The sequence below is a fragment of the Larus michahellis genome, chromosome 4 (genome assembly GCF_964199755.1).
Source record: "Larus michahellis chromosome 4, bLarMic1.1, whole genome shotgun sequence".
Classification (NCBI taxonomy): Eukaryota; Metazoa; Chordata; class Aves; order Charadriiformes; family Laridae; genus Larus; species Larus michahellis.
This window is the reverse complement of record NC_133899.1, coordinates 14,023,992-14,096,080: the sequence shown is the minus strand read 5'-3', so window position 1 is coordinate 14,096,080 and position 72,089 is coordinate 14,023,992. Positions and strand designations below refer to the sequence as shown.

Below are 72,089 nucleotides of genomic sequence, written 5' to 3'. Positions count from 1 at the left end.
GCCTTCCTGTGAAATCTTTGTCTTGCATTTGATCCTTTGTGTGATTTCTCTGAAGGTTAAGGACTAGAGTTCATCCCTGAACCATGTTCTTCTCTGAGAGGTTTTTTTTTCTTTTTAGAAGAGCTTACTTATTTTTATTGCTGATTTTCTTGAAATTATAGGATTGTAACATATTTTGTGTCTAGCATGATGAAATATCTGTGAAACCAGTCAATAAATTCAAAAACTTGAAGAGACTGGTTGACATAAACAGAGTGATGGCTTAAGATTTGATTTCTTCGGCAAAACTAGCACTGTGCAACATTTTTAAGGCAGATATAAGTGCTTTAAGAACTGCCAGACACTTAGATCATGACAAATATTTGTTAATGAGGAATGAATGAGTGTTTTAGCAAATTAGTATCAAAATTAGTGTTATTCAGCATTTTTACATATAGTCTTAAGTAAGTATAAAATTGCCCATGATAACATTTGCAGATAACCCGAGATCAAGGTATATATGGAGGACAGAGCACTTGCTGATGCTGCTCGCTGGTTAGGCTGGTTCCCTTGGGCTTTAGCATGGCCAAATTCAAAATTACACACCCAGGAACAATCAGCATAGTTTTATCTGCACAATTGGGTCTATATTCTGGAAAGCTCTAACTCCAAAATGAGGTAAGGAAATCTTCAGCTCCAGGAATCTGCCTGTAATGCATGTAGAGATGGGGAGAGCAGGGGTGTGTGCAGACGGCCTGTGGGCCCCTGGCAGTCAATACATTGGAGGAAAGAACTGGAAGAAGGCTCTTCTGGAGCTCCCAGAAACCCTCCGTGGGACAGTATGTCTGAGGAGAGGGATCTAATTGAGCTAGTGCTATCAGTATTCCTTGCTCCTTGATGAGATTCCTCATATACAAGGGTTGTGTTGCTCAGAAGGTTTCTAATCGGTTCCTGGGTAAATCAAAGGAGGAGGGAGGAGCATCTTGTTTTCTTTCTTAGGTATGATCTAGCCCTAAGTTTTATCATAGCTAGACAGTTATTAGGCTGCTACCATGCTGATATTATTTTTAAAGAATTGAAAAGAAATAGAAACAAAGATGTTGCAGGAGCAGATAAAAGATGCCTAATGGGTAGAAAGGGATGATTTCCCCTAATCAGATAGAGAAAAGAGCTGGATTAACACTCTTGCAGTTGAATAGCAGTTGAATACTGTGCACAGATTTCATTGGATTCCCTCCAGGCTTTTTGATGAGAGACCATACTGTAGTGGCAAATGCTGAGGTTGTACTCTCAAAGGAGCAACACAACGGAATTCATATTTTATGGTTCTGTAACAAATCTACTAACTTTTAGCAGCCAATGTGTTAAATGTTTTATCTTATTCAGAGCCAAAATATTGAGTGGATGTTACAGATGGTGATATGCATGCCTTTGGAAAGAGGGTGAATGCCTCCAGCCCTAGCTGCAAATGACTAACTAATTAATTATTGTACAGTGAGTTCCTGATTATGATACAGTGGAAATTTACAGAATTAGCTTTGGTGAATATTTTTATTTGAGAAACAATAGCTTTTAAGAATAGTATTTATTCACTGGAGGAATCATCTTTACCTACAGAACAACCACAGAATCTACGTACCATGTGAGCTACCTTCAAGGCAGCAGTTAAATACTGAAGGGGAATTGCGGCTGATACTGTCTGCCTGTAGACAATTTTGAAACTCACTCCTAAGATGAAATTCTTGATGGGTCTGTGCATGTGGTTGCAAGCTGCCAGCCCCTGTGCTTTGGCCAGGCAGGCTCTGCACCAAGCAACATCATTCTGCTCATTTTCAGTTGACTAAACTAGTGGTAGAAAAGGGATGACTCTGGGCAGGTGGGGTATCCAACGAGAAGAGACAAAGGTCAGAGGAATAATTTAAATTTTTCCTTGCTTAGCAATATTTACCAAAAAAAAAAAAAAATTAAAAATCAGTATGGCCAAATCATCGGCCAGAGCTGTAGGCCATAAGGTTAGAGTATAAACTGTGTCAATATTAACTGCTGTTAATGCAAATGCAGATTACTGGAGCAAAGAAGCAGAAGATGCACAGGCAAGAAGTAGGGCCAAGGAGAGCGCCAGCAATGGGGTGGTTATGGCCACTGTGCTGGACAAAATGTAGCTGGGAAACAGGACTTGGTGTTAATTGCCTTATAAATATGAAAAATTGCACTGAGGAAATACCAGCTTTACCCCTAGCTTTTTCTCCTTATTGAAATAGTACACTCTTTGGATCCCCGTTGAGGCTGAAATAGCCTAGCAATAATAACAATGGCTGAAACAGTAACCAAAGACCCCATGCTGCAAGCTAATCTGGAGATCAACCAGCTGTGTTTATTCTTGGTGAAGAATATATAGGCTGCTTTCTGAAATACCAAGGCTGCCGCCTCCTGAGAAAGTGCACTGGGTTTTCACATATCATTACAGACACTGAGGGCTTGTTTGCATTTGCTGAAAGTATATTTTATTAGTCTGGTTGCTTTTCTTAATGGAAACAAATATTTTGAAGTGGTTAATTTACGCGAATAAATATTATTCAGCAGGTTCCTAAACTCCCTAAGGTAAATAATACAGACATGGTAAAGGCCAGCTCTGTTATATTAATAATTGATGTTTGGCTTCCTCCTAGCTCAACTGTAATCTATTCATTCTGCTTTGTAAAAGTGCAATTAGAGCTGAATTATAGTAATCAATAGAGCAGCAGCATTTAGAACCAGGGAGCGTAAATAGAAGGAAATTTTGCATATAGGAAGTTTTTTGAGGTATATTGCAAAAACTACCGTAATTGGATAAAATTTTAAATGACTGCAAAGGAGATTAAGTTATAATTGATATAGACATTTTCAGAGGTTCTTTTTTTTAATGAAACCCAAGTCCTAACAATTTGACTGAAATTATTTCCCTTCCTTTACTTCTGTCGTGTCTCCCAGTCAGCACATACGCTAGTGATGTGACTGGGAAAATGCAGCTTTCTTGTGCTTGTCCAAACATCTACACTATTTGTGGGCAGGTGAAAGGAATAGAGGGGGATGTGACGGGAAGCAGGTTCTTCATTTGGAAGAGTGAGTGGCAGATGTGGGAGGTTGTAAAAAGGAGTGGTGTGCTAATGAGTAGGAAATGAGTAGGAAAACTCGCATGTGCTACAACCAAAGGAAATAGAGTCTGAGAGGGGGGAGAAAAAAGAAAACACAAAAGCTCCTAAAACCCCAAGATTCTATAAGGTTTTGGTTAACCATCTTAAACGTAGAAACTATTACAAAGAGAAATGTTGATAGTGCCCAGACTTTGATGTGGAAAGAAGAGATAGAGAAGGAAAGGCCTTGAAAGCACTGTGTTTCAGATAGCGAAAATAAAGGAGTTACAGCACTGAGATGAGATGGGCTGCTACAAGCCTATGGTGCTGTCCTGTAAAGCTTGTTTACATGTTGAAGCTCACACTAAAGTAGTTTGAGTATCTCTGTGACTTAGGCACACTGTGTGGTTTTTTGTGCCCTTGGGATTTAGGCATCTTAAACAAAAACTGGATGATGTTCTCTGCCCTTTTCCCTTCCTGCTTCCTTTCATGATGATGTTTTGGTTTGGAATAGCCTTCTCCAGTGTTCAGGAAACCCTTTCTGGACCTCATGTATTCTGTGGGGCTGGCAGGAACAGCTTGCATTTTTATTTCTGCATTTCAGTGTTTAGTTTGGTTCAATCAGGCGCAAAGTCTGTGGTACGGTGTTATCTTCCCCTAATATTTCATTTACTCAAGATTAAGGACTCTCTTGCCAAAATCCAGCTTCTGTCCATATTACTGGAGAGAAGCTGCTTTGGCAGCATAGGACACTGGATGTTCCTTTCCATGCGGAGGAGCTCTACAGGGGGACAACCTGCCAGTAGATGTTGACTTAGAGGGCATGGTGAGTTGGACCCAGAGCTGGTGGGAGTCACTGGGAGACTGTCAACATAAAAGCACAATACTAAGTGATTGTTAATACTAATAATCACCATCATATTCGCCTTCTCTAGAGCATTGTTATGTTTGAGGTGAAACTAAGTGCTTTCGGTCATCTAGGTTATGGCTCAAGTGTTATGGCTCAATAATGTATTCCCTGTTGTGACTTTTGGACTTTATGCAATGGCAATAAAAGTATAAAATGTGTTTAATTAAAGGAAGAGGCCAATTTTATTGAACAAATGTACCAAATAAATAACAAAAAAGTAGGACCATTAACATGTTGGTCCAACTTCTCAAGCACAATTTTCATTGTGCTGTAGAAATCTAAAAACACAACATCTGCTAATTAGTGCAATTAATTTTTTGTTAATGCAATTATTTTTTATTTTTCTGGTGGTAATAGAGTATTAAATAGGAGATACCAACTAGATAGGAGAAAGGTACGATTTAAACTGCTATGGAAGGAGGTGCTTTCTTGGCTAGAGCTTTGCACACTTAAACAAGGAAATTAAATAATTAAAGCTCAGTTTAAAACAATATATTTCCCTGGGAAGCATTAGCCTGTCACTGTGTAATGCATGCATCACTCTGCATGTGCATTATGTTTTAACAATGCCTCCATCTTCCTCATAAGGCATATTGTCTTCTAATGCAACCCTCTCTAATAAGCCTATCCTGAAAGTTGTCACGCGGTACTGATTGCTTTCAGTGAGTAGCAAACCCTGCAATTATTTTCCTCTCCTACCAAGGTATAATATACTTCAGGTTCTTTGTACATAGAAATGCACCTTCATATATAGTATTAGAATGTGCATGGTTTTTCATATTTTTTTTTTAATCAGCCTAATGAAATGATCCCCTTCCAAATCGTGGAGTAGCATAATGCTTATTGATTTATTGCTGTACCTATTTATGTTGGCTTATCAGAAAGGTGCTTCCAATGCATTAGCAAACCCCTGAAGTGCTTCTGGTAATAGGAAAAAGTGCCTCGGTAGCTGTAAATATAGGAAAGAAGGCTTACAGTTTTATAAAACTTAGAGCAGAAAATTCCACTTACGCTAAGATGGTAGTGTGCTCAGCCAGACTATCTCACAGCTAACCTTCTCTACAGGGCAACTGCTTGCAGGAGAATTGAGTTTCCCTTTGGCCCTGGCCAGCTGCCTTTGGCAGCGTTTCCCAAATGTAGGCAGCAGTGCCCTCATTTTCTCACTTTGTTTACCCTGCATTGAAACAATTTCTGTTAATGTGAAGAGGCAGAAGCTGCTAGATATTAATCCTACACTGCAAAAAAAGAATTAGACACTACAGTTGGGCATCAGTTTAAAGACTTTTCCAGAAGCTATGATTTAGGGTTAGGAAACAATTGAAATGTTGTAGCCCACCTACATACCTCCATGTGTGTGCTGTGTGGGAGGAGGGGAAGCAAGCAAATCAACAAACAAGTCATTCCTACAATAAATCTCTTCTGATTGAACTTGAGCACAGCACAGTATGCTACAGAAGAATGAATAAACTGATGATAATAACAGAAGCTGATTACATTGTGATGGGCGATAGCAGCAAATAGGCCTTATCTTGCACTGTGAAATAGAAACTCATGGCCAAACAAATAAGTCTAGATTCCCAGAGAAAGCATTTTCAGCAATCTGTGGGCAATGACCCTCAAAATTGTGTATTCCAAAAAAATAATTATTTTCAGAAGTGCAGCCTTGGCCCTTAGTGTGGCTGAGAATAAGGTATTTGTGTTGCTCAATTGCACATGCAACCTATCATCAAATTTTCATCCCATTGAGAAATGCTGGTGTTCACAATTGGATGCTGTTCAGGACCTGGTCACGTATTAGCATGTGTACTTTCTGCTCTTGCTTTGACTGTGTACTCTTCCTTCTTCCTCTTCATTCAGATAAATAATGAGTTTTTATGATCAAGAGAAGAGATTTTTAAATCATTGAAAGTGTACCGGGGACTTACCCTTTGAGGACTTATCTGAATAAGCTGTACTGCCATAGGTGTACTGAGTGCACCCTTGTTTGCTTTACTGTGTGGAGGACGGAGAACAAGCTGGTTTTGCTTCTTCACACGATCCCCAAATTTTGAACGTGTATGCATACTTTCCTGCCACTGGAAGAAGAAATAGTGTAACAAATACTTGTTTATTTTTGTAGAAGTACAAATAAATGTGTAAAAATCCAAGGTGGTATCAGTTGTGAGCTCCCCATATGCGTTATTTCAGCCTGAGTCAATGAAGCACTTGGCCAGGTACTTTGGTCTCAGTAATGTTTAGATTATTCTGAATTGTTAGACTACTCAGTGTTTGAATTAGGTGAGCTCCAGTACTCTTGGGTTTAAAGAGGCTTAAGTCCTTGCTTAAAATTAAGCATGTTTTGATTTATTTATTTTTTTTGTCATAGAGGATTGCTATTTATCATAATGCTAACTCTATCCTGAAAGAGCTTAAAAAATTACCTTTTTTGTGTATCCTATTAAGAAGTATAAAATGTCTCTGCTCTATGCTTTTCCCGCCTTTTAATAAAGTTCACTGAACTTTCATAAATGCAACTTGTACCCAGTGCTTTCTTCTATTAATGTAGTTTAATTAATTAGTCACGAATCTCATTGCTCTTTTTAATACACCCAAATCCACCAGAACAGAGCAGATTGGCATGTAGATCATGCTTAAGTATGCTTGTGACCCATCAAGTAGGCGTTCCCTGCATGTGTTGCTGAGGTAAACATCCTTAGAGCACCATGAATGTCACACAGAAAAGCAAAGTAAAATGGATAGATGTAGTCCTACGTTAGCTGATAAGAAGCTGGTAGACAGTAAGAGGAAAAATGGTGACATAAATCTCAGGGGGATGATAAGATTCTGTCTCCCTTCCTCCATATGCTCCTGACTGGGTGCATTGTACCCTCGCGTCCCCACCTGGGCTGGAGCTGCTTAAACTTGTAAAAGAGACTGCAGCAAGATGAATTGGATGCGTGTGGATACACAAGCGAGGGAGGCTCTCCTGCACCCTGTATCTACTAAGAATCAATCCAGCAACTGATCAGCATCCATTGTTTTCCAGAGAGAAAAAGAATTCCATCAATATAAGCAAGTATCTCCCTTATTCTCTATAGAGATTTCACTAGAAACGTTTCAGCTACAAAACTGTGAAATAATTAATTTTCTATTTAAAAAGGTGCTATCAATATCCATATGACAGTTCAGCTTGGGTGTTCCTTCCCTGGTTTGTAGTACATGCTGAAAAAGTACCCTAAATGAGAAGATTGTTATTCATTGGTAACTGAAGAAATGAAACAATTTATTCTAGCTGAGTATAATTTTGTTGAAAAGATTGAAAATTGAAAAAAATTGAAATAACTCCCAAGCATGTTTTACAGCCCTATCAGAAGAAAACATCAAAGGGCACTAATTCCAACATTATGCTTGCATAAATCAGCGTGAAGTATTAGTATTGCAATGGCTTTTTGTATCCCTTAAAAATAATATGAAATATTACCAAGAAATAAAGTAAAATATGCATCCAACCAAATTGTTACAGCAATAATAATAATTACTGATGGTTGTCAAAGGTACCTTTTGGCTCTAAAATCTCAAGTCAAGTCTTTCTCCTTGTTAAGAGGAGAAATAATTGTTATAAATAATTGTTGCTGGACTGCTGGCTTATTTTGTACCGGTAAAGCTCATTGAAAATCTCCCTCTTATTAAAGATGCTGCATTAATTACTGTTTAGCAGTGCACACTTACATTTCTAACCACAGATTTGGTAGGTGGTGGTTTTGTTTACGCAGTGATAAAGGTTGAAAAGAGCACTTGCAGGATCAGTCATGAAATAACCACATGGAGTGTCTTAGGACATTTAAAAATGGGAGCAGGGTTGTGTAATATTTTGGTTTGACTGTGTGTACTTAAACCACTTTCTGGAACTTGAACTCAAAATTCAGACGAGCTAGTTTCCAACTAACTTTATTTTACATTGTGCAGTTTTGGAGCACACCTTTACATTTACTTAAGCAGGAAAAAGAGGGAAGTGATGCTGTGAAATCTGAGGTAAAGTAAGTCTGGCTTCAGTTCTGAGTTTTGCTCTCTTGCTCTTGGGCATTTGCACTTTGTAACGTTAGTTCCTGTTTGTGAAAGCTGATCATTATCCTTCAGTTTTCCCCTGTTAATTTGTTTAGAACGGACTTCAGAGAAAACTCCTTTTGTCATTAATTCATATTTTAGGAAAACACAGAATAGAAAATAATTAAAAATAATTATTTAAGAGAAAATCACGCTTGATGTGCACGTGGAGTTACCAGTTTATTAAATACATCTTATTGTGTTTACTAGTAAATACATATAAATTTCAATCTCTTGAGACACTTAAAAAAATATGGAGTTTAAAATGTAAAGCCGCATGATAAAATTCTAACTAAGCAGTACATATTTATCACAAAGCAATTAAATATCTTGGTTTGTTTATTCCAAAAATTAACTTGGCACATTAATTTAACATGAAAAGAGTGATTTAATGAAGTCTTCAGAGAATTAGTATCTGCCCTTTGAATAAGTTATCTAAAATGCCATTTTATTATGCAAAGCTATGTAAAATAAATTGCATTCAAGCAGTGGTTCAGAAAGTAGCTTATCGTAACCTGATGTTCATAAAGAAATGACATAAAAGATCTGGGGATCACTGCTTTGCTTTCAAGATGGGAAAAATTAAGCAGAAATAGTCTTTCATTTGAAAATAGCTAATTTGACATGGAGATAATTATCTTGGTACTTTGAAATGTGATTAACTCTAATTATAGCCAGAAAAAAACCTACAGGGAACAGTGAAAACAAAATCGAAATTGTGGAAGCATGAGTGCAGACTGTCACATGTGTGATTCATGTGACATAGCAGGTCTGATTTTGTTGGGTTTTTGTTTGTTGTTGTTTTTTTTTTTTTTCCAAGAGGGTAGCAATCCTCTTGTTAAAATATGCAACAAGCCGTGCTTGTCTTAAATGGCCGAGTTTTCTAACTGTATGTACGCATGTGCATAGACACATGCACATACATGCAAACTATACGTGGCACCCAACTTAATGTAAATTGAGGATGTTGTTTTGTCCATGGGGATAATCACCCTCTACTTCTAGCACGATCAATGCATTGATTCCAATAAAGGGATGCAGAAAGGCTACCCAAGCAAGCTATTTAGTGGACATTTTTCCTTTGCTAAATAGAGAAAAATACTGTTCTTCTAATTTCATCTGGTAATTAATTTGAAATATGGCGACTGGTAGTATTAAATAGCTAATATTATTCTACATGGGTGGAAGTTATCTTCCGCAATTGGCTTCCTTTTAACTAAACTTAATAAATTATTCCCTTCCTTACTGTTTTCTGACAGTGACATCCACAAGCAGTTCCTATATTGTGCTGTGTTTTGGTTTTGCTTCATATTTTAAGCATTTCCCAGTAGTTGTCATAAACCATAGATTTAAACCAGGGATCATTTTCCTTGGGTACAGTGACAGATGCAAAAGTACATGCAAAGAAGAGAAACCAACATGGATTATTTAGTACTTCTCATACTGAAGGCAGTTCCCCACACAGCTCACAACGGTATGTGTGGCTTTCCATTTAAGCAAATGCTCTCATATTCTTGTTTTATGGAAAACAGTAAATAGGATTATGGTTTTATAGTTAGTGTGTTATACAAAGCTCTATACCATTTTCTAAAGGATCTGACCATTCTGGTTGTTCATTATAGAGTATTGGACAATAAATGGATTATTAGTTGTTCGCGTTATTGTCAGTTTTGCATTCCTATCGCGCTGGCTTTTGGACAGGCAATGAAGGGCTTTCTGTTACATTTTAGCCTATTATCTCAAAATTGCATGCTGAGATTGCAATTATTCAACAAAACCATTCTTTAAGTTACTTTATCAGTTTGGCTTTTTTTTTGGTGTTGGTTAAGGCTTTTTTCTCTTTGTTTCGTATATGTACATAATTTACTGACTGTGTTTGTACATAATAATGTAGAATGTGGCTTCCAGGCTCTGACCAGCTTGAGTTAGCTCTGTGCTCCGGTGCAATCTGCTGGAGATAATGGAGCAAGGAAGCCTAAACCATTGCACTGGGAAGCAAATTACAACTCCAGGTTTGGATTCAAGGCTCACAGCTTTGTGATGATGGATGCCTTAATATTTGCAGCTTAAGCCAGTTTCTCGGGGGAGCCTGGCTTCCTATGTGGGGCTTCCAGACACCTTTCACAGCAGTTTAGAAACACTGGATTCCCTACCAGCTGAGCCTCCATATCTTTAGGAATTTGTAAACACTGATATATTCATGGGTAATTTCCCATGTTGATGAATAACCACTTGTTTCAATCGAAAAATCCATCAATAGACCAAAGCTCCTGAAATACAGTTTTGCCAGCCCTCCCTTTCCTGCTCTGTCGCATGTTGCATGTTACCTGGAGCCCTGTGATTCAGCCCTACGGAGGATCTGGAACGGAATGCACCATAGAACCATAGAATTGCATAGGTTGGAAGGGACCTTTCAAATCGTCTAGTCCAACCATCAACCTAACTAAGGAGTGAAGGGACATGAAAGCTCAAATAGAGAAAGAAAATTCTGTAAGCCCTTTAAAATGAGATTAGGAGTTTTCTTCATAGGGGTGGGGAAAAAAAATCAGCAGAGGACTGAATAGGAGGGATGATGGGATGGGCCCAGGAAGAGGACTTTTACAGTGTTCTATGACTAGACTGAATGAGGGAAATGGTAAAGCCATCAGGGAGCAGATTACACTCATTGCCAGAGTTAACTTAGTTACAAAGGTAGACGAAAAATGGGCTGCTAAATTCCTTAGTTGCAACCTGGAAGCTGGATGTTAAATCCAAATATCTGGCCATTCCTAATAATTGTTGAGGAACTCATCGATAATTCCATAGCAGTTTTGAAATTAATAAGGAATAGTGTTTCTTCTCTAGTGAAACCATTTCTGTTGTTTAGTCCAGCTGAGCTGGGTGTACACAAATGACAGAATTTCCTAAAGCTTCTCTGCAGGGTTAGGCTGCTTTGCAATGTGTTGGGTATGAAAAGCATGGAAAAAAAATTGTAATGCCTTTTTATTCTATTAAACTGATATAATTGTTTCTGTGTGCAAGGAAAAACAAATGTCATTTTAAAACTGTGCTTTACTTGTTTGTACATAGTAAACCCACGGTAAATGCAAATAGATTAATTAGGTAGAGGCTGTTACCTGACTTTATATTCCCTTTTAATTTTATATAGTTGTGCTGAACTGAGACATCTCTCTCAAAACTGCTGTAGTTTATATGACTCAACATAGCATTTCTGTGTTCTCATTAAAGCACAGGAACAATCTCATTTTCCTTTTTTGAATCTTTTTAGGAATACAAGCGACATCCTTTCTCTTTTACTTTTGATCAAAAAAGGAAAAAAAATCTGGTACTGTAGAAAAGTTGTTGCAATAGGGAATGAAATGCATGCTGTAAAAAGTGTAAAGCAAAAGATTTGTACTTAAATACCATGGAACATATGAATATTTTGGATAGAAGAGGGGCTGTCCAAATAACACTGGCAGCTCCTCTAGTATTGAAGCATTAAAAAGAAGCTAAAGCAACCTAAAAGCCAGCCTGGTATCCTCCTGCCCTTGGGCTGCAAGTTCCCTGAGCTGTACAGGGTGCGCTTGAGTGTGCATAACTAATTTAAATTGCCATGTTCTTATACAGCAATAGCCTTTCACCTTCTTATTATGTGTACTCTGTGTCACTTGTACCTTGTGATGTATTCTACAGTGACAACCTTTTAAAGTTTCCCATGAGAAACCTACCGAAGTTTAGTGAAGGATGGGAATCACCTCTCACCATGACATTGGGGACCTGCACACCAAAAATTCTCCAGAGCAAGGAAATGTCTTATTATTTTAATTACTGCTTAAAGTTCCTTAGATAAGCTGATACATAATAATCATGCTCACTGGCTTTCCTGTTTTGTATTTAATACAGCATAGAAAAATCTATTGCTCCAATTATCCAATTTTCAGGGCAGTGGGGGGTCTTTGCCTGTCTCCCTCATTAGCTTTCATTGCATATTCCGTTGCTTCGTTCTGAGTACTGGCACGCTTGCTTCCAGCACAGCTCCACAGCTTCTTTCCAAGCCCCTGAGGCCACATGCCTCCTGCACGATGCTGATGCAGAGCAGCAAGGAACTGTGTGGTTCCTCATTGCCTCCCCTCCAGCACAAAATCCACGTACTGCACTTAGAGGGCTACCTTTAAAAATTAACTGCATAGCTACTATTGGTTTCATCTTCTTGTTTTCCATAACATTACTGGTTTCTCCACACACCCCCCAAAAAATTTTTCTTTATGAGAGCAAATCCAGTTGAGGATTTGGGGAGAACAAGATGATGATGCCAGAGCTGAGCGTGTTGACAGAGTTTGAGTACTAAGAGCAATGCATCCTGCTTCTACTGTGTATGTAAACCGTGATGCACCTACAAAAAAGCACCAAGCCCCTCGGTTACATTCATAATTCATATTCTGTCTATGAACTGGGGAAGAGGATGCTGTGTTTCTAACCTACTTTGTTATTCTCTTCAGTAGGTCTAATATTTGCAGAAATGCTCAATTAATGATAAATCTTCCCTAATTCCTTTGGATTTCATTGTAATAGTGTTAATCATGATGAATTCTTTCAGTACTTAAGAAAATCAATTGTCAATTAGCTTTTATGGGGAATTGTACATTGTGGTTAGTCATCAGATGGGCATTATGGCTTTATTTGACAACTATGTTATTAAAACATACAGTAATTTTGCTTTTATTATAATCTATCAAAAAGCCAACACAAGTTTCAAAAATAATGTGAGCTTTGGAATTATAATTAGAGCATGTTTTATTAGGAATTGTTTTATAATGCAGTGTTACTCTTCAGAATTAATAATTTTGTGTGAAGAAAATTTTATTGATATATTATTTACAGGAACCAGATAGCTTACCTATTTTTCTCATAAATGCTTGAAGAATAATAACTGCATTAACAAGATTTAAATAAGTAGATAATCATTCTAAGGCAAATAAGCTTGATTAAAGAATGAATGATTTTAAAAAATACTTTATTTTCAAACCACTGGACCAATTCTTACAGATTTGTATTACCAGATGAAGTCTCGTTCCCACTTAATCTGGAGGTTGGTGCTGTACTGCAGGATTGGTCCAAAGTTTATTTAATCATTTGCATAAGTAGCTTCTATAATACATTGTCCTAACTTAGATAATTCTGTAATTAAATGCTTCAGTATGTAACATTAGCAACAAATGTCATTAAGCAAGTGAGCGCATATTTTCTAGCTACTTTGATTGAAGGCTACATGTTGGCTATAGTTGTAGCAGCTTCTGTTTAAAAAGGAGTACTTTGAAGACATTAAAGTAAACCATGATGGATACAAGCTGATCTCATTACTCCAGTTAAAATTGGGAAAAATTCAGAGAAGTTTGTGATATTTCGGATACTGCTACCTGTGGTACTTGGGGTAGCAGGAATTGGAACACCAGATAAAGAGCACAGTAAAAATGAATTGATGTAAACCCTAATAGTATTCTTCCAGCGGTTGGGTATATCAAAGATCATCCTTATCTTGCCCAGAGATATTTATTGACCATAGCTTTCATTACAGAGCAGCCAAGTACCAATAATCTAAAATATATGCAAGTTTTAAAAGTCTATATTCAAGTTTTAAACCTTTTTGCTTATGAGGAATGTTCTTACTGGCCTTTTCCTGTCTCATTTGGGAGAAGAAATGTGAGCTATATATTTGCTCTGGAATTGGCTTGGCTCTAAGGGAGCCATTACAGTTGCTATTCAAACCTCTGGGTTCAGCGTATCTTAGAATTATTGTATTCTTCTATTCAGTGGAGTACTTTAGTGTAGGAGGTGCAATGTGAAATCAGTCTGTATAAATGTTGGCTCTATAAACATTTTTATGCTGAAATCTTCTCTACAGTAATAATAATAACAATAACATTACCAGTAACTGTCACCTACTATAGATAGGGTACTTTATTCAGAGAGCCCTAAATAAATCTGTAGAAGTCTGTTGCTTCATCACAGATACCATAAAGTAAAGGGCAGATTATTGCCACTAAGAAAGATAATTACTAGTGCCGCTGGGCTCCTTGCTCTTCTCAGAGCTTAAGAAATACTGTACAGGGTTGTGGCTGGCCCACAGGATCTACAGCATCAACCAGTAGCAAGTACTTTTGGAAAGAGCGCAAGAAATATGCAAGACTAGAGTTGTCCTTCCTCTGGGTTTGTAGTCCCAGTTTCCAGCAGCCGTCTGCTGCAGGCTTCTCTGGAACCAGAGACTGAGCCTGGAGCATTGTATTCAAAAGCCACAGATGGACCTTACTCTATGAATTTTCTGTTCCAGTTGTTAAACTACCTGTATTTTTCATCCTTCCGACATTCTGAAGCAGTGATATCATGTGTAATCCATATTTCCTTTCTTTTGCTTTACCTTTGTTGTTTGGGGATTTCTCTGCATGCTTTTTATTCCTTCTTTGTCCTTTTATTTGTTGTTAATTTTGGAGATGATCTAAATGGTGCATGAGAAAGATTTAACCCGTAGCTGAACAGTATCTGTGTTACGGCGGATGTGCTTCATCCGGAAATCAGAAAATTCTCCTCTGCTCCTTTAAGTATGTCTGTAAAAGAGCAGTGTTTTGAGCAGTGTTAGTCAGGCTCCTGTGCAATGGCAGAGCTTTAAAATGCTTCCCAAGCATCTTGCCACCCACTTATTCTTTTCTGTGTGGGGAGGCTCATCCAATTACAATTCACAAGCTGAGGAAGGGGATGGCGTTAAATACTACGCCAGCAGAAGACGTAGCCTACTTCTAACATATGTCCTTAAGATTTCTGTCAATTACTCTTCTTTGCTGTACTGTTCTCCTCTGATTTGTGCTGCATGAAACATGAGTTGAAAATAATTTAAATTCAGGTCAATCACTGATCAAATATATTGGCCCAGTGGGAGGTTGGTGCGAGTCTATGAAGAACCTGCAGAGCGTATGAATGACTATAACCTGTGTATTGAGCTGGCTAGTGGTGGACTAATCACTTTAATCAGTTTTTCAAGTTACCCATGCTGTTCTGCAAGTAATTGTATTCCGAGTATTGCCATTCCTTATCCGACGGTGTCATTCTGCTGGGGTTAAAATGGTCGTGGGGGAAAGGACAAGAGTTTCTCTACAGTACCTAGAGTCGTGTCCAAATAGTAGATATGTCATACCTAAATTACCTTTCACAGCCGAAAGAAAATGTGACTTTAAACCAACACATCTGAAAAATACTGTGTATGACTATAATCATTTGGCAGAATGAGTTGGATATATCAAAGATTAGTACATAAATGAAACAGAAATAAATTATGCTGCATATAGAAGGGTTTCTGTAGTTAAACTGAAGGATGTTACTGGGGAGTCAGAGATTGGAGACGAGTGAGTGACAAGCTAATCTTGGCCTAAATAAAATATGAACCGAGAATAATGAAAACACTGAGACTTATGTTCTCACAGAGTGAGCTGGAAGAGTTTTATCAAAAACTACAATTAGTTGTCAAAAACATCCCTAAGCCATGGCTTCCTTGTGTAGTTCAAAGGCTTCAAAGCAGTGTGTCATTCAGGAATACACACTGCAGTGCAACTGGGATGCAGCTTAGAAGATAATGATAATAGCAGTCTTTAAGATCCTTAGATGAAAGTGGTTTTCTAAACATTAGTTAAATGAGTTGCTAAAGATAATTCTAGTCAAGGACTTCAGTATTATTTAATTGTTCTAATTTATTTCAAAATAGAAATATCAACAGATAAATGTAGATGATTCCAAAAACTGCACAGGAAACAAGAATGGCTTTGCCACTAAGTCTAAAGAAAGTAAAATAGAGACCACATATGTGCAATGGTTGGATTTTTTTCCTCTCCGATACTGATAAAACTAATTACAGGATAAAATGGATAAGACTGTTTTGTATTGTCCAAAAAAAAAAATACAAATAAGCCAAAAAACATTCCCTTAAAGCTCACTTGGGTAAAGACAGTGAATAAGCTGCCTAAAATGTTAATAGATTATATCTCACCTCGGAGAAGCATACTGATGATAGACTACTGATGAATGAAAGACAGGTGAAAACCAGAGAACGAGGCAATCTCTGCTGCCTCTGAGCTTTGTGGACGGGAAATGGAAGGGAAATGGCTTAAATATCATGAACGTGATGGGAAGAAATGCAGTCACAGATTCTAGAGTTTGGTTTTTTTTCTTGGGTTGCTAAATCTTCTCCACTAAAGGTACAGAGGCTGTGACTCTGGCCATGCTGTACTCAGTGGGGCTTTTTGGCAATCAGGAAATTTTATTCATTACTGTTCATGGTGCATTTATTTTGCCGCTTAGGATTGAAGCCCCACAGCACTATTCAGTTTAGTACATAAAATGAGACAGATTTAGGCTACCATTGTACCTGTAGGATGATATACCTACTCGTGTGTGCTATGTGCTTTGATTGCAACAAGCTGTTCCATGTTGACTCTAGATCTCTTTGAAGATATTTATGCTTCCTTTGTAGAAAAATATTGGATTGATTAAGACAATAATTATTTCTAGACTGATGGGCTCTGGACATAAACCCTGCTTAATCCATAACCACAACCTAGACCACGACTCAATGATTTCATTAATAATCTTCCAGACTTCTTTTAATCTCCTCAGTTGATCAATCCTTGTGTTTTTCACCAGGGTCACAAGTGTAACTGAGGTGAAGGGCCAGAGTTTGTAAACGAGGTCCCAATGCAGAGCCTGTGGAGCATCCCTCCTGTCTGTGAGAGAAGCTGATGGATGTGATACGTACTGCAGAGCAGGTGACCTGCTGGTGTAAGTGGAGGTATGTTTGCCTGGGAAAAGAAATGAACTGAAAAGGTAGAGAGGAGAAAAAATTTAGAAGATAAATAGCAGTTGCAATGGCAGCATTTAGTGACCTCAGCGGAGCAGCCTAGAGATGACAAGAAATTCAGGGTGAAAAAGGTTGATGATTTATAGACGGTATGTAAGAATGGCCCGTATCTATTGATATGAATTATAAGTAAGGACAGATTATCTGTCAAAATTGGAAACTGTCTTCAAAACCAAATGTTTCTCAAAAATGATTGTCACAAGGTGAGAAGATCCTTGTCACATTCAATTAATTGAAATGATCACAAACGACTCTTCCAGTAGGTTAGGAAATGAGAGCAGGACGAGCTGAGTGGCACTGTGATTATGGCCAAAAAAAAAAAATAATTAAAAAAATTATTGGATGAATGTCCAGCCTTCCAAAAGCTGATATGGCAAATACCCTAGTAAAGATTAAATTACTACATTCTAGGATTCTGACATATACTCATTTGCATGTACAAATATACATATGTATAGGTAGGTTTTTTCTTTTCTGGTACCATAATGCAGGAGTTTGTCTATCAGATATACAATGTCACGTATGCCTTAGGAGCTAATAGCAATGTTTTATTTAATTAGAAGCAACACAAACGGTTTGAAGCAGTTTCTCATCTTTCTAATCAATGTTAAGTACAGTGGCTAAGAGAGAGGTATCTTTATTTTGTACCGTAGTCTGAAGCAGAGTTATTAAAAGAACTGAAGAGAAGAGTAAATAGTGGCTTCTGCTTGTGGAGACATTGAAGTCCAAATAAAAACATCTAAATCAAAGCATATTACAAGTGCAAAAAGAAAAAGATATTGACCTAAATATGCAGCCTTTTTATCAGGCAGTCAAAGTTGATGTCGTTATAGGGAAGGACTAATTGCTAGGTCAGAATTTGTCATGCCACGATAGGTACTTCAGTGGGAAATCTATGAGCTACATCTTGTTGTGGGTATTAAATTCCAGCTTGCACAAAGTGTCAATGTACTTTGGACCTTTGGGATATATACAATTCCAGGCAAACCGCTAGAAAAGTTACTGAAACTCCTGATATTTTAGTACTTAATTTTCAGTTGGAACTAAAAATAGAGAGAAAAACCTAGCTGTAGCCTGTCACAAGTGACAGGCTGTTCTGTACGTAGGGTGTGATGTCCTACAGGGGACAGTTCAGACTGACATCTGAAATGCTTTGTCACACTTGTTGCAATCCAAATGGAGAACTCCATTTTTTTCCAAATAGCAATGTTACCTAAAGGGTGCTGCCATCAGTTGCCAACTATACGTGGGTTATGCACAACAGCTATGGTTACAAAATAAAATGCTTGATATCCTCTTCTCCTGGTCCAGACAGGAGGTACACACAAAGTCTGTCCTGTTGGGATGTATATTCAAATGGTTTACATTATGTCTTTAAGTACCCTTTTTTAGCAATTAAATCCCCATACATATAAAATTTCCTGGACCCGCCAGGAAATTATGCATTTCTCAATAGCTCTTTTGATCATCCTCGGGCTGTGCAAACCAATAGATCTCTGCAGGAAGCTGGCACTTTTTATTTGTGGTAGGAATTTGAGACTGACGTGTATTGCAATTACTTGCAAATTATATGACTGTTCACAGAGGAAAATATGGAGTTCTGTTACTGTGTTACATGGTGGGAGTAAACCAGTTCTGTCCAACACTGCTATTAGATTGTTTGCAGAAAATTATGCACAGACATCTGCATGTTGGTCATTTTTACTATAAATTTTTTTTACTAAAGATAATTCACATACAGGCTTGTGCTAAGTCCTGAAGCAAGACCAGCTATCATTTCTCCTGTTTGCCTTCTGATCCCAGCTCTGCCTCTGGGTGTGCAACTTCTGTATGGCAGATTCTTGCAGAACTCCTCACAGCACATCTCTTTGGTCTTTCAGGGAACTGTTGGTGTTCTGGAATCTGTAAGGACTGCTTTTCAAGCATTTGCCCTCTACAATACTTCTGCTTATATCAGGTTTCTTAGAAGACATGAGAATGTCTTGTGAGATGGTGTGAAAATATTACTTAAAAATTTGATAACTGCTGCTAATAGGCTGTTTCCAAGGCCTGTTATCCTATCATAGCAACAAACATGATTGCACTGGCATGATTTGTTCTTGAAAAATCCACGGAGGGTATTACTTATCACCTTATAGTACTCCAGCTGCTTACAAATAGGATTATAGCTTTATTTTGCATTTTAATATGCACAGAATCTGAATGAAGGTCTAATAAATTGAAGCATCATTAATTTTGAAAATTTAGTATTAATACAACTGTTCGCCTAAGGGACTGCATAATGTGTCATAGCTGTTGTCCTCTCATGATTCCTACACATTTTTTTTTAAATAAGGTGAGCCTTGTTGAAGTCTTCATGGCCCCTTTTCTTCCTCCCATTGCAAACACTATCAACAACTGATTGCAATACATTCAGCAGGTACGAGAACGAGCAAATTGCACCTGGCTGTGCCACTTCTACCACCCCAGGATTTGATAACATGCACCTCCAGGCAAGTGTATTAGCAGTGGCTGGGGCTAGGAGATGGAAGTGTGACCAAACTGATTTCTGAAACCATATTCCTCTTGATGAGATTTCCTTCTTCATTAGGAGGAGTTTGTCCGTTTTCTCTGACTTCTCAGTTAGAGCTGACTGTTTTGATAAATTGCTAGATACGTGGAAAATAAAAATTCTCCCTTTTAAACACAAATATCTAATGCTAAGTAATGTTAAACATAGCTGGTGGTCAACATTTCTTAGTTATTGCCCTTGCTTCTTGCAGCATGGTCTCTCCTAGAACCCACCACACAGACTCTGGTCATCTGCTGGGGATGGATGCTCAGTCAGAGTAAAAGCATGAAGCTACTGGAATGGTTGCACTACCAGCTCCAAGTGTCCACCCTAACCACCTGACTTCCTCAGGAGTCAATGAAAGACTTCTCTTGGGGGGCTTTATGATATCAAGTCAGACTTAAAATCTCAGTGTCTTTCTGTAGGGTTGGCCTTTATCTGGCAGAATCAGGTGCCTCAGCTGAACCATATACACATTCCAACATCCTGAGCCTGTTATAATATGGGCAACACACCATTTTTTTGTACTTGCCCACTTGTTTCAACTCCAGGAACTTTGTGTTGTCTGAATCCATTTGAAAAGGAAAGGGAGAAAGGAAAATTATACCTTAGAATTAATAAAATTTGCATACACGTAGGATGTGGGTTGTTCACCAAATAGGCTGGGCACAATGGTTTTAAATTTTCACTGACTGCTTCTTGCATAAGTTGAGATGGAATCCCTGAAATGAATGGTGCTTCTATTGTAAAGTTGGTGTCAGAGAGAATTCTGGCTCAACGTATCCAGATATCAGCATTACATCAGACCACATTGTAGTCCCTGGTTAATATTGCTTAATTCTAGGAATCTGTTAGAGTTCTTTATTTTACTGTTTTGTTAGTGATTAAGCTTGTACTACTCGCATCTTGAATTTTTTCTGTTGGACTTTTCTGTAGTACAAGACCCAAAGCTGAGAAGGTTTGTAGGCTTTAGTTAAACACTGACAATCTTGAGGTTTGATGGCAGCTTGAATTAGGATAGCTGAATGACAAGGTATTCTGCAGTTTAAAGATTTCAGAAATGCCAGATGCAGGATGTGCCCAGTGCCCCTGTGGCTCTGCTTGTCTGCATCCTGGCAGACTCATCTTACAGGCAGGAATGTAAAACAAACCCGGCAGGCTGTAAAGGTGAGCCTGCCTGGCTCCAGCTGTTTGTGCTCAGGGAGCACATAGAGTACTGTCCACTGGAGCGCTCTGTGTTGTTTTGTTTTGCCTCTTTGATTCCCAGGAGGAGTATGGGAATGCAGAAAGGGCACGTTTTATCTTGGGAGTAGAGACCAACTTTGCGAGCAGAACATATACATATTCTGTTTGTTTTTCTCTGGAAGTGCAATGCAAAGGTATCATTTGAAAAGTTGAAATCACAGCTGAGATCTACAAGTTTTGCAATGTTGAGGTCAATATTTCCTTGAAGGCTTTACATGATATCATTTTGTGTCCATGTTATGATAAAGCTTTCTAATTACACAGATGTATTCTTCCTCTACTTTTTCCTTTAAGAAAAACACTACCATCTAAATATTTTTCTGCAAGAATAAAGGCTGTTATCATTGATATTGTTACAGTAGTTTTTAAAATGTCATAGTTACGCTAAATAATTTGTCAAGTAAGGCATATTACATTTGCAACTAGCTGGTTGGCTTTTAGACCAATTTAATTCTTGGAAGGTGTTCCCTTTTCATTTGCTGCTGTAGCTGCATAGGGATGAATTCCCAGCTTGCAGGAAAAGAAATGGAGGATGCTGTGGAATGACACTCCGGAGGCGTGAGATGTATCCCTGGTTGTGCTGTGGTTCCTGGGTGACATTGCAGTTCCTCTAGCTGTTTGCAGGCAGTCATCACATTTCTCTCTCCTCGTCCAGATTTTTAACTAAATACTGTGATTTGCAGGACTGTCAAGTGCTTTTAATGGTAGCTGAATCAGAGGGAACTCTATTCCGAGTATATTAGGTGGTATTGCCTGGGGAGCCACCCAGTACTACCAGATTCTAGGTGTATCAAAGCAGGCCCCCAGATTAATGGATACATTAGATCTGAGCCTCTGGAAACAGCATATTTTTAAAAGGTTATGATGAGAGAAAATTTGGATTTTCATGGTGATTGCAGAATGTATACCGCTCAGCAAAACTGCAAGACTGTAATGGGAATGAAGTGCTGAAGTCCTTCAGAGACAGGATCACCTGCATTATTAACATGAAAGGTATTTTTCATTTAGCCATCTCTTCAAAACTGTTACTGAAACATGAGGAAAAGAAATTGCTTGAAAGCAGGAAATCTGGCACAGTTAATACAGATCACAGCCAGAGCTTCCCAACACTATAAATAACCAAAATTTGTCTTAGAATGGGAATCATTTGAATAATGAACAATGCTACCAGCTCTGTGGAGGATAAAAGCAATTAACACGTAAAATAAACATCATCTGTAGGTAGCTGAGAAAATCTTACCCATGGAGGACACCCAGCCTTCAGTAGTTTCAAACTCCCTCCTTCCATCTATAAATTATTTACTTTTTTCAAGTTTGGAGAAGGGTTATTATTGTTCTGACACTTGTCACTTCTACTGATGAGAAATGTTTTGCTCTGACGCTGAACGCTGCTTTAACTGGGGAACTGACAGATACACATGAACTTCTTTGAAACCCTCTTCACAGAGTTTCTTCTTCGTGTAGATTTTGTTGGTGATCAGTGGCAAGAGTGTCCTTGATAACTGTGCTGCTGCTGCTGCACCTGTGAGAACGCTGCCTCGCTTGGTTTGCAAGAACATACGTTAGTGACTGTACAGAGGCTGTGCGGGAAACTGTCTTCAGTTCTGGTAAGTAGACCTGACAAATCAGAAGGGTTAAAAAAACACTTCACTAGCCGTGAAAATGTCTTAATATTCTGAATTTTCATTTAGAGTCTCTGCACTAATTATTCCTTTGGCAGCAGTAACCATTAAAAATATTGTCCCTCTTCTAAAGATGCAGACAAGGAAAGGTAAAGCTTTTGAAATGTCAAATATTAAAAATTATGTTTTGACTTTAGTACCTTTATTCCCCGTATTTGAAGAGCTTTTTTTATTAAATAAACATGAACTCTGTTCAGCAACTTCATAAAGACTGGTTTGTTCTAAAGGAGAAAAAACAGCTGGCTGAGAAGGAACAGATCCGTGGCTGCTGCTTCGTATGTGAGGCGTGCAGATGAAAGGCGGGCTGGCAATGCAGCTCCTCTCCCTGGCGTAAGGCTTGTGCTTTACAGCTTTGCTGCTGAAAAATGTCAGGGCTCAACACCCATCAATCTGGCAAACCTGTACCAGCATCAAAGCCCCTTTGCTTTTAGCTCCTGCCGCCCTGCCAAGTCAGCAGCAGCGAGCGATGCTGGCCTAGCTGGGTAAAGCAGACCGATCCCGTGGCTGACAGCAAGAAGCACAGGGAGAAGTGTGACTTTGTGCTGCCACTTGAAAAGAAAACTGTATAGAGCATAGAGCTGTCTTACTTAAATATGAGGAAAGACCAGTTGTGAAGAGAGAAGTGGGGCTTCATACAGTTTTGGAAGGCGCAAGGTGCCCTGTCAGCTTCGTGAAATCTCCGAGTTTGTTCTTTTTGTTTTCACTGTCAAACAGTTTAAGTGAAAAGGATCTGACATTAGGAATAGAGCCCTGGTAAGGCCATTAGTGAAGTGGAGGGAGTCAAAATGGAAGTACATAGATGTAGTAAAGCCCAGCAAGCAATTGCTTCTAATGAATACAGTGAATCTTCAGAATTTAATAAAATGTAGCAGTATTTTTCTGTGTACTTGAACACTTGTACTTCCAGTCCCACAGGGTGCACTAGCCACAGAAGGGGTAACATTACCCATTTGTATGGTGGTAATGTCTGTAATTAGTGGCAGTACTGAGGGCTCCTTCCAAGGACAGCTTAGCCCCCAAGGTAATTATGAGCTCATTACTGGCAACCAGCACATCACTGCGTGGAGGTCTACCCTTGAGTCACGCGTCCCCCTTAGGGAGTTTGGAGCTCCTGGAGTTTCTGGTCCCAGACAAGACAATAATTGGACATTATTCCTTGCAAATCACAGCATTGCTGAGGTTGGAAGGACCCTCTGGAGATGGTCTAATCCAACCCTGTTGCATAAGCAGGGTTGCTCAGGACTCAGTCCGGTTAGATTTGAGGATCTCTGTGGATACTCTACAACCTTTCCAGGCAACTTATTCCAGGGTTTGACAACCTTCACAGTAAAAAAAGTGTTTTAAAATGTTCAGATCAATTTTTTTTTTTTTTAATTTGCATCTGTACTTGTGGTACTGAACTGTGAGTGGGTTTGGAGATTTGAGGCTGTTTACTCTTTACCTTATTTCTCAAATTCTAGTAAATCCTGATTCTTTCTAGGGCATGCTTGGCCCATTAGGAGTGATGTTTTTGTCACTTTAAAAGTATAAAGCCTTGAGCTGAAGAGAAGATGGAGACTATCACATCTGCATTGCCCAAGAATTGATTCTTCAGCTTCTTCAGCTGTTGTCATCAGTCTGATGAAAAAAGGCACTGCTGGCATCTCATGTTTGCTGTAAAAGCTGCTGGTTTGTTCTCAAATGTGCTCAGATGTCATGGTGCTGTTATTAGTTGCAGATTGGTAAGATTTGATAGAGTCAGTTTGATGTAATTAACAGCTTATTCCATGCAGGTAATTTCATGTGGGACCCTTTAAGCTCAGCTGTGGCGCAATTACTGGAGCTTTCACTGTGTTCACTTGTCAACTCAGAAACTGCCCTGGCCATCCCTTGCTGCACAGGGCGCAAATTGAGTGGTACCGCAGTGACTTAGTGATTATGTAAACAAAGGTTAGGACTAAATAATGTAACCTGGGGGCAAAAAAGAGTAAGAGTAGCTACTTGAGAGCAGATGAACAATGCTCTGATGCCACTTCAGGAGTTACTCAGCTTTGTTTCTTGAAATACAAAATTTGAAGAAAGACTAACCCTATAATACAAGGCAATACATAGAGAAGTTTGGGAACATCTCTTTCAGTACTGGTTTAGCGTGATTTGTTATACTCAAAAAAGTTCTTGAGAATGTTTTTGTGGACAATAGTGATAAGGTGTAAAACCCAAATTTATGAAATGGTGTAAAATGCATACCTAAGAACTTCTGCTGTAGCCATCTATGGTCTTTTTTTTTTTTTTTCACTGAATTGTCTGAGAAGAGGTGAGCCCAACGCATCAATGCTCTGATTAATCCCATTTAAAACTTCAGCTTTAACCCAGCTGTCATCACAGCTTTCCGTGAGATAAATGTGAGGCTAAATATTCCAGACCCAGGGAATTCTGAGGATTGTATTTTCTGTGTTGCAACTAGAGGAGCACATTAATGCAGGGCGAGACAGAAGCGTTCACAGAACAGCAGTAAAGAACGGGAAGCAGTAAAGAAAGAATGACAAGATAGTTTGGCAATTGGGGTTTTTTTGTTGTTCTGGAAACAGCAAACATTGTTTCCCCTCATGTACTGCAGGCATTAATTGCTACCTTTATTTTGTACTGCCAGGACCAATGCTGGTTTAAAAATCTATTTCAGGCTGCATTTGTTTCTCCTTGCCCTCAGAGTCAGCATCAAGGTAAGAGAGGTTTCAGAGTTTTGGCCCTTATTGGGCTTAGCCTATGGGCAATGTGAAATGATAATTTTCAGACACATTGCTGAGTCTTAAAGTATCTTTGATGGCAACACAACCTTTTGCTATGTCTGACATTAGAGGTTAGCCCAGACTGAGTGGTTCTCAGGATTTATTTTTCTCCCTCTGTAGAACTTCCGTTTCCCTTTTTACTTCCTTCTCAACGTTTTTTTTCCAAAAGTGTCAGAAATCTTCCAATGTCCTAAGCGCCTCATCTGATGTTCAGATACGCATGAGATCAAGCCTTATCTGCAAGTAAAAATATCATTTCGTAATTCTAATGTGACATGCTTATTTTTGTCCACATCATCTTAAAATTACATTGCTACCATTCTACGTAAACAAGTATAAGCTATCTCTGACCAATGCAAGAGTTTTCTTTCTAGGTAGGTTTTTATTTACTTTTTTCCTTCACTTTCTTTGAAAATAAACAAAAAACATACTGGAAGGAAAAGGATTACATCTTATAGGATTCTATATTGAAACTTAGTCCAAATACTATTAGAAGTTATAGCAAGATCCTTTTTAGGTCTTTTCTTCTTCCCATAATACAGTAAAAAAAAAAAAAATTAAAAAACATGTGGTATTAGGTAAACAATGGCTTTGTAGTTCAGTGTCTTATCTTGAATCAGCAGCCCTTCACAAGGGCTCCATCAACACATCCTGGGTCTGCTGGAGTATCTCTTTGACTAGACGCACTACCAGTCAGTACACAAATAAAGACACGTTATTGTCAGTCAGGAACGAGTGCTCACTCCAAATTTTTATTAAAATTGAACACAGGGAAGTACTCAAACATACTTCTGGCTGAGAATCTAGACAGCTAATATGTTTTTAGGATCATATGGTTTTACAGTATTCCAGAATCTGTTAACTCTTTTGAATGTACATTCACAGGAACATGAAAATGAGCAAGCACCTCGGTATTCAGCCAACAACCACTACATCATCACCAAGAAACTGGTAAGTCGGAACCTCAAGATTATAGGGAGCAGGACCTTTCCTGATTCTGCCAGAGGCGTCGTAATGGGACCCATGGCACGGGCAGTAATAACCACCGAAATCTCCCGAGTTGGCAATGGGTACACAACCAAGGTGAGTGCAGACACCTACTAATATGACCCATTCTGGTTTCTTTACTCTGTCTAAGTCATGCTGCGGATCCCTCAGTTTAGATAAATCAACTTCAGCTTCCTGAGTAATCTCTGCCTGGGTTCTGTGACGCACAAAAAGGGGCTTCCCTCTCCACTTGAAAGCCATGTTCTTGCCTTCTGGAATGTCAGATAACTTGATCTCAATCTTTGACAAGGCTAGCACATCAGCAGAGGCACTCAGGCTGGAAATAAACTGGGTGACAACATTCTTAGCAGTATATGCGGCTGCTACACATGTCGTTGCAGTCACCAGGTAGGAAAACCCTTTTCTAGCTTCACTGCTGCTTTGGGAAGATGTGGTGGCATCTAGCACATCTTGACGACGATAGGCAGAGAAGTCAGGTACCACGACATCATTATGGACGCAACGAACGCTGGCAGGTGCTGCAAGAAAAAGAATATGCAATGACAACACTTTCAGGTAAAAAATAATATGGCATATTTTAAGGTATACTTATTTAATTGCATTATTGGAATAATGGGCAAGAATAATTCCCAAGTCTGGGTAAGAATTCTGCTAATTATACGTTTCAATTTGAAGTTGTAGGAAAATGGTTTCCAGAAGGTATTTTCGGTAGATAAAAAGGTGATTTGTGAAAGCGTTTTACCTATTATTTGAAAATTACACGAAGCCTGATAAGGGTGCAGAAAAATCTGTGATGAGTTCTGGGTTTAGAGTGAAATGTTTTTTCAGAAGATTTCAAGGAAAAACTCCTGCAGGATACCATAACTAGTTAATAAAAGGCAGACCTGTTTTCCACTCAGATGTTTCCCTGAAAAAAATTGCTACGAAAAAATTTGATTTAGTAAAGTTGGCACGTCTGTAGTTTTAACAATTTTGTGCTTCCCTTTGATTTAAGTACCTTCTATGCCTTTTAGTCATAAGTGTGTGGCTAATAATTTTAAAGATTAAAAATGCAGTATCAGGCACCCCCTTTTATATTAAATTGTTGTCAAAGCTAACTGCCCCAGTAAATAATTTTTAAACCTGCAGTCCCCTGTTTGCCAGGTTCACTTCATAGATGGATTTAGGGATAAAGCTAAAAACTATCCAGTTCCCAAGCTTTTCAAGGGGGATTCCCATGTCCAACCTGCGTGCTAAGCTAACAGGATGTGACATCCAACTAGGAGGCCTTCCATTACTTTCTCCAGTAAAAGAAAGCTGCTTCCCTCAATGAAAATCTATAGGCCAAGTAAAAGAATACAGCAAAGACTGCACATAGTGCTTGCCAAAGTGCAACCTCTATAAGTAAGTGCCAAAGTTATTTGAAGAGAACTATTTAGTCTTTTTTTCCCCCCCCAACAGTTGGTACAAAGTTAACAGAGGTTAATAAAAACCATTCTGTCAAAGTACTTGAAATAACTTTCAGGGATTTATATGCAACATAGTGGGGAAAATATTTACATTTATTTTACAATAACTCATCACAGAGAAGGTATTTGCTGTGGGATTTTAATTGCAGAGAATTTCAACTGAAATTCAAAATTCTAGGAGAGTAGACCTTATTAACATATTTCAGAATCAAGACTTAAACTGTAAAGAGCAATACGATTAACTTCTAAAAATACCCTTTATTTGGTGAAAAGTGTGGTTGATGTTAATTAAAACTAAGAATAAGACTAAACGTCAGCCACATTAGTTGGAGACTTGTGGAATTTTCACCTGAACATATCCTTTACAATTGAGGGTCAGGTGAAATACATACTTCTAATCGCTACAGAGCATCTTCCACAAGGCGCTGCCATCTCCAAGACTGACATGAATATTCGATGTAGCAGTGTGAAGCAAACTGACTCCGTGCCCAGCATCAGCAGATAAGGGCAGTGGTTCTCCATGAAACGCAAATCGTCTGTTTCAGGGGAACTGCTGCCCTTTGGCTGGATGTCAGGTTCTGCAAGGACAACCTTGGGGCCAACTTTACCTGGCTTATGCTTTTCCGAACACTGCATGAACTGGGGGAAATACAGGAATTTCAAGAGAGGAAACAGCCAGGGTTCTGACATGGAGAGTTCACTGTTAAAGCTGGGGTTTTTTCAACAGCAAAGCACACCGTGTGTTTTCCCTGCACGTCTCTGCTTTCATGCCCCTCCGGGAAAAACACCTGCTTGAACTACACAGAGTTTTCCTGAATCTTGCCAACTGCAAAATAATAATCCACCCAAGCTATCAAAAGCAAGCAGGCTTTTAAGTGCTCTTAACTCTAGTCGTAAGTGTATCTTACCGTAATAATGACATCTTTTAATCAAATATTTTTAAAAAAAGAAGCAGCAGCCACCCCAGAACCTTTCTAACTCAGGACTCCGCTCCCCCCGAGCTGCCGGGCCGGACCTCCGGCGCTGAGGACACCTCGCCAGCCGCCCGGCGCGTTCCCCGCTCCCCGCGAGGGGCGATGAGAGAGGCAGCGGCACTCTCGGCTCACCCCCGCGGCCCTGCGCTGCCCCCGGCGCCTGCGTCCGACGCCCCAGGCCCGCCCGGGGTGGCGAGCGGCCCCTGGGCCCGGCTCCCGCCCGCTGAGCCGAGGGGCCGCAGCCGCCGCCCGTCCCCGCCCCAAGCGGCTGCCCCGTACCCCCGGCCCGCACCGTTGAGGCTGGCGCCGGCGACGAGGCCCCCCCGGGCCGACCGGCCGCTCATCGACTCCCGGCAGAGCAGAGGCCGCTTCAGGTCCAGCGGCACCTTCTCGGCCCGACGCGCCACCGCCGGCGCCAGCGGCTTCAGCGGGCCGGGCACGGCGTGCGCCGCGGCCGACAGGTAGGGCGCGAAGGGCCCGGAGCGGGCGGCCACGGACAACATGGCGGCAGCAGCGGCGGCGGCTGGGCCGGTCACCGCTGCGACCTTCCCGGCGGTGGGAGAATGCGCACGCGCGCTGGCGGCGTCATGCCGGCACGCTGTCGCGCGCTGGCGGCGTCACGCGTCACGGCGCGGGGTGTGGCGTTGCTCATGCCCGAGGTTCCCCGGGGTGCGGCGGCAGCGGGGCGGCCGTTGCCGGTCGCGGGTGTGAGCGCGGGGGCCGGCGGGGCAGAGGCGCTCCCCAGCTGGAGCGGCCCTTGGGCCGCGGGGCTGCCAGTGGGGAGCCGCCTTAATTAAGCGCTGTGCTCGCCGGAGGAGCCGGGTGCAGACGGCGAGGGGGCTCGGGGGCAGCGGTCGGGGACGCCTCGGTCCAGGGAGGCACGGTGGGATGGCGGGGATAACGTCAGGCTGGGTCTGGTGGACTTTGTGGAAGGGGGAATGCGGCGGGTAGGTGTCGCCACGGGCGTCGCAGGGCGTGATGAGTAATAAGGCCCGTGTGGCGCTGACGCGGTGGGGCTGGCAGGGACACACACAGCCTCTCCCGGGCCGAGGTAGTTAGTGGCGTCTGTTGCAGGAACTGTGAAAATTCGTCATAGTTCCTCGCTCTGATCTTAACGTTTCTTCTTCCAAGCTTTTTTCTAATCTCAAAGTACTACCCTTTTTCCCTCCAGAAGCTGCCCCCCCTCACCTGCTGTAGCCTCGAGGATGAGGGATGCTTTCAGCAACTGCCTACAATGTCAAGAACGAAAACTCTGCTGAGTGTTAGGCGTTACCAGGAAACAAATTCTGCATGAGATTACACGACAGTTACTTTCTTTGAAGAAGCAACTGTCTGAAAATGTCCCAGGTCCGAGCTTTGTCTCATGCTCCCTCTAGGACCTCCTGGCTCCAAATCCCCATTTTCCCCCCAGTCCTATTAGAGTGTTGGGGCGATGGAACTGGTCCCGTCTGCGCGTGGCCCCTGCCGGGTCTGTCTGGCGAGGTTTGTAGCCATCTCATTAGTGACGTTGACACCAGAGCCAGTGCCGGGTTGGGCCTCCGAGGACGTCTGTTCACACACAGTGCTTTGGCTGGTGATTTTCCTCCTCTTGGTGTTAGTTCATACAACAAAGTTAAGCACTATTAAAAACATACTTTTCCTCTCTTTTGCTGTAATTGTTTATTTTGATAAGGTATTTCTGTTTAATATTTTGAAAGGACGGTAGTAGGTGTATAAAGTCCCATCCTAGAATACCTCAGGTGATACTCGGGAGCAATTTAAGTCATTAACTTTCGAATGTTTCAAAGCACTGTGGGGACACCTGAGTGGTCGTGTGCCTTTTCTGCAGGGACAGACAGGGATTCATTTAGATGGAGCAACGTGATCCCAGAACACCTTGGAGAGGTTAACGATCTCTTCCCTTGCTGCTCTTACAATGTGGTTGGGAGGTGTGTAAACACTATTCAGAAACGTGACTTGAAAGAAAACTGCCATGTCTGGGATAACACGCGCCCTTCATTATTTCTCCTGTTCCTTGTGCAGTGTATGATTTTTTGCTTGGTTTTGTTTCCTTGTTTCTTTTTTCTTATCTATTTTAATTTTGTGGCTTTTCGTAATCCTGCTGATTAATTGCAAAGTGGGGAAAAAAGTAATTTATTTCAGCTTGTCACAGAAAATTTGTGAGTGATAGGTTTTTTACATCAACTTTAAAAAACGCAAGGCACGCTTTATAATACACTTGTTATGTTCATAGCTGTATTTCTGCAGGCAGCCTCCAGCTACCACAGCTTCAGTGCTTTCCATTGCTCATCAGCCTGTTCGGTGTGGAGCTCAGACTGCTGGGGAAGTCAGATAGTTCCCCAGAAACTCACTCTTCTCATCAGTGACAAGGAGGGTGAAGAACGCAGCAGCTGTAATTATTGCCGAAAATACATTTCTTCCATTTTCAATCATAAACACGGGCTGAGATGCAAACACTGGAGTCCAATTTTTAATCTTCGCTCAGCTCAGCTTCATTCAGCAGTGAACGGTACGGGAAGCCGCGTGCTGTCGCACCTTTAGATCCGCACAGTTAGTGGCCTTTCCCCTCCCACATACTTCAAATATTTTTCCATTAAGGGAAGAAATTTCAGTACTCTTTGCGTATATTTGAATTTTTGATTACTTATGAATAATGTACAAAGCTGATTTCCTGAAGATAGAGTGGATTATTTTCCAAAACTCCTGTATTTTTGAGTAGCAAAAAGTTAAGTAAAAAGCTCTGTTTCTATGATTTTTATTTTTTTTCTGACCATACACACTGCTTGTCCCTTCGTGGACATAGGCAAATCAAAGTATTTAAAAATACTAAATTAATAATAAAGAAAATATTTCAGTAGATTTAAATATTTTTTCTGTTAAGAATACTCTACATCTGGTCTGATAGACGGCAATAGATGTGGCTTGACCTGCCAGGTTAGTCATAAAATGGTTGATGGTATTACTCTGTGGAGCTTCTCAAAGGGAAATAATATTTTTGTTTGTTTTTAGAAGTATGTTTTCTAAGGTGATAGGCCAGCAGCATGCAAGACAGAAGTAGTGATTCATTTGTGTGTTTGGTTTCTTTAATTAGATAATATGTGTGATTTCACCCTTCTGACTGCACTGAAAAATATTCTGAAACAAAGCAACGCTGCTGTCAGCTCCTTCCCCCATGCAATAAGCAGCAAATGACATCCTGCAGGCAAATTAAAGCTAAATCCACTCCCAAGGGCCATTCTGGAGGTGGTGGTTCAGTCCATAAAAAGAATCTTGGCAGACGCAGGCCATTCACGCGGAGGAAGGGCAGCACTTTTCAGAGACAAGGCGGCAGAATGCGGTAGTAGTCTTTCCTCCCTTTGCAGCAGGGAAGGTGTTGGCTGCCTCCGCAGAGCTGCAGCCTTGGCCTACGGACAGGCTGCTGGTCAGGGTGCGGCGCTGTGAAACAGAAGGTGCGTCTTGGACTCTTGGAATGCCAGCCCAGCTCTCTAACATTAAAGTTCTTCCTCTGGGCAAAGCTCCAGTTCTCTGTAGTAACCACGTAATTTGGGGTGATAGTCTCACCCCAAACCTGTTTGGGTTAATTGCAAGGGTAAGAGGACAATAGATACATCACGTAGATGAGTCCCGGACTAAAGGAAAGATCCATTCTTCCACTAACAACTCCCAGGCGAATAAAGAGAAGTATCTGTGGTTTGGGATTCTTTCCCAAATTTATTTTACTTTATAGCATCAGTCCTATGCTTGACCTGTCACAGCTTCTGATGGTAAGATTTAGTTCGATACTACGTGGATATGTTAGTAGGTTCATACCTGCTTCAGTCAAGCCTTTTAACTAGTTCAGTCTTCTAAAATTTTCCCAAAATGCAGGATAAACTTAACACAGAACTATGTTGTGAAGGCATTTGAGCTAAACCGTCTTCTGGAAACGTAACCACAATTTCTCAGCTTGTCAACCCAGCCCGTTCATGCAAGGCTGTGAAGCTTTAGTGTTTCATACTGGTTGTATAAGGAGCTATTGTTTTGAAATCCAGCTGTTGCTAATGATGCTGCTACTAAATTATTTTATGATTGTGCATTAAAAAAACTGTCTCTGTGGAGTGGTAGTTTAGAGACTGGCCTTATTAAGATTTATTTAAGGGTTTGACTTTTTCACATAACTAATTGACGCAATCTTTTTAACTGTTGCCTGAAATGTACTGTAATATGGTAGTTCTAATTAAGTGGGATGGGTCATTCCAGTTCCAGTAGTATTGATCTATAATTCATTTCTTTCCCAGCAAGTTTGTGACATCCAAGCCTGGGTACGTAATGATTTACCGAACTCAGTACTGTTGTTAACTATAGTTAGTAGTGATGTAGTAATTGTAGGACACTATAATAACATTCTAGAGGAAAGGCAATTTGTACAAACTACTGGGGCTGTGAATCAATGTACGGGTGAAAATAAACAATTTTCAAGCAGGAGGAGAGAAAACGAGGAAGACCTGTACGGCTGCCATTTTAACAGCACAAGTTTTACGAACTTTATTTCATTTAAGAGGAAAAGAGCTACAGAAATATGGTCTTACTTTCTGTTCTCTGACAAATTACAAAACTGTCAGGGTAATGGTAAAGATCTGATTGGAACCAAGCAAGTTCTGACAGGGCAAGGCCTGTCAGATATTAGTACGCTGTAGATATTTAGTGTTTCACCATGTGAAACTGGTGACTCAGTGGGGACCTGAGCAAGTATTTGTAGCAGGGTTTGTTATGAGTTGCGGGTTTGGGGGATTTTTTTGTTGTTGTTGTTTTTAGGGTTTTTTTTAAGGATTTTGACAGTGATGTAAGTTTTGAATTTGCTCAGCTGTTTGGGACGGGCCAGACGTGGCCTCATCCCAGATGATATATTTTTCTGACTGGGTGCCGTTCCAAGAGAGGTTTGGCAAAGTGAGCTTGCTGCTTCTAGAGACTTTTGGCAAAATGAGATGGCTGTGATTTTTTTTTTTTTTTTAAACTTGCTTGTAAATTTTTTAAAGACAGAAGACTGATTTCTAATTACAATGTGATACATGAAAATATTTCAGCAAAAGAGGCACTATGTTCTGTTATCAGAGTCTAGAAAAGAATAATTTTAATTTTAAATGACTAAGCATATTCCAGTGTGTAGGTGTTTCTTTGAGAACTGCTGTTAGGCTTATGTTCCCAAGCATCAATACCGAGCAAGTGTTTGCAGCCAAATCTGAAAGTTAAATGCCAATATGGTATTGTGTAAACCGTCTAAACGGACTTCTGTGATTGCTTTTGTGCATTCACGAGAGTGTTAGCCTCATGAAAATTTGTGCTGCTTAATGTTCCTGTCATTTTAAAGTAAGCTAAAAGTTGATTTGCATTAACACAAACGCTGTAAGATGTCAGGGCTGCAGTATTATGAAATAGTTGCAGCATATTGTTATAATGCTTTTGGGCACGTGCACTGGTGCTTCAGTGCCTTTCTTTCCACAGTATATTTATTCTTATGTTTATCTTTCCTTCAGATATTAACTGCAGAACTTGGCTGGCTTTTTGCTGAAACATTGGTCACCCCAGACAATTTCATCTTACTGAAGGTTACCTTTCTTTGCATCTTCTTGCATTATTTTTATGCTCTGAAAAGTCAGTGGTACTAAACTTGAGACTTTAGGGTTTGCATTTGCTTTTTGGTTTTGCATTGATGATTATTTCATTTTTCCCTGAATAAGATTATTCAGAAAGAAAAAAAAAAAACAAACACCGCGCTTGTGGAGCGTTGCTAGTAAAGCAGATATGCCCTGCTTCATCATGCTGGAAGGTGAGGTTTTTTGAGGTTTTTCACGCTGTGCTGTGGAAGATGACTGGAACAAGTGCTGTGTGGCCCAGGTGATTCCCTCCCCAGCCTCTAGTCACATTGTGTGATCTCAGGTCTGAGAAGAAGGGAGAGTGCAGACAATGTAACACAGCCCAGCGCTATGCAGGAGCAGGTTGTTCAGACGGGTTGTGGAGTCTCCATCTGTGGAGATACTCAAAACCCAACTGGATGCAATCCTGGACAGGCTGCTCTTGCTGACCCTGCTTGAGCCAGGGGGGTTGGACTGGATGATCTCAAAAGGTCCCTTCCAACCAAAGGGACTCCTCGACTCTGTAACTCTGTGACATTCAGACTTTCACTTTAGCACGTTTACTAACGAGCGAGGGAAAGCTGCTTGCTTAAAGTGGTTAGACATTCTTGTGAAATACAGGCCAAACATTGTGGCCCTGACCTGTAGAGTGGGGCTGATGGGAGCACCCAGCTCTGCTGCCTGCACGGTGCCATTGCTGGGCATGGACGTGCGAGCTGGGAGTGCACTGAGCAAGGAGAAGTTTCTGGAAGTTAAAATGGAAGAGTTTCCTGCTTTCTTTCCACTATGTAGCCTTTCCTTTAAAAGCTATTTCTAGCAAGAGTACTTCATGCTTTTTTTTTATTTAACGGTAATCTTTCTTTGTATAGCTATGTTGTAATTTCCTTGTGTAAACTTTCTGGAACAGGGGATGTATCTTTAATGTGGTGGTGCATGTTGGAGTCTGCAGCCTGCAGGCATTAGATGAGGCCCTGCAGTTCGTTGGCAATTTAGATAAGAGCACCCTCCTGCTAGAGTGGCTCCAAATGACTGCAGTTCGCACCTTTGCAGAATTAATGTTTGTTACAGTGATTTCTGGTTTGTGGTGTGGTACTAGGCAAGCTGCTAAATAGATTTTAAGGTAGATTTGTGTATGCAATACAGTTTATTTAAGTTTAAAGTTATGGGGTTTTGATATTGAGACATTATTGTTCTTTAAGTGGGCCTAACACTTTGAAAAGTCACAAGATATGATCAAAAGGAATGTACATGAAAAGTGCGGATCAAAAATGAACAGTAAAAACGAGGAAAAAATTTATTAACGTTCAGTCAAACATTCCTTTCCGAATCCCTGAATTAGTTGAAATGATGATGCCTCACTGCTACAGTCTAATCTAAATTCAGCTTTTTCCTAGCCAAGGAAGAATAAGTTAAAGTATCACGAGCAAAGAACTCTGATGGCAGCTTTTTACTACTCTTTCTATTAATGCAGGAGTAATAGGCAGGAGTTCACAGCTTTAGCAGGCATCTTATTCTAAATCTCATATATCCTTGCTTGATAAGGCCAAGATATATTGCCTTGAGCAGAAGGGCATGGAGTGTCTGGCTCTGGCAGACGTGCACTCAACATTTTGAGTGTAAAATGAGATAAATACAAAGAAAGCGTATTTCTCCTCCCCGCCCAAAAAAAGAATAGAAAAATCAAAGTGGATGAGGCATTCCACCGGGCAGGAAGAATGGCATTTTCTGAGTCTATTGCAGAGAGGAAAGAAAATAAAACCATTGAAGTGAATTAAATAAAAATAAAAAGACTAAGCCTAAGATTATGCCAAAGATTTACATAATTGTCCAGATGGACAAAAAGAGTCATATATATCTGAAATTGATAAGATCTGATCACCCAAATCAGAAATGGCAACAAAAGGTGTCCAACCGAGCAGAAGCCAAAGGCTAGGTGATAATTGCCTGGGGCAACATGAAACGCTGCTTGGCAAGGCAGCAGCCAAAGGCTAAATGGAGCTGCCTGGAGCCTCATCAAGGACAGCTAGTACAAATGTTGGTGTGAGGTCCCTTTCTCTTGCTTTCTCTCTTCATGTTCCCTGAAAAATCCTTGACACTTCTACCTCTTGAAGGACATGTGTTTGACTGTCAGCTGGCTTCCACTACTACCTGTTCTTTGCTTTTGATGATACCTGCAGATGGAAACAAAACCAAACTGTTTTCAACTTCGTGACCACCTTTCACTAAAAATTGAAAAGCTTTACAAAGGAGAATCCAAACTTCCTTTGCCTTGCTTACATATATTTTACAATTAATCTGTCTGAAGAACTCCATCTTATGTCTGACACCCAGCTAACAATGTTTGTGGGGGGTGAGGGAGAAATTCTCCCCAAAATTGTACATAGAGGATTGGTGTGACCATCTCTTTTCCAGTCTGCTGAGCGGCACTGCCATGTTTTCTATTGGTCAAAACCCAGGTGATGCTTCCAGCTTTAGCTGTACCTCCTGGAACAACTCACTCTTCTGTCGTTGCTAACAAATCTCTCCTAGTTGCTTAATTAAGTATAAATGTTACAAAAATAGAGCATTTTTTAACATTTCGGAGGGCTTTAAATTATTGGTTAGTCAGAATACAGATCTTTCTAGGACTAAGAAAAGGAGAAGTAGGGAAAGGGAATAGTAGCACCAGAGCTAAGCATGTTGCTTGATGCAGGGCCAAAAAATCTCACGTGCCACTATGTGTGTGTGTGTATATATATATGCCACTGTGAAACCTGTCTTAGGTGAAGTGGCAGAATAAGAAGGGCACGATAATAAAGTTACTTTGTCACTCTTTTTTTCTCAGCTTCAGGGTGTATAGTACAGATCTTGATCATCATTAGACTCTCCTGTAAGCTTTTACCTGATGCAAGGTTGCTGGACCTTGGCTTCTAACCAGCTTAAAACCACCATGAAGCAGATAATGGCAAAGTAAGAGCTTTTTGTAATACTTGGAGCTGTTGGCAATAAAGAGCCATACCATTAAGAGCTAATGCAATGAAAGTGCCCGCATGTCATAACTTTTTCCCGTTCCTCCCCCTTATAATAGGTTTGCAGAGACTTCGCCTGTAGCCTTTTCTCATCTGAATGCTTAAGTTGAATTGTAGGACTTGATTCTAAAATAAATTTTAACTGCTTTGCAACATACGTGTCTCCCTTGGTTTCAGCTGGATTGATGCAGATCTGTTTTACTGTAAGGAGCATCTAGTTTAAAAATACCGCGCTGGGGAAAAAAAAAAAAAAGCTGGCCCTGGTCTCAAACTGTGGTATTGATCTCTGTGTGCGTCAGGGAATCGGGAACAATACGTGTATAACGTGTACCTGAATGGAGCTAATTGTGCACTGTAGTCTTAATCATCTAAATGTTGTTATGGCTGTTACTAAGTACTTGCTTCAATAGTAGCTTGTGGAAACCTGCCTATAATGCAAAACGGGTTTTTTTTATTTTCTGCTGGTTGTTTTTTTTATGTGATGCTTTTATTTTCTGTCCTTCTACGTAGAAATGATAAATAAGAACCTTCTCCTGTCTTTTTATGCATAGTTAGGAGAATAATCATGCTACAGAGGCTGTTCATAACGGTTCCCAGTGGAGTTCGTCCAAGTTTTCAGCTTGGTTATATTTCATATTTTCATATTTTTAGTGACCCTTGGTGCAAAAAGTAGACGTATACTAATGAAATCTGCTGAGGCAAACTTATAAAGCATTCTCTACTCAGGGAAAAATCAGAATATAACATAGAAAGAGTTAGAAAACTTTAGAAGTTAGGATGAAATTTAGTAGTACAAAGTACAAGGTCATACAAGGTTATTTAGGGATTCATATCAAACGATTCTGCCACAAATTATAGATCTATTATAGGACGTGACAGGAGAAGGATGATGATCTAGATATGTGGTAGGTGATCAAAGTATAACTGTTAAATAGGTTGGTGGGATACTAGGATGTGTGAGTTTGTCAGTAGATACAGAAAATATTAACTTTACTACACAAAGGTACTGTGCATGCCCACGCAAGTAGAAGGTGCCTCCTATGTCACTGAATATGCAAATATTTTTCTCTAATTTGCCAAACTCAACTTTCAAAACAGTTCAGTGAGTGCGTTTCTGTGGGTAATCTCAGGGGGTCAGATGATGATCTTGGTTGTCACAAGTTTCTATGGAATGCTTGTTCAGTTAAATAAACAACTAATCTGAAATGAACAGTGCAACTGAGAGCAAATACACTGATTTCAGTTATTGAAACACATCCTTATAAACTTAGCAAAGGATGGTAATGCGATAAAAATGTAGGTTATGACTGAAAGCTCATTCAGAGGAAAAGGAAAATTGCAGAAGAGTTTTTGCATTTCTCTAGCCAGGGATATAAATAAGTCTAATGATGACGGTATGGAGTTATCTGTGAAGGGAGGTGAAAAAAGGGTGAAGTTTGCAGTGTTTATGTAATGCGTGCATGTATGTAAATGCATGCATGTTAATTTTATCCCATGTTATTGGAGCTACATTATTGTCAGTGGCAACTGTGTCTTACCGAGGTATGAATTACTAGCATTAAATACTAATTGTACTAGGTGAAACAAGGAGGCCTGGTACTGCCTTTCCATTCATCTTGGCTGTCTTTCCTTTGTCTAGTATTACAGTCTCTTTCATCTTTTTTTCTTTTGACGTAGGTTTGGTTACTGTAGTTATGCTGAACAGTCACAAATTGTGTCATACCAATTGTGACGAAGACAAATACTTTCTGAGGAGAGAAGAAATCTGAAATTTTCACTTGTGTACTGACGTCTGAAGGGACAAAAAGTAACACATTATACAAGTGTCTAGTTTCCAAAGTATCCTTCACTGAGGCATGCCTCTAATTCTTTATTATGGCCTTTCCCTGAAAAAAGTTGCTGGCTTTCTTAAAACAGGAGTGATGCACTTGGAAGCTGCCTTGCTATGTAAACTGGATAATACAATATAAGAAATGATCATGAGCCCATTTTTCATGAGTTTTAGGTAGGGTAAAGTGTGGGGTTGCTACTGTTGCAAGGGTCTCTCAAAAAGTAGATGGTACAAGCTGTGTGTCATGTTTCCAAAGCAACATATTGCTATCTGTCCTGAAAATTAAAGAGTATAAAGAGGTGCAAAAGGAGCAGGTGAAATGTTGGCAGGCAGTTTACAGTCCAGAACGGAAGCAGTGTAGGGTTAAAGCTGTCAGTTCCACTAATCACAAACTGATAGGCCCCTTTGCTGTCATTAGCTTATTTGGGCACCTTCATGCCCCTCATATAAAATCTTCAAAAAATAGCACTGCCGTCTTTAGTATCAAGAATAGCATGAAAAGAACCGCATGAACATAGTGTAGCAGGACTAGCAATAATTTATTCCTTATCTAAATTTAAAATTAGACTTTAGAGCAAAAAAAGTCTTGTATCTGTCTAGGCTCACTTTAGCCAATGCTTTGCCAGACAGGCAAGTATGTGCAAGGATGTTGGTTTCAGGAAAAACTTGGGGTTCTAAAATGCTACTTTTTATTTTCACAATTTCACTCTGGGGACACTATAAGCAGAGAAGCTTTAAAAAGTGTGAACAGAGTGATGCTGTTTGGTTCTTTAACGCCAACGTAAGCATCATTGAAATGTTTTTCCCAGGTTTGCGTTTGCAGGAAAATCGACCACAGTGCCATACTGGAACACCTCCCCAAAGTCAGCTACAGCTCCTAGTGATCGCATTGGTGATCAGAAAGTGTCACTCACGGACTTTCACTGCTGCGTGAACCAAATATGTGGATATGAACCACTCTGAGAAACCTGTGGGCTTAGGCCTGTACTAATATTTCTTTGTCAGACGCACTGGGGACAGCTCTGACGCTCAGTCTGTTGGTACAGATTGACTTCTGGCCACAAGGTCAGGTCCATGAGATAAAAACTCTGATAAACGAGGAAACCAGTTCAGCTGACTGTATAGACTCATTTGGTATTAAAAGTCCCATTAGTCTTAAATGGTGAATAAATTAGATATTTAAAAAACAAATTACACAAATTTTTATATATATATATTTATAGAAATGGATGAACTCTTATCTGTATACTGACTTTATTCTCTGGTAGGAAAGTTCAGTGGCAGTGTGATAGTTATAGTATTATGTCCAAATTTACTTTCCCAAATACAGGACAAAAAGAAAAAAATAATGTTATTAGAGTTGAAAGCCAGTTTTATGCGTTATGTGAAACGTAGTGAATACAAGATCACTGAATCACATTTTCAAGGCAGTTCTAGACTGGCTTTTTTTCAATATGCTGCTTCTTGGCGGAAAAGGCTATAAATTGGTTTTTGAGCTCTCCCCTATGATCCATGTAATAAATATGTAGGATCGAGAAGCAATGGGGTTTTCCCAGGCTTTTTGCATGTACTTTTTTCGTATTTGTTAAATTAAAATGCAGGAAATAACAAAGGGTGTATTTACTTGTATCTGTTGAAATCTGTAGATGATACAATTTATTCTGCTGGTTTTAGGATTCTGTACTTCTATGAATATACTAATTTATTAACTTTGAGGGGATGGACAGCTGGATTTGGATTAACTGGAGTGTAATATTTGGAAGAGCTGGTGTGGCCTTCGTTTTCATGTACGTCTTTATGTAACCTTGGAGATAGTTCTTTTTCTGTCTCTTTGTTTTTTATTTTTTTTTTTTTTATTTTATGTGGGGTTTTTTTGCTTTGAAATAAAAATAAGGGACCTCAATAGCTCTGAGGACTTAGACCTCCATCTCCCTGTGCTTTAATTTCCTAGGAGAGCTCTCCTAGGAGAGCTGCTGGAAAAGTATGATCTGGTATAAATTCATTCACTCAAGAGCACTCGAGTCTTTAAGATGCTTCTTGGATTTTTTTTACTTTCAGTTAATGCTGATTAATAATTGATCTCTCTATCTACCATGACTTCCCTTTCCAGGAGGAAAAAAAAGTGATTTGACATATTACTTTTTAAAAAATCTTAAATTAATGAACACAATAAATGTAGGCATAGTGGTAAGCAGCATCCTGACCTAAAGAAGCAATTAAAAATAAATCACCCATCTCCAAGAAAGATAAAAATAATATCAGTAAGAGCTGTTTCTGCAGCTTGAAAGCGAGAATAAATATCTTAAAGCAAAATGAATGTTAGAGGCACTCGTTTTTGTGGAAGGAAAAAAGAGCCTAAAAATACTTAATGCACTAAGAAAACAAGAGCAAAGGCTGAAATAGCGTAATCCTTTACTCTTCAGAAAATGGAATCGGGAAGGAACAGAGTAGGAAAATAGACCTTTAAATATTGAAATTCATTATCTTAAAGGAATTGCTCTGAAAAAGTACATCGGTACTATTAGTGCTGGCAGGAGAATGTGTCTGTGGGAGCGTAGAACGAAAATTACCTGAATAAATTGTGGAGATCACTTGTCCACATAAAATGCCCATCAAATTTACACAGAAGTGCATGAACAGTGATATGGTTGTCTTCATGCCCTCCAGGACAGTGACCTACCTTGATTTTCATGAAAGTCTGAGCTGAAATACATATTTGCTTCCTATTGTAAGCACTGTGTGACCATGGTGCATGATTTTAGGGCCTGACCCAGCTCTCACTGAAGTCTGCTTTTTACTTTAATAGCAGGTGAATCGGGCCAGACATAGTTACTTATGATCCCTATCAAAAAAAGTATCCGTTTCAGTTACTAGTGATGTTCTTTCAGTTTTTAAAATGATTTGGTGCTGTAGTGGAGCCTATAAATACCAGATTGGATTGCTGTGGCGATGGAAGAATCAATTTTTTATTTTTTTTTAATGCCTAAAAGAATGGTGTCAGCCTCAGAGCCACAGCGAGCTTGGAAATGAAGTGACACCTGAGCTGGTCAGGGAGAAAGGAACAGGCTGCTTATTAGAAGCACTAGAGGATGGAGTTCAAGGCAATAGGTCAAGGCTGAAATACTGGCACTGTTGAGCTCATCGACTTGTATGTTGACTTCATTGGAGGCAGAATTTCACTTGAGATTTCCCTGAATAAGGGAAATTCTTTCAACAGTTGACATGTGTCCACCCTCTTGTCATCTCTCCCTCGTTCTTCTCCCTCCTCCTTGCATTTCAATATTAGAAATTGTTGGATAATTTATCAGTTCCTTTTGAAGCATGAGAAAACTTGGCAGAGAGTACAAAGTTGAAAGTAACTCATTCTGTAACAGTTTCAGATCTATGCTAATCATTAATTTTGAGTAAAGGTGATTTTTTTTTTTTTTTTTTTTTTCAAACAGCTTCTCAGAAGGCTATCTCTCCATGTGACTAGTGGGACTTCATGGACATGGCAAGCCTCCCAGGAGCCATCAGGGAAAAGAGGCCATCACTGCAAGTTGTAGAGGCATCCAGGGGAATCCAATGACTCTACAACTACTTGTGTAGAAAGTTGGTTGCTTCGTTTGTCTGATTGCAAGATCATCTGTGAAAGTGTCACAGAATCTGAGATGAATATTTAGTTGATCTAACAGGCCCCATCCCTTGCAAAGGAAATCTGACAAGAAGCAAAAATAATCTGACTTAAGGTAATTATTTTCATTTTCCAGTTCCATGTATATTTTCTTGAACTGCTGGAGAATTATAGCTTGGAGTTTAGTCAAAGACAACTGTCAGTTACATTTTCACAATATTCATATCGAAGACTTTATTTTAAGTGGTTCACAAAATGCTTTTTACATTTTTAAATTGCTTCATGAGTATGGATCAATCAGCAAAATATAGCAGTAATGAGTTCCTTTTAATAGCAAAGAGCGCACTAATTGCCATGCTGATTATATAAACCAAGTTTTTAGCCAACAAAAAATCTCCTGCAGGCGGTGTCCTTCCACCTGCTGTGGGCGGCTAATTCTAATTAAAAAATAAGAGGAAATAATTTTTCTTTTTCAAGTCTGTTTCAAATCATAGGTAAAAAAGTATGCTCACTCACTTTCTATATGTGACATCATCTGAAATTAGTAGGTGCTTCCACAGGTCTTTGAAAAGACTACCACCACCAAAATTTTAAAAGTAGCTTACCACAAACACTACCTTTTTTCTGTTAAAAGGAAGGTTTTCCGGGTGTGAGGTTTAATCTGGGGCCTGCCAGTGAACAGGTGTTTGCCATTGATTTCATTTTGGCCAGTATGTGATTTCCTTCACTATGCCAGGCCCTGTTTGGCAGCAGGGTGATGAATGCTGTGTATTGATACCCAGCAGGGAGTCTCTGGCTGTCCACAGACATATTATCAGTGGACTCTGGAGAGCTGTCACCAGCTGAGTCGTCAGCAGAAGATCCCTATGTTCTCATATAAGATGAGTTCTCTTGTAGGCAGCATTAACTATGCTAACATGAAATTTAAGATGAACGTTTGAAAAATGCTCTGGGTTCTTAGCTATTGCAAAGTCAGCAGATGGCCTGTTGGTTATGGCATTAGGCTGGAGTTTGAGAAACCCGTGGGCTTGCAGGCAGCTTGGGCAAATTGCTTTGCCTCTGTGCCTCATCTGGAATGTGCCTTGTTAATACATGAAAAATCATAATGCGTTTAGAGGCTGGGACTAGATAAGGTAATTAGGTAGACTTTCGGCAAAAAGGAGCAAAGGAAATCAAGTCTGAAAGCTTTTCTTATTTTTGTTCAGGATTCTCTATCTTTCCTTGTTTTTCAAAGGAAAAATGAATTGTGGGAGATCTCTTTCCCTTTGGATAATTTGGAGGAAGAGAGAGGGAACACTGGAGTATTCCTTGGAACTACTGCCTGATCTAGACCTAGTGAGTGCATGCCATTCATGACACTAATGCAGCCTTATTACTTCGTAAAACAATTAATTCCTGTTGGATTTATGGCTCTCATAGAGATTAGATTGTTGATGCTATGGAAATAGCAGCTGTCAAAAAGCTCATTTTCACTATTTATTTATCTAAGAAATTTCTAATGCAGTTTGAACTTTATTCTGAATCAAGATTCTCTTTTTTTGTTGTTGTGGGTCAACTGGAAAAGGTTCATAACACATAGTTCAGAATCTATAAGCAAGGATGTTAGAGACGATGCTGAACAGTTAAGAATAAGAACTGATGCAAATCCCAATTTTATCTAGAATAATCACAGATGTCAATGTTACTGAATATTCAGGTGTCTCATTTTAAATATGTACGTGTGCTCAGCCTTACCTCTAGTGGATAAGTCTATCAGAAAGTCAAATCCTTACTCATGTTTCAAGCAGAGACCAGGATGTGTACAAACTTCTTGCTCCTAAAAATACCACATCAATAGCAGAAACACGTGGTCTGCGTTGTTTCACACATTTTTTCCACTGTTGATTTTGTTTTCTTCTGTGGGTAAAAAAAGAAATTCACTTTTCAGTCCCAGAAAACCAGTATTTTTTGTAATTCTTTAAAATGTAAATGAGAATCCCCTGCCTTCCTTTTCTCTGTGGGAAAACAGATTACTACCTTTTCTCTTGGAATACTGTCATTCAAAAAAATCTTAATTTTTAATAAGTAAAGAAAAAAATTGAAAATATGGATATTTCATTTTAGTGGGATAAAATTGTTTGTTTGAATGTCAGGCACAGAATATTAATGTTTTTGCACAGAGAAAAATGTGTAAGAATTGTATTATTGTACATTTTATTTAATTTATTCTGCCTGCAGGTACTAATTTAATTCATTTTCATTGATTTAAGAATGCATGTGAACTGAAATATTATGCTTAAAGGCATCAGCAAGTGATATAATAGGACTGTACCTGTAGTTCAGAATGAAAAGATAAAAGGAAAAGAAACTGTTATTCCTAAGGAGAATTAAAAAGGGGGGAGCAAAGCCCTTTTTAATAATGGTTCATTTTCTTCCTTTTTAGTACAAAGCGATAAAAGGAAACAAATTCATGTTCCAAGCCTCAGACATAGTGTAAGGTCATTTATGTGAATTTTATCTTCATGGGAGAAGAAAAGTTTGTCAGAAGTTATTAATGTTGAAAGTATGGGAAGTGGATTAAAATATCACAAGGAAAAATAGATTGTCAAGATAACAGAATAAACCTGTATACCTATTTTCCAATTTTCATCTCAACATGAAAACACAGCGTGATACTAAGTTTCAGTGAAAAGAAGCAGACCATATCGGTCAGCAGCTCTGTAGGAAGGGAATCATATTTTTAAAAGCAGATATCAGGTTTGATAAAACACAACACATTCCTCAATTAGTGGTTGTGTTCTCTGTTGCAAGAACTGTTCTTAGAGAACAATGCCCCTAGGGTGCATCAAGAAGACTGTGGCCAGCAGGTCGAGGGAGGTCATCCTCCCCCTCTACTCTGCCTTGGTGAGGCCGCATCTGGAGTACTGTGTCCAGTTCTGGGCTCCCCGGTTCAAGAAGGACAGGGAACTGCTGGAAGAGGGTACAGCAAAGGGCTACAAAGATGATGAGGGGACTGGAGCACCTCTCATGAAGAAAGGCTGAGGGATTTGGGTCTCTTCAGTCTGGAAAAAAGACGACTGAGGGGGGATCTTATCAATGCTTATAAATACTTCAAGGGTGGGTGTCAGGAGGATGGGGCCAGGTGCTTTTCAGTGGTGCCCGACAAGAGGTAATGGGCACAAACCTGAACATAGGAAGTTCCACCTCAACATGAGGAGGAACTTCTTTACTGTGAGGGTGGCAGAGCCCTGGCACAGGCTGCCCAGAGAGGTGGTGGAGTCTCCGTCTCTGGAGACATTCCAAACCCGCCTGGACGCGTTCCTGTGCCACCTGCTCTGGGTGACCCTGCTCTGGCAGGGGGTTGGACTAGATGATCTCCAGAGGTCCCTTCCAGCCCTGCCATTCTGTTATTCTGTGAACGTCCAATTTTTACTCAGACTGTACAAAAAGTCCTGGAAAACCTCTTTTCCAAATATATGTCACTATTCAGATTCTGGTCACTGTGGGTTTCAGGTAAGTTTTGAGTACCATTTCTGTTGGATAAGTAGCTTATTGAAATATGAGGGCCAGCGAGCAGCATATGAAAGCGAGATGGCTATATAAACAAACTGTTCCAATTTACAGTATAACCTGAAGAGCAGCGTATGAAGAAGATAGTAGCTTCGGTCACATGTATCGATATGGATACGGTGAAAGGGATGAGATATCGGAGGAGTAATGAGAGCACCATTTGAAAATGAGATGTGAACAAGGACCGGACTTGGTGTGCAGAATGAATGCTACTGATGCACATGTCTAGGTGTATCAGCAGGGCTAATGACAAGAGAGAATATATATAGACATCTGTCTTGATTTTGAGACAGAACACCTTGCTGGAGGAACCGAAGAGGAGAAAGGTAGAATTCCATAACAGCATTGTCAGAAGTGCTGGTAGGAACAGAACGACGTTTTTACTGGAGTATATTTCTCAATTGTGTCTTGCAAAAAGGGGTTTGAACCTTCACCTCTGGATGATATTTTGATAATTCCTCTAGTTAAGGGCAGTTTGACTCTCCATTTCACATTTATTGTAAAAAAGTTGTATGATTTTTCTACTGTTGCTCTCTTAAATCTTGCACTGACTGCAGGTATCCTACCATTTGACTTGTGCAACATTTCACTGTGCAGTTAGAAGAAAATTATGTTGTTTTTCTCAACCAAAAGGGAGATTGTCTTAGGCATCATTCTGGTTTACCAAGCATTGCCATGAGATGTATGAGCCTGCCAAAGCCGATTCTGGAAATGGTCTGCTGAAAAGCAGGAAAAAAAAAAAAAAAAAAAAAAAAGAAAAAAAAAAAGTGTGTTGTCACTGAAAAATAGAAATTTTTGCATTTTTAGTATTACAGCTTCATTATTATGGACAAATTAGGACAATTCCTTACGGTATTTTCTGGGTAAGTGCGCATTTTCCATTTGGCTTTGGGAATATACTTCTCAGCAAATATATCCAAAATCATGGCATAGTATTTCAGTTATGCAATAATATAAATCCATTCAAGAAGCTGTCTTGACTTGAAGCACGGCTTGCTTTTTACCTACCTGTTGCAATTCCATTTGATTTGCTTTCTGTGCCTTACATCCCTCCTCATAAGGCATTTTCCTATTTCATTGAGGAAAGAAATGAGAAATGTAAAATTTGAGAGAAAAGAATATTAATGGATGTCTATGACAGTTGAAATGCATTTGAATTATTGTTTTTTATCTTTTGTCACTAGTAGTGCTTAATACCAAATTCTCCAGAGCCATATGATTAATACTGTTTTCATTTTCATTCCTATGAGAGAGAAGTGTTTTTCTCTACAGAGTTTTCCTTCTTTGTATTTGCATAATTGTCTGCTTTGAATGTAACTGTAACAGGAAAACTTGTAAAAGGCATCACCTCTACATTCGTGCATGGCTCCCACTGCATATATTCAGCATCATTAGGATTATTGGTTGGGTTTTTTTTAAATTTGCAGCAGTCTTTTGAAATAGCTTCTTTTGGGTGAAATACAGTGTGGTAAAATAATAACTACACCTTCCCTCCTTTTCCAGGTGTTCTATTTTGTTCTTTTTTGTTGTTACTTTTTTCTTTTCTAAGTCATTTCTTTTACTCGCTACACTCCATTACTTGGCTTACGTATTTTGGGGTGAAGGGAGTTGGTTACCCAGAGATTTGTTTTGTTAACATCTACTGTTTAAATTCTGTTGTGGTCTGTATCAGCAAGTCCGTAATTTTAAAATATTTATTTAAAAGGGCCTATTTTACACTTCTTTTTCTCTATGGTGAGTCTGCAAGGCTCCTCAGCAATCTCCTTAACTAACTGATGCCCTCCTTCCTTGGAGAAGGGGGTTGGTGTCTCCTTGAGCGAGGGGAGGGCACTGCTGATAAAATACACTGCTCTCAGGTCTCTGGCTCTGGAATTCTCTCCCCTGTTCCCTTGGCCAAAGAGCATAAGTAAGGACTTCTCAAAAAGATGTTTTGGATCACGTAAAGCAAGATAGATTCTCACTGGTTTTTTGTGCTGTGTTTTGGTGCATCGTGCTTCTGTGTATGGAGAAAAGGAAACGTAATCTGAATTTTATGAGTTGAGAGTTTTGGTTGTATTATCAATGGCTGTAGGGGTGTAAAACACTTAGCTAGAAGTGTGTTTATTGATCTCCAAGTAAATAATAAAATGTAATCATTTTCTATCCACCCTAGGAACTATGTGCTGAATGCTTCCTTCTTCTCCTTTCATGAGTTCAGGAATTACTTTAAGGAAAATGAACTATTTTATTTTTTTTTTAACAGAATATTGGGAAGGAATAAAGCACAATAGTTCCACCAGCTTGAAAATTGTGGAGATACATTTATTCAGATGAGATTTCCTCTTATGCTCATTGGTATCGATGGGACCTTTGTAGTCTGCACTATGATCAGCTCTGTGTCAATTTTAATGATGCTATTTGGCACTAAGCTGCTATGCTAATGGAGCCTATAGTAGTTCCTTATGTACACTGAAAGACTTGAGTGAATCAGACTAGCTGTTTTGGTTCTATATTTCACTTTCAGAACATTTTCTCTGTGCTTCCCACAAGGAACATCCCTAGCTGAATGATGGAAATTTTCTGTAGCTTACAACAAATACCAGGTTTTTGTTATGCTTTATAATAACTTGCTGTTTATTTCTTTCTGATATCACAAATGTTTGCAGAGACCCACTTTGACAGATAATAACTGATTTAAATAGTCAACATCAAATACAAAAGGTTTATGAATACTAAGCAAAACATCTTGACAAAAGGTGAGCAGACTTGGCAAGGGTGAGATAGTCTACGTGTTTCAATGTCTTTTTTAGTGGAATCACATCTTTACTTTCAATTTCCTCTTTAATGTAACATACATTCTGTAAATATTGTTGCTACTGACAAGAACATCAATTCATGTTATTCATAAAGAGACTTTCAGTATTTGAGCAATGAATAGCAAGCAGGAGGAACAAATGCTTGCATTTTTATTTCTTAATGTACATCCCTCTGCTAAAAAATGGAAGCAGAGTCAATTTACGCTTATCAAACACATATTGCTTTTGGAAAAAGGGCTGATTTTTAGCAGAAAACCATATGCAAATGAAGGGAGGTAAATTTGTTAAAGTATATTTTTTTTCTTTTATATATTAGAAATCGCCAAAAATGATTGGGGGACTGAGATATTTTTGCAAGAGTTATAAAAATAGTGGCTGTGAAGGGACCATTTTAACAGACACTGTATTAAATAGTTTTGCTCAGATTAATTAGTGTAAGAGGTGTTGGATGTGGATCTTCCTGGGGACAAAAATCTAGTTAAGTTTAGTCACCATAAGTAAAGCAATGTATGGCAGTATCCAATAAATGTACCTTGCGTTCAGTCTTAGTCCGTACCCTGCGCTTACCCATATGCTGTACTTCACTGAAGTCAATTGGACCACGTGCATGCTTCAAATCAAGTGGATGCACAAGTGTTTGCTGAATTGGAGTCTTATTCAATGTAGTCATCAATGTGAGTAAATAGCAATTTCAGTAAAACTTTGGGGCTACAGTAGAGTGGTGTTGACACTATTAAAGAGCTGCAAATCCAAAAAAGAAGGGTTTGGGATGCAGGCAGAAAAGTAGCAGAGTGACATCATCTTGGAGTATGCTTAGTCGGTGCAGGAGGAGCCCTATGGAAAGAAGATGCAGAGTATAAATGTGTATTTCCTGTTTCCAAGTCCAGTGTCACCCTGCCCTGCTGCTCTGTTTGGCTAGGTACAGCCAGAGCTACGTCTCTTAGAAATGAAAAACGCTTTCCTAAAAGGCCGGTGCATAAATACTAAGGAAAAGCTATTAAAATCCTTAGAGTGTGGAGTAAGCTTATGATCTCAGGGCTGGAATAGAAGAGTTACTGAATACTTCCCACTCTCTAATCATTATGAATTGCAGGTGCTTGTCATGTCCAAGGATTTAAGTTAAAATCAGGGGAAAAAAATTGAGTCATTCTGACAGTGCAACCTGGCAAATTGCCAAGAAAGTCTAGGCAAGAGCTACAGCTACATTAAACAGCTTAGTGTGGTGTTATCTTCTGCTTTTTTCAGCTGGAGAGGTTGCTTTGCCATCTAAAGCAGAGAACACCAAAACCAGAAATCTTTGAGTCCTGTATGTACACCAAGAGGCACTGGGAGGGGAGCAGTGGGCCATAAGGAAAGCCCTGCTACTGCCTCGGTAGCTCTGGAATATGGGGGAAAACATATTTTTTCTGATCTTTTTTCTTCTTCTTTTTCTGCTATTTTTTTTTCTTTTCTTTTTTCTTCTTTTCTATTTTTTTTCCTTTTTTCCTTTTTTTTTTTACCCCCAAAGGTCTGTTCTTTTTCCAATGCCCGGAAATGCCTTCCCTGAAAGGAAGGCATTCATTTCTGCATTTTCTGCTCTGTGTGCACACATGTGCATGTAATTTTTGAGCAGAAACTGGAAGGAAAAAGTGATGTTCTACTTTACAATTCAGTTTTATTCTTCAAGTACCATGTACCAGATTATAGCTAGCGATATTGACAATGATGCATAAATACTCTTTTGCATGACTGCAGCAGTAATATTGTAGTTCTGTTGTTCCCTATTGTTGCTTTAAAAAACTGGTAGCAGAGATGGAGTGGGAGTAAGTCCCTCCTTTATGAAATTCTCTCTACCAGCCAATATTACTTTTGTAATATGTGTGAAAATCCCTAATGATTATTTTTACTCTGCTGTCCTTTGAATAACAAAAATATTCAACCCTGTATTTTGCTATTTACAACAGCTGTCAAAATGGATTTCCTACTTGTTTGGAGTGTGCATCAGGAAAAATTTATCAGTTTCCTTAACGATACGTGGGTTTACTCTGCTTATCAGAGGGGTAGTCCAAGTGTGATTAGATCTACTCATTAGATTTTCACAATAAAAATGGTATTCCAGCACTTCCACTATAATATGCTTCTCACTGTGTCTTTGTGAAACCCACATGGAATGATGAACAACATGCAGAAGGGAAAACAAGCGTCCCTGAAATGTAAGTATTACTTCTTTTAAAATGAGATGTTGCAGATTGGAGGGGACAAACAATATTAACTGAGTGTTTTCCTTTTTATTTTCTATTCAACTCTGTTGTAAAAATAACCTTTTTCCAGCACTATGCATATATGTGCACGGAAGGGCCTTTTCAAAGTAAGTACACAAGAGTTCCGTTTAATGATATGCAATGAAGCCACAGGGCACTTTGAGAGCGCAGTTAGGAGGACATACAGTTCATCATTTTTCTTGGGGGTTTGTGTCACTGACAAGAAAACTTGTTCTCCCTCTCTTATTTTTGTGTGAGTATATGAGGTTGCTGGTCATGGGCAGTTTTAAGTCCTTCTAAATATGCATTTCCTTTAATTCATTAAGAGACTTTCGTGTTCCAACATATCCATTACAATGACAAACTGACACCGTAAAATTAAAAAGCCTGCAATTACTTACTTGGTTTGTATTTTAATCAAAGCTATTGTAATATGACTCTAGGGAACCATAAATGGCAAAACAAAGGGTTTGGGATTTATGTGGGACCTCTGTATACAGAATGTCTAAGTGAAAGGAGCTAGGGAAGAACACAACTGCTGGATTTCTTCCCTGTGTCCAGGAAGGATAGTTTCAAGTGCAGTTTGAGCAGAGCCTAAGCCAAATCTCTGAACAGCTCGGGATCGCAGAGATCCAAACAAACTTGTCTGCTTTATTTTGGCTTTTGGACATTGAGACCATCCAACAAAACCATGTTGGGCCCATACGTTATTTTTATGAATCATCATTCCGTGAAAGACTTTAAGGAAATAAAATAACATAGGAGACATTTCTGCATGCCTTGTGGTTGTTAGGCAGGAAGTAATGGTATCATTTGCTTCTTTTATAAAGTGGACATGCGTATGGGTGCACGTTTGTATGTAGGCAGGAGAGGAGACAGGTGTACTGGTCCTGATTTGTGGTTTGTGATTTCAAGAGGAATTTTCTCATTTTGTCTAAAGCAAGTTTGATTCATTGCCTGTATCTCTTAGGCTGCAGAGCTCTGACGTCAAGAAGTGAGCAACGGTGGGTACAGCAAGACAGTGAAGCTTGTTCTTGCATGCAGTCCTTCTGGGAGAAGGTGCTTCCACTGCACTTTAGTGGAACTGCATCTCGTGTACTTGCTCAAGGCGTGCATTTTGGGTGCCCTTCCCTGTGAAGTAGCAGGGACAGCCCATGTGTTACAAAGAAATTATCTCGGAATTTTTGTAGGAAGCTTACACTTTTCTGTATTGCCTACAAAATTTATACAAGACTGTATAATTTTGAAGAAAGTTAAATGAACAAAACTGTTCTGAAGCTGGTATGGCAGCTGTGCCTTTGAACTTCTTTTTTGTCTCCAGGGTTCACATGGAAACTACTGTAGATTTAATGAGCATTTGTCACTTGCATGACAAAGATATGAACAGACATTCTCATTTTGGACCCAAACCTGTCTTTACAAAAGATGGAATAGAAAATTCTGTAATGAAGCCAGTGTTTTGGAGGGGCTCCTCCTTCGTGGAGTTCCCCTGTGGATCTGAGTGAGATGCCCCATGAATCACCTACATGCACAGTAACTAACTTGCCCTTCTTTGTGGCTTTCTGAGCACCTGGGGTTTCTATCTCCTCCTCGAAGAGTTTGCAAAACCCCCGTGGTACGGTAAGTCTAAGAGTTTCACTTTAGAATTTAACAGATGCAACACACACAGTTAACCACTGTTTCTTTTATTGTTCTTCTCAAGCTTGTCATCTGGTGCATCGACCACCTTGTCAATATTTAAGGTATCATGAGAGAAACGGGCTTCCTGTATCTCTGAGCAGATGCAGGTGCGAAGTTGGCCAGAGTCCAAGTACCAGTCCGTATGAACTGGGAATTGTTGTGAGTATTTCACAGACTATTTCTTGTTAAGCTGATCATAGCCTTTTCTCATTCAGGCAAATCAGAGTTGAATCTTCTCATGTTTGGAGCATTTTCTGTTTGTCAGCACAAAGCTCTTCTCAGTTGGATGACTGAGGGAGGAGCAGTTGACTATGATGGAGAAAAGGAGCCCAGCACATAATCCAGATACTTAAAAATGCTAAATGTGTGACACTGATACACGGAGCGACAATTTAGTCAAAAGCAAGAATGGAAATATTTTTCTAATTTTTATCTGAGCCAGATTCCCTAACTCCTAGCAAGAAGCAGGATGGCCTCCATAGCTACCATGGCCCCAGTGGAGAGGCTTTCCCCTTCCTGGGCAGGCAGTGGTGGTGCTGTGGGCTGCAGGGATTTCACCCATCTGCCATCTTCATTCAAACGCCTCGTTTGCACTAGATGGCACTGTAATAACACTTGTTACATCACCGGATTTGTTTACAAAATAACCTCCACCTGAACCAATGGAGTTGTCTTGAAGTGCAGTAAATTAATTCGTTTGCTCCTTTTGAATATTAGTGCTTTATTGGCAAATGAATGCTGTTATACATATGGACATGTTGTTATTAAGTCTGTGTGTGACTAGTAGTCCAGAACCTTTCTGAACACACAACCATATCTCTAATGAGTCTGCTCAGGCTGGCTTGCAGGTTACTCTTTCAATCATCATTGGATTATACAGTGCTCTTTTAAAGGTCTCTTAATTTTGTCACTTCTATTGTAATTCCTAGTTTATAATGTTGATAGAACTTAAGTGTTTAAATATTTTTTAAAACATTTTTTCTTACCTAGAACCTCCTACTCCCCCATTTGTAAATTCTTACAATCAGCACATTTCAACTACTCACCTCAGGTGCATTTCACAGTACTTTCTTTTTAAGTCTTAAAAGCCTAACCTTAACTGAGGTTAAAAGTTTTTGTACCTGTGTCTCACCATACAACTTTTCAATTTTGTCTGCTTGCTCAGCCACCCCTTCTAATTTTTAAATGAGTTTTACATCTCTCTGGCATTAGCAGCTGGTTTTGGTCTGATTAAGTCTTGCATTTCTGTGATGATTCTCATCCAAGTAGATCCCCTAGTGCTTTATAAACTTTATTAACTGGTGGAACATACTACCTATCCTTTGCCCTTAATCAAATTAATAAACCTTTAGAGTGAAAGACAGTAAATGATTTTGCTGAAGGTGGAAGGTGATGTTGGAAAGCATGTGAAATTGTGTATGAACTATTCCAGGCTTCAGGATTCTTCCACCTGTATAGGACAAGTAAAATATCTCATCAGTGTTATATAGATTTCAGCAGTGTTAAAATGATTATGTGAACTAATTCAAGGTCTGTGGCTTTTTCTTCAAAGCTCATGCTGTCACCTAAAAAGAAACATCAGCAGTCCTACGTATTTGTTGTGAACAGTGATAGTATATGTGGCCTTGGCTCTTTACTGCAAAGAGAAACAGCCTCCAAAATCCATCCGTGAGTATTTACTAAGTATTGCCCTGCGAGAATGTTGCTGGAGCTTAACGGTGTTATATTTAAAGGCTTTGACTGACATATTGTAAATAGATGCATATTCAATACACCCCTTCTTCAATGTCCCTGAACAAAGCAATAACTGAAATAGAGAACTGCATACTTCTGTTATAGGACGTGGCATATGGAAACATGGAGTTACCCTTCAGTCTCAATCCTGACAGGACAACCCAGTTAATAACTTTTTTGCTTTCTGTGACTCCCAGAGATTTTCAAAGCTCTTAGTGAACGAGAACTACAATGACATGTGAAAGAAAACAGCAAAATATATACCAAGACAAAGCTGTGGCACTAGTATACAGCGTAAGGGAGGTTCGTCAGCTACTGAAATGTGGTTTTTATTTCCTACATGTGCAAGGCGTTTTGCTTAATAATGCTGTAGCTAGAATGAAACTGTCAGACTTTTCTCAACAGCTTTTCATTGACTTCAAGGGGGATCATAGGTTAAAGTACTTCTGTACATTAATTTACAAAGCTTTATTATACATGGTTTGCAAAATGTAACCAAACTTTTTGTGGTACTCACTACTGTGAAGTGTTTTTAATTTTGGAATCTCAAACTCTGGCGTAATCTTCAAAGCACCTTTGACAGTTCTGCCTTTGGCCCCAAACCTGCTATCCTGTGACAGTTATCTGTTGGCATCTATGGGAATTTTGCATTAAGCTTCATAGCAGGATATGGAGTTTTATCTCTTTCAATTTGCCTCTTTTTAGCATTTCCTAAATGCTACCCAGCAGTGGGTTTTAATGCAATACATCCTCTGTAATTCAGAGGTATTGCAATAAGCAGTTTCCTTCCTCTCATCTATAAGGTTTAGCGTCTTTAGCACAGTGGTGACCCAGTGAATTCTTGTTTTCACTGCGGCTGAAATTCAGTTTTTAGTTAAGTGATAAAAATTCTGTTTTCATTTAAAGGACAAAATTAAGTTACTTAATATCTCTAGCTGTTGCATACAATGCCCCAGTAAGATGGATTTAAAGAGTATAGGATGGTAGACAATCAGAACAATGGTATTGGAGGGACAATGCCCTGGCCCCAAGAGAAGCAAGCACCACCTTCTTCACAGGACAGTGCAAGAAGTCTAGTAATAGCCAAGTAGGGTAACTTGACAGTGCCTGTTTGCTTTGGTTTCAGTTTTAACTCAAACTGTTGGAAGGGTTGTACAATAATACAAACTATTGGAGATGCTTGGGTTTATTTTTGTATCTTATGTAATAAGGAAGTTCGTATTAAGAGTATAATTTATTTTTTTCTAAATCATAATCTGAAGGATAATTTGCAAGATTGAATCCCTAAACAGGCTATTTTGTGTGTATTGGAGGTATAGGATTCCATGTTCTTGATTTTTAAATTTTTTTTTTTTTGTTAGCATGGCTGATGAAAAGGGGCATTTTGCGATTGTGGTAGTATTTTCACTGAAAAAATAAGTACCAGCTAAACAATGGACAAGGGAATGTAAGTGAAAAATGTGAACCTCAGAGCTGGATGCGAGCCTGAAAGATTGCTGTTCTCTGATACTCTTTTAAGTATCACAAGTCACAGATGATGATGTAGTTCTAGTTTTAAAAGTGAAATTCAAAATTTTGTTGTTTGTGTGGCACAACAAATATGATTTGAAACAGTACTAAGAACATTTTTTTTCATAGCTTGTCAGATTCATTTGCAGGCAATATTTTAAAGTGCTATGAAATTATTTTGTCAAATTGTTAAGGAGATTTAAATCATAGTATGTTTTTAAAAACCCAGGAACCAGCTGTTTATATTGCACAGGAGTGTAGAGAGCATTTGATTTGTGACTGTTGTATTATTGTTTAATCCTGTCCTGCTTGCTTTTTTTTCATTTGTTGAAGCTGACTTTGACAATCTGTAGATCTTAGTTTGCAATGTAAATCAAAGCCATGCTCAAAAAGAAGCAAGGAACATGACATTAAGTAATGCAATAATTCATTTAATATGGAAATATTCAATTTGAATGAATAACTAAGTATTAAAAATCATTAAATATAATTTGATATCATTATTTTGTACATGTGACACACTTAGCAAATATTGCTGTCAGTTTTAGCCCTGTGGTCTGGCTTATTTTTCATGTGAACTGAATTGCAAAGTCTAGAAGGTGTATGATGAAAAATGCAGCATTTAAAAAAAACTTGAAAGGCTCTTAAATTTATCAATTCACTATCTGAATTTGCTTGAAAAAACATGTTGTTTTCTGGCATTTAAAAAAATATATTGATCTTCAATGTTCTTTCCTACTAAGAGAAATAACCTTTATGGTATTTGACCATAACATACTCCAATATTTAACACTATCCCTGAATTACTACTTCATTGTATTTAAATAATTTTTGTTTGCAAGGATTAGGAAGATTTCACCTATAATAATTAAAGTTGACTTCCAGAAGCCCTGCTGATAGACGTATTAATGCCTGATTTTATGGGCCTGCAGTGTATAGTACACAGCATAATGGGAAACAAGTGATTTAAATCTGAATGGTGGACACTGACGGACCCCAGATAATTAATAGGCTTGTGAATGAAGCTCTTGAGGAAGCCCACTAAGAACTGATGGGCTACCTCATAGCTTTACTCATAGCACAGTGATTATATATTGAGCTGCACTGTAAATCAATTAAATGTTCTTGCTTGCACCACATTATTAACTTTCTAGGGTGTGATCATCATCTCTTAGCTTTGCATCCATGCTGTTGCCAGTTCTACACAAGTGATAGACTGCATTTTAAAATTAAAATTTCTTTAAAAAAAAAAAAAAGCAATGCTGTGTTAAAAGTCAGAAAACTAATCGGTCTACTTTGGTGTCTGAACTGCACATGAAAAACAAATGGTTGGGCTGAACCTTGAAAATAGGAATGGACCAACACAAAGGCCAACAGACCTTTACAAAAACTTGAATTTGAGTCTACTAAAACATTTTTTCAAGATGTATTAGGCTACATGAGGCAAATATTAGCTGTCTTGAATCTAAATGTTCAGGGCAGCTCTGAACTTCAGAGATGTCCAAACCAAACTTTACACTTGGAACTGCCCTTTTGTAGAGACCTATCCTAGGGAAAAGGAGGAGCAAAAAATACTTTAAATGTGGATGATTCAGATGAAAATGCAATTTCATTGTGTCAACTATAATACCCATAGCATGAGAACCCACCCCATCAGAGTTGTGAGATCATCTCTGATAAAGCCCAGTATGTTTGGCAATCACTGTACTAAGAATCTGTAGCTGAAGGCAGTACTGCCAGCCCAGAAATACCAAAAATACCTAACTGCATGAAATTCACACATTTATACATTTTCCTGGTGTCCATCTCTTTTGAGGTTCAGTGAGCTTTGTACCACTTGTTGAAGTCTTAGGATCCTGTTAGAAAACTGAAATTGGAACCACCAGTTCCGGCTTTTTTCATGGGGTGACTGTGTGACTTAACTGCCTGCTCTGTCTTCGCGTCCTTCCAATAAGCATCCTAATTTCCCCTGGCATCCCAATTTCCCAATAATAGTCTGTATAGATAGGAACTATATCATGACCCATGCAGTTCTGTGCAGATTTAAGGTATTCCCTGCGTCAATGAGTATAGGCCAGTATGCTTATTATTATTATGTTTCTGTTAATTTCATTATCACTTCTTTTCTTGCATGATTTTAAAAAATTCATCACAGTTCTCACCCCCCAGGGTTTTTTTTCCCCTGAAGTGAAATATATTTGTGTTTTACAGCTTGAATTTAATTTTAATATAGTAGATTTATGGACACGTTCAATATGGTGAATTGATTTCTTCCTTTTTTATTCTCCATACAGTTCAATGGCAGTGAGTACTGCTAGTAATCAGAAATCTATAAAGAAATTTCAAATTTCTTTAATATTCGTAAATCTCATTTGCATGAAGGAAAAATGGGTGAATATTTCCTCTGTTGTAAAAATGTGTAATACCAATTGCCATCTTTAATGAAAAAATAAATTAAAAATATTGCACGCACAATAAAAATGGTGCCATGTAATGTAAAAGATATGAATGGTATATTACTGAGTCTTAGGTGTACTTTATTAAATATTACATAATCTCTCAAGTATTTTGAAAAAATGAAAGTAAAAGATTGGTTTCTGTGTGTTCATATCCATTTGACTAGCACCCAAGAGTTCAGAGCTCTGCAAATAATTTTAGGGGAGTGAGTATGCTAAAAGTGTTTGATTAGCAGAATTATTTATTTATCTGTACTCAAAGACACTGAAGCACAGTCCTTTGAATCTGGATTTTGACATTTTTTTCTTACTGATGGGGTGTGATGTGTGGTGTAATACAGTACTCAGTGTGTTTGAGTGCTGGAATTTGCTTGGACGCTGCTTTTTCTTTCCTTAGGTATTCATGATTACTTATTAAATTGGTGATCTTAATTTAAGATATGCTCATTTGTCTGCTTCTTGGATGCATTCCTTTCAGAAAGATGCATAAATTTAAAAGTGTGACAATTTGGGGAGCTTACCACGTTAAGAGACGCGTTTGAACAGTCACCAGCTCTCTGTCTGGACTGGCAGTGTCCTGTGGCTGGCGGCATCCGTGGTGGAACTGGGCAGAGCACCTGCAGTAATGTCACACCAGGTGTTGGCTCCTGTCAGAGGGAGAAGTTTTGTCTCCCTTTGTTTTCCCCGGTAAAATGGAGCCTGCTTCTCTGTTACGTTTGTAAGACTCGTTTGTGTCCTCTCTGGTCTCATCTTACCTGGTGCAGACAGCAGGGCAGAGGGTCACGAAGTTGGCCTCCCGCCCTCCTAATGCAGGGCACTCCCAGGGCTGTTCCTCACGCCTGTTCCTCACGTCTTTTCCTCACATTTCCCCCTCGTTGCTGGGCAGTGTTTTGCCCTTTCCCAAATCGGTTTCCACAGAGGTGCCCCCAGCCTCACTGAGGGCTCAGCTGTGCCCTGTGCTGAGGCGGTTGGAACTGGCTGGAACTGGCGGGAACCGGCCCTGGGCAGCCCCGGCCTCTCCTCACAGAGGCCCTGCCGCCCCGCTGCCAGCCCCGGGCACGGACAGCCAAAGCCCGGGGTGAAGGTGTGCAGGTAGACGTTACCCAACAGGGCTTCGTCTTTCCAAGCCATGAACACTGACGCACTTTGGTGTCTGTGCCCAAGTGCTGCCATCTAAATCTTGGTAATTGCTGGTGACATACTCAAGATTAACATGTTCTTATTGGTGCCTTTGAAGCAACCTGTGCTATGTGGTAATGTCTCGGAGAGGGTGGCAGGAGAGTTTTGTGGTACTCGGAAATCGTCTTCTGGTCTCCCTGTGCTGACTGAATTCCCATGGCCACTGTGGAGGGGAGTTGAGTGCTCTGAGGTGGCCATGCTGCCCGCCTGCCATTGAGGGCACGAGAAAGCCTTGCAGCTTGCCAGGACAGACGTGGCGGCTGCATGGCTTTGTACGAGTAGCCTGGTGAGTACTGGGAAAGCCTGCTTTCAAGTGCACTTACAGTTCGTATCAGATGAATGCCATGCCACTGAATCAATAACGGTTTTCATTAAAAAATAAATGTTATTTACTGTTTTGTTACCAAAAAAGACCAATCCGTTTGTGGTGATGAAAATCTATCCTCTGTTGCCTTCTGCTTTTCCTTGGCAGTAGTACTGTGTTATGCTGCACCTTTTCCTCCTCTGGGCTTTCTGCCCTGTGATTCTTCTGCCTGACTTTGAGTCCGTAGAAACCTGTGCAACCTGGGTTAGATCATGACCTATTTTGTGAATTTGGGTGGTGCTAAAATAGATGTAGTACTCACCAAATCAGCATGGCCTTGCTGCTCTGGTTTGGTACACCTTGAGTTTCTAAACCAGACTGCTGTTGTGTACAGCTGTTCTGATGGAGGAAATGCTCTTTTGGCGGTAAATATGGGGAGGTGAAGAAGTGATTGGGGAGATCCCACAAACCACCTGCTTGCCTCAGGCAAAAGTCATTTTCTTGTCAGCGTGCTTAGAGATTTTTTTTCAAAGATTGCTCTGTGTGTTAACCTACATTAGTTACTCCCTGTCCCCTGATGTAGGAGGAATAGACTATCTCAATCTGTACCTCTCAGAAATGTGCTGTGTCCTTTGGCATACTAAAATGGAGATTACTGTGTTCTTTTGAATTAGAGAAAGGGAGAAAGAAAGGTGCTGGCTTGGTAGTATAGTGGCAAGGTATTTCTACGTGTGTAAGTGGTCATCTGTTTAAGCCCTATCATTGTGCAATTTATGAGAAATTTGTAACCTAATTTCCAGAGGAATGAATTTTCTGTGGCTTGGTGTTAGTATGAGATTGATTTGTGCTTTAATACAGATTGCCCATATAACCCTGGTTACATCACTTGGCCTCCTGTCCTGTAAAATGGGTTTCTAGCAATTGCCTGCATTGCAGATATGACACATTAGCTCACAATCATACCTTAAATTTGTGAAACAATTATTTGGGTAGTGAGGGAGATGTCAGTACCATAGAATTGTTATAGTTCATTTTAGAATGCATTGGCATGACTTTAATACAGATATTTATGTGTCTTTTAAAATTTGCAGACTGCTCTTTCCTTGGTGAAATGCACTATCATTATCTGAGAACAATATCACAAACAAAACTGCTAGTAGATTTATCCTGGATGCCTGGAAGTAGGGTGGGAGATGCGTGTGATGTTTGTTATGTGAGTTGGGGGGCTTCTGTCCGCTCATTGGGATTTTTCTCTTATGACAGTGCCTAAATACGTTGGTGGTAGTTTGAGCTCATTGACATGGGGGGGAGAGGGGGAAACACGTAAATGCAAATTGAGATCCTGTCTTTCTTTTAGCACAAACCATTGGAAAAAGGAAAAGAACTGTGAAAATAGTGCAGTTGTATTTTCCATTTTATAACTAACACAGCTGGCATTTTAAGGAATCCCAAATTGTGCTAGGTGTGTGGCACAGTAAATTTGACCAGCTGTAGCTGAGTCGGCCATGTGCGACCACCAATTAATGTGGTACGTGGTAATATAATTAGGAGAATCAAGACGAAATTAAGAAAAAGGGAAAGGTAAGCTGAATATCAGGTACTTTGTTACTCTCAGGGGCTTTTAAAACTAAACTGCAGAAGCTGCAGGCAGGGGCTGTCTAAGAACAATTTTTTTCTGAAAAGGCCTGGACTGGCTCATTTTTATCTCTAAGTTCTACAGTTATGGACCCAGTGAAGCATTCTCTAGATAGCCCCTGACAGCTGGACGGTGTGGGATATGTTGACTTCTCTGCTAATGATCCAAAACAAACAAAATAAATATTGCTTATTGTGTGCTGCCCCATGGAAGCTGTAGTTCTGTCTTGCACTGCACGACTCTGGTTTGTGCAATGTCCCTGTGATGTCCCAGACTCCCTCCTCACTCTTGCCCAGTACCAGCCAGATTCTTACAGGTTGCATTGGTATCTGCGGAAGAGCACGGGCAGTCCTCAAAAGTTCTTGTGTGAGGGGTGTATTTATGCTTCATTTACTGAGTAGCATACAACAAGCAAGCAATGAATTTAAAGTGGACAGTAGTCCATTTTTCTTCTCCCTAGTTCCCTGCCTAGTGATATTGTAATATTAGTGAAGGAGGAGGTGGATATCAGAAAAGAGAAATATTATTGCAGAAGGGTGAGGAATATATATGCCCTGTATAAACCATCTGGCATGGCAAGCCTATGTGTGGCTGTGGCTCTTAAGATATGAAATCCTTTTTCCAGCTGGTTGGCTTTTGCAAAGGATTTAAGTCCCAAAGAAACTTTGGGGTAATAGATGAAATGACAGCAAAAATGAGTTTTCAAAATCAAAGTAGTATGTCAAATTGTGCAAAGAAACTTTAATGTCAGCAGGATTCTCTTCTAGGTAAAACTCGAGTGCACAGAAATAACTTCAGTGCACTATGATAGGAGAGACTGGTTGTGTGTATAAGGACAGGATTGTGTGGTGGCTTTTGATTTCCAGGTCAAACAAGTGCACGTTATCAGACTTTATATTCTACCCAAGTATATTTTCAAGCTCTCTGAATTTTTGCTACTAGGAATTAGGACACAGAAATACTTGCCAGTGCTTAATTGCTGCCCCTAGACAATACATCAGTACCTTCTTGTAATAAAATTCGCAACTCCCTTTACATCACTATTAATCTCAGTGATGCACAACTTTAACAGCATTTGGAGTCTGTCCAAGAAAAAAGTTCCTTGGATTGGCATGGCAAAAGTTTTATATAAAAATATATATTTTTAATTCTGGTTTGTAAATCACTGAAAAGGAAGCCAATGTTTTGAATCCTTTAAAGTGTATTTCCTTTTTAAAGTTCTTCAGCATCCACTGCCTTCTATAAATATTTTATATCTGAATACAGTTAAAGTAAGATGTATTCAAATAGCAGGATTATGATTATTGGTCACATTGTTCTCATTTGGACTTGCATGTTTCTACAGAATCTCTATCCTAAAACGTTATAGAGAAAATAATTTTCCCCCACAGTGAAAACTGTATCTTTTTAAATCAAAATCTGTCATAGCTTATTTCCATTAAGCTAATCGCAATTGTTCCTGATACATTTTATAAGAATAAGGAAGTTTAATGACTTATTTAAGTGTACTTGTCAGAAGAAGAGTGCCATCGTCAATGACTTTGAGGTTTTATTTCTTATTGTTTTATACCTTTAAACTTCTTTGTGACTCCAGAATTACAAAGGGGCTTCTCCTTGGAAATTTTCAATACTGTGGATATGACAAGTGGTCAAATGAGAATGCCAAGCATGTAAAATTTTTTTGGTATACATATAAGCCATTCTACCATGCTTCTTAATATCTTTGGGAAAAAAAAAAAAGCCACACCCCCCCCTTCCCCCCCCCCAGCCCCCCCCAAAAAAAAGCCTTCCAAAAATCAGGAGAGGATAGTCAGTAAGAAGACATTCTAACAAGTCATGAAGCAGGAACAAGGAATGACAGATTAGTAATATGTTTAATACATCAGTTTGAATGTACGATCCATCCAAGACCTCTTTGATCTATTGTACTTTCTGGGCAGCAAGAGTTATGCAAAAGCAAAGTCATTCCCTTCTTGTCATACAGAACATACTTTATGTTCTGTTGGCATTGGTAAAAGGGCAGCCAGAAACATTATACAGATGAATCCAGCTACAATGTACAGTGCTGGGATGGTATCTTAGAAATCATTGACATATTTGCTGAGATTTCAGTTACAGTAATAACATTAAAGAAGATGCTTAGCTACTGTATCTAATAGAGGTGGGTGGAAAATAGTAGAATCATAGAATCGCCTAGGTTGGAAGGGACCTTTCAGATCATCTAGTCCAACCATCAACGTAACTCTGACGAAAACCATCACTAAACCATTATCTCTAAGCACTATGTCTACCGGTCTTTTGAATACCTCCAGGGATGGTAACTCAACTACTTCCCTGGGGCAGCCTGTTCCAATGCTTGATGACCCTTTCAGTGTAAAAAATTTTTCCTAATATCCAGTGTAAACCTCCCCTGGTGCAACTTGAGGCCGTTTCCTCTTGTCCTATCACCTGTTACTTGGGAGAAGAGACCGACCCCCACCTCAGTACAACCTCCTTTCAGGTAGTTGTAGAGAGCGAGAAGGTCTCCCCTCAGCCTCCTTTTCTCCAGGCTAAACAATCCCGGCTCCCTCAGCCGCTCCTCATAAGACTTATTCTCCAGACCCCTCACCAGCTTCATTGCCTTTCTCTGGACTCACTCCAGCACCTCAATGTCTTTTTTGTGCTGAGAGTCCCAAAACAGGACACAGTACTTGACGTGGGGACGATCACTTCCCTAGTCCTACTCACCACACTCTGGTGAGGCCAGGATGCTGTTGGCCTTCTCGACCACCACATAGTTTGCAATCTCCTTCCTCTGGTCTGTTTTTTCTCGGATCAATAGAAGACCAGAATTTTGATGATGGTTTTGAAAAGATAATCTAGAGAGGGAAAAAAAAAGTCTGATTTAAGAAAGTCAAAATGTCTCATTTTCATAATTTTAAAACAATTTAATCCTTTGTAAAAACAGATTACCACAAATTAACTTATCTCTTAAAATGTAATTTGCTTTGGCTGAATGCTACAGATATTTTTAATCTCTGTGACTGTTGGTGAAGTGTTTTCCTCCAAGCACCTGAGAAGGGACAGGGATCTCTGCTAATTTTGTACCCACTTCAAAATCTTTCTTCTGAGATTTTATGATAGATTATATGTCAGTAGTGGGGATCTAAAACTTTCTGTTACTTCTGATAATTACTTAGTGGTATACATGACTCTGGAAGACTATTAATGTAATAACAAATAATTGTCAGCAGACATGTAGGGTGGGAAGGGCTGTATATAACAGAACTAGTATTCCATCTTCGGAGGTAGTCCTGGGTAGATTGGGACACCCTGGACGCAGCCTGGGGAACTTTGCAGTGGTAGAACTCCTCTCTTAGAAACTTGAATTTCAGAGACTAAACTGTCCCACCATGGGACTTGCAGCACCTTTTTTGTTATCCATGTAACATGGTGGGGAGTAGAAAGGCCTTCAGACACAAAAAGTTAACAAGAGAGAGGTGGAAAACCCCAGCAAAGAAATTATGAGCCTTGAATTGTAATAGAAGAGGAAGACACCAACAAGTTCCTGTAAAAACTGTAACTGTTTTTCTGCCTAGTACTGCACCTTCACTTTTGTGTTTCCCTCACTGCATAATTGCCGAGTATCTCTGTTATGATGTTGCTATTTCCCCCAGTACGTCCAGCTTTTGAGGTTAGTATTTGCTTTGAATGGATAACAAACACAGCATTAAAAATCCTACGTTACCAGTGCAATCTTTGGTAGTGCCTGGGCCCTTATTCTGGGGACCTTACAAAAGCTAGGCAAGGAAGGAAACAGATAATTGAACTACCACTGTGGCTAAACGAGTCAGAAGCTATTTGTTTGCATGCACAAAGTCTGCTATTCTAAAACCATGCACTTCTGTCACAAGTGAGAAAGAGAAACTAGCATCGGTCATCGTGTATAGCTTCTGTGAGATACTAAAATCTGTCAATGCAGAGCTGAGGAGTGAGTAGATGTATTGTGTGTGGTCAGAGGCATCCTAAGCAGCACATCTCCAGCTTGCCAAGGGAAGAGGAGGACTGGTCTTTTCTGTGACTCTGTATTGTCAGTTAGGAGCAGCACCTGCAACGGAAAGGAATTGGGGAGTTCTGCGGCACATCAAATACTTGGTGTGGAATCTGCTTCTGCATAGAAGCTCTTCAACAATATCTTTCTAGCTGATAATATCTCCTGGAGGAAGATATAAATAGGAAAGTAATACGTAAATCAATAGGAGATCACATCACTAACTGAAGAAGTTTTTACTATTTTCTTACTGTTTTTACTCTTGCTACATCTTTCACTACTGTTTTCTGTGCTGATGATGAACAAACCACTTGGCTAGGACTTTTCTTCCTCTTGAGAAATGGGATATATTTTTAGTATGTCCTTGATATTTGACCGTTTAAAAAAATGATCTGCTTCACAAATATATTGGTTTGTCTAGGGCTTAGGCAAAGAAACTGTGTTTGTAAATTAATAGTACAAATCAAATACCCTTTTCGCTATATTTAATATGTGGAAATAGAATAATCCTTCCAAGAAAGTTTGCTGGCTTTGCCATAAATACCTAGTTTATAACTGTGAAGATGGCTGTATATAATTTTTATGTGTAAAGACATTGTAAAGGTACATAAACTGCGTGTTACTCTAAAAGATGCCCGTGCTGTCTGAATTATACAGTAGGCCTTTCACACCTATAAAAGATAGTCATCTTTTGTGAGTATTACCCTTTGATATAATGCTCTGTTTCATGGAAATAAACACAGTGCTGTCCCATTTCAGTATCTCTCATTAATATATTAATGAGTCTTTTAAAGGTGCTTAACAGGCTTACTAATCTTGGAACGTCTTTTCCTGCAGGTACTTTTACATGAACTTTTGTCAACTCCAGTTGAAGAACAACTGTAATTTTACTGGGTGGATAGTTTCAAATGGTATTAGGATTTCCCCATTTGCCATGTTCTCTGGGGAACAGATATTGCCAAAATCCTTCAGGCTGGGTGTTGGTTGAGCCATGTCTGTTGTCACCTCCAGGGTCCTAAAAACATGTCTTTGTGTACTTCTAGAAAACCCAGTGTTCAGGCCTAGTCTATGCATTAGTCTTGTCCAGATACAGTGTCAAGGGGCATATATTGCAACTTGGTATCTAAAAGCCCTCAAGGGGTACAGAAAAATGTTTTGCTTGATGCAAAATCTGCTATATAATCCTTAAGAAATACTACTTTCTCCAGTTGGTGGAGTTTTCATAAGTGGCAAGTATTTGCCACTCTTGCTTTGCTTTTTTCATTGGTCACACTGCATCACTTTTTCAGAGTGATTACAGATTCTAAAAAAACTTGAAATTATCTAAATTAAGTCTATATTTGCTCTTTTCTGTGCATGATACAAATTTGTCAGCATGGGTTTTCACTGTTTGTTTTCCTGTTTTCCTCTTTAGGATTTATTATGCTGTGTGATTGTTTATGTTCATGTTTATCTGCCATTCGCACTTTCATTTAACACTTGAATGTGTGTTCCATTTCCCAGATAACTGATCATTATGGAATATACAGAGGTTCTGTAACAGAGTGTTTTTTCACCACTCTGTTGAAAGCTTATTCCTATATTTTGTTCTTTCTTTTCTTAATCCATTTTTAAACCCAGTAATCTTCTACCTACCTACTTTCCCATACACTACACCTAGTTGTATTATCTCACCCAGACATTCGTTTCATTGGAGGTTTGTCTTGAGAGTAAATTGAAAGCATGAATGTATTGATAGCAGCTAGCTAGCGTACATAATAAAAGTGATAAAAATGGAATGACAGAGGACCAAGTGCAGATGAAGAAGCAGAATATATCTTTAGCCTTTGCATAGATGCGTGTCAGTCTCAGGGGGTCAGTTCCCTCTTTGCATGTCTTAACTAATTCTTTTACCTGAAGTTAACTGTGGCTGATCAACCAACTTTGTCAGCAGATGTACCACAGCTGTGTATCAGTGGCTCTGCGGGTATACTCTAAATAAAATGTGGTTTTGTTCAATGAAGAAAATCCATTGAGGAGATTTATAGGCTGGACAGCTGTATGATCAACACTGAGGCAAAGAAAATGTTTTATTCTCTGCCATCTCCTCATTTTCTATCATTGCTCTCTTTTTTTTTTTTATTTTTGCTGATATTCTGTCAGTTTGCCACTTGAGAGATTTCACAGAAATATTAAATCAACTAGGTAATTCTTTACACTATTTTAGATACATCAAATATTTGTACTACAATTATTTAACAACTGAAATAAAACTGAGTGGGATTAGAGTCATCAGTTTCTTGGCTGCCATTGTATTTGAAGATTCTGCTCTCTTCTGATTCAGAAAAAAAGGCTAAATCTTGATTCTTTCCTTGTCAGCCTCTGAACAAGCTGTGAAGTGCCATTAATGATGTTCAAGAATGTGTAACATAGTTCCTAGATTTTGTAGGACCAGTACTTGTTTTATAGCTGAGACCAGGAACATGGCTTCCTCAACCAGCAATTCATATCGGGACAACAAATATCCAGGATGGGCTTAAAAATATAATATAAAAAAATCCTATAGCAAAGCAAGCTTGTGTTGGGCTCACATTACATCTGCGTGATCAAGACAGTCCATTAGACTTAATCTTCTTCTGAGACTAACTCAAGCTAATATTTAACTGACAGATAGTAAAACTTTCATTTTTATATCCAGTTCAGTTGTATAATTTCCTATTAGCTGAAAGACTGATATGGCATTCTTTTTATCAGCAATACTTATATAGCATGGCAATGTAGAACTAGCTTGAAGATGTTAAAACACTTTACTTTCTGAGTTTTCTAGATCTCTATCTGACGTTACCTCCTGAATTTTGTGCAACCTGTGAAGGATGATAGATGAATACTAAGCTGTCATTTGGACAACTGCAGCAACTGGTGAGCTGAATGCTTAAATTTTAAATTTTTATAATTCCATTAATAATTTCATTCAAAGGAGAAGTAACTGTAAGAATTGGAAAACCTCCATGACCTCATTACGAGTCTTACTTAACTCCTGTCTTTCAGGCTAGCTGGAGTCCATGTGCTGGACACTTGCATAAAAAGATGTTTTAAAATCTGTGCACGAGGCCATGTAGCTGAACAAATGGCTTAGATTTATGACAGAACATAAAATCTGAATTGACACTTGGAAATGCAAAACTTAAGGCTTCATAGGTGAACAATCACATTTTATAATTTAAAAACATTACAAAGTTTTCAGTAGCGGTGTGTAGTTTAACCCCTGTTGTATTTTACCATGTCATGCAATAGTAACCTCTTCAAATTCTGCTGTTAAGTGGGCAGATACATTTGTTCTGTTTAAGTAAAATAGACGATGTATAAATCTCTGAATTTATATTGTGGTACTTTCCATTAATGGCACTGAACACTTTACATGGTATCATTTTAAAGGATGTACGTTTTGACTTGGAAAACTTCTTCTGGATTTAGTATTATATGACAAGAGTGCTGTGGTGCAGGGTCTGTGGCCTGCAACCTAGCTGGGATGAAGGATTACTCCTCTCTGAGTCATGTAAGCTTGTAGCATAGTGGACCCTGGAAAATGGGTTGTTAAAGAAGAGTGTGAAAATTTCTATTCTAGCCTTTCTCCTGAATACACAAATACACATGTCGAAATATTCTTCTACTGAGTATGTACAGTATACACTCATTATTAATCTATCTTTTGCAGATGAGCAAGAGCTGAGTATTCTGGAAACAATTCTAGCTTTTGCTACACATCAACATATCCTGTAGTAGAATATCAGCAGCCTATCAGCAGCCAGGTATGAGGATTGGTACTTTACCTGTTCCCTCAGGGAGCTGCTTCGAACAGCAGCTGTTTATTCTGCTTTGTCAACAAGATCTTTGTTAAGGTAGCACTGAAATCAGCTCAGGACTGAGGAATGGTTGTTCTTTTGAGGACTAACTGCTCCCATGGTCGCTTCTTTCTGACCTCGTTAGGTAGACACAAAGCTGATTCAAACAGGAATCTGAAGCGTTTCTCTGTTCATTGCACTACTTTCAGCAGCTTTGTTGACAGTGTGCCTGGAGGGAAATTTCTGGTATCTTGGTACCCTAGTGGTGCAATTTTTAATTTGCTCTTCATTGAGAGTCAAACAGGTAAATGGCAAAAGACTTGTGAGTTTAGAGGCACTTGTTCAATAGGAAAGAGCTGGTGACAGCATTAAGTATGCCGTTAATATGAATATGATAAGCCCTTATGCTCTCAGTGCTGTGATTTAAAAGGTGGGACTTGATAACTCCACAGAGAAATATCATCAAAAAATATTGCTGGGGCTGTGACCTCCTTCTCTTGAGCTGTGCCGGGTGGGATGGTACAGCTTAGCTCAGCAAAGTCCTGTTCAGGAGCAAGATGCAAACCTCTCTTGAGGGAGAGGTATTTTGAGCACTTACTTTCTGCTGCCAGTCATGATGCTCATGTCAGTCACCATGTCTCTGAACAGCTCTTGTATGCCTTGTTCTCATGCAGTTGCCAGGTACAGGACTTGAGGTTTTTTTAGCAGAACTTGTTAGAAGGTTATAGCCACCTTCTTGTCCTTTTTTCTGGCATCCCTTCCCAGGAAATTTGGGTGTTATGTCATCATTTCTTCCTGGGGCAGGACTCAGCTGTTCTCTCATTGTCAGTGTCTGTGTGGGCAGCCTAACCTCTTAAAGAACACCAAAAGTGGGTTTTTTTTGGTTTGGTTTTTCATTGATTTTGGTTGGTTTTTTTGTTTTTGGTTTTGTTGGGGTTTTTTTTGTTTTGTTTTTAAACAGCTTGCATCCATTTCTAAGCTGTCCAGCAAAAGCATAAATGGAGCTGTTAGTTTGTGCCTTCTGTGGCTATTTACAGAGGGTATTATCCATCAAGCCTGAGCCCAGGACCAACTAATGAGTGGAAGTGTTTGAAAATAATACCCTTCATTTAGGCCATGATTCGAAGCGAGGAGAAACACTACTTACCAGGAACAATCATGTAAGAGTTTGTTCCTATGCAGAGTCTGGATGCAAATTTTACCTTTTACTCACTTGCTTAGCATCATGCACATCTAGCTAGATACCTGCACTACTTCTTTTTCGCCAGCACTGTTCTGTGATAAAGAGCTGTTTAGCAGCAAAAAGGCATTTTGGAAAACGTTCAAAAGCACTGGAAAAACACTGAAGTGTGTTTGGGTTTATATAATTTGAGGGTGAGTGAAGTTACATGACAGAGGGTAAGATGGTCTAACAGCTTTATCAAAACTGGAAGAAAAAAACATTTCCTTACTATTCCTCCTCCCTGCCTTGTGCTCATTCTGATGTTAATGGAATGCTTTTGAAATGATTCAGCCAGCTAGCCCAGCAAAAATAAATAAAAGTCTTCTTGCTTACTAAATCGAGTCCCAGTGAACACGAGACCTAGTGCAAGAAGGGATGGGTCTCTCTGGCCAAGAGAGGGAAGAATGAGGGAGCATGACTGCATGGTCTGCTCCTTGTCACTGCCTGGGTTTGCCATTAGGCTGTATTATGAATTATACTAATGAGTAGATTCAAATGCTGATTTTTTTTGTGGGTTTGGGGTTTTTTGATTGGTTTGTTGTTTTGTTTTTGTTTTTTAAATAAACCCTGAAGATCAAGGGGCATGGCCTGGTATCAGCTTCTCCTGTGTTTGCAAAGTTCTCATCTCCTAAAGCTCCTGTCACTGTAGTTGACAGCCCAGTTATCACATACCTTGCAGTCTTTGCTAGAGAGTCTTGGAATTTTCCTTTGGGCTTGCATTATTTCGCAAATCAGCCAACTGGGCAATTTGGAAACCAAATTCCAGGAGATGTTTGCCCGGTTGTCCAGAGTTTAGAGTTGTGTTTACCTTAGGCTTGCAGCGGTGGCAGCATTGTACTTTAAGGATTTCTTACTTGGCTGAATACTTGGGCTGCCACTGGGATTCATCTGTAGTGTCATCGAAAACTCTGCTGGCAAAGGTTTCAGCAGGGAAAATTAACTAATATCAAGCTGTGGCCTGACAGGGCTGGACTGATGGTATATCTAAACCTGATTGTAAATGACGATGATGCCTCTGTGCTGCACTGCTATTGCTTCTGTGAAGGGACAGATGAGGGTTTGGAAGGCATTCAGTCCTGACTGCATGCAGTGAGAGGCCCCAGCGTGGAGGCACTGGCTGTGACATTCCCAGACTTGGATGTGTGACGTACAGTCTGGAGTTGCAGAACCATAATTGGTCACCACCAGTTTTGTACATATCTCCCACAGGATCCTGCCCCTCTCTTCATTG

General features: G+C 39.4%; 1 protein-coding gene and 1 long non-coding RNA gene across 2 annotated transcripts; one reads left to right on the top strand and one right to left on the bottom strand.

The window, feature by feature from the left end:
• Window positions 1–25,940: 25,940 nt before the first annotated feature.
• UQCRFS1 (ubiquinol-cytochrome c reductase, Rieske iron-sulfur polypeptide 1) lies at window positions 25,941–29,270 on the bottom strand. The gene is made up of 2 exons (XM_074583036.1): window positions 28,932–29,270; window positions 25,941–26,735 (listed from the first exon to the last, which is right to left on the bottom strand). The coding sequence occupies exons 1-2, from the start codon at window positions 29,140–29,142 to the stop codon at window positions 26,125–26,127; spliced, it is 822 nt and encodes a 273-aa protein (XP_074439137.1). The 5' UTR covers window positions 29,143–29,270; the 3' UTR covers window positions 25,941–26,124.
• A 14,674-nt stretch (window positions 29,271–43,944) lies between these two features.
• Window positions 43,945–47,750, top strand: LOC141743147 (uncharacterized). Its single transcript, XR_012586966.1, has 2 exons — window positions 43,945–44,038; window positions 46,307–47,750. It is a non-coding gene; the product is annotated as an uncharacterized LOC141743147 (long non-coding RNA).
• The last annotated feature ends 24,339 nt before the right edge of the window (window positions 47,751–72,089 follow it).

What these genes read in the sequence shown, in the direction of transcription:
- UQCRFS1 (XM_074583036.1), bottom strand. Translation starts at nt 29,142, where the DNA reads ATGTTGTCCGTGGCCGCCCGCTCCGGGCCCTTCGCGCCCTACCTGTCG. An exon ending in CGCCGGCGCCAGCCTCAACG is followed by an intron (nt 26,736 to 28,931) that starts GTGCGGGCCGGG and finishes TTTTTCTTGCAG; the next exon opens with CACCTGCCAGCGTTCGTTGC.